General features: G+C 41.5%; 2 protein-coding genes across 4 annotated transcripts; one reads left to right on the top strand and one right to left on the bottom strand.

The window, feature by feature from the left end:
* Positions 1-4048: 4048 nt before the first annotated feature.
* Positions 4049-39905, bottom strand: nicn1 (nicolin 1). Of its 3 annotated transcripts, none has more exons than XM_047348462.1 (7): positions 39687-39905; positions 37966-38115; positions 14296-14475; positions 6258-6371; positions 5992-6060; positions 5471-5575; positions 4049-4911 (listed from the first exon to the last, which is right to left on the bottom strand). In XM_047348462.1, the coding sequence occupies exons 2-7, from the start codon at positions 38110-38112 to the stop codon at positions 4870-4872; spliced, it is 657 nt and encodes a 218-aa protein (XP_047204418.1). In that variant the 5' UTR covers positions 38113-38115; positions 39687-39905; the 3' UTR covers positions 4049-4869. The 3 variants fall into 3 exon arrangements, with proteins under 3 accessions (XP_047204418.1, XP_047204419.1, XP_047204417.1); XM_047348463.1 differs by having other exon boundaries at positions 37972-38115; positions 39636-39905; XM_047348461.1 differs by having other exon boundaries at positions 39636-39905.
* Positions 6528-13203, top strand: LOC124857267 (nuclear factor 7, brain-like). The gene has a single exon (XM_047348460.1). It carries the CDS (start codon positions 10157-10159, stop codon positions 11516-11518), a length of 1362 nt encoding a protein of 453 aa, XP_047204416.1. The 5' UTR covers positions 6528-10156; the 3' UTR covers positions 11519-13203.
* Positions 39906-72089: the final 32184 nt, after the last annotated feature.

Genomic DNA, 72089 nt, shown 5'->3' on the forward strand with positions numbered 1-72089 from the left:
TGTGTGTGGATGCATTTACTGGATGGCCAGAGGCGTGGCCTACAAAAAAGGAAGACAATAAATCTGTGGTGAAGTGTTTGATAAATCATTATATCCCTAGACACGGTTTCCCAGCTAAAATAAGGTCTGACAATGGAACACATTTTAAAAAATGAGGAACTCAAGGAAGTGGAAAAATGTCTGGACTAAAACACTCATTTGGCACTGTGTATCATCCACAGTCACAGGGTGTTGGGGTTTGAAAACTTTTGTATTGTTTATCACTCATGTCAAGATAAATGATGGACCAACTAAACGCAAACCGGATGGAATAGCATGCTGCTGCAAGATGCTGTGGTAGCCATGCTGGTTCAGTATGACTTCAATTTTGAATAAATCCCCAACAGTGTCACCAGCAAAGCACCCCCACACCATCACACCTCCTCCTCCATGCTTCACGGTGGGAACCAGGCATGTAGAGTCCATCCGTTCACCTCTTCTGCGCCACACAAAGTCACGGTGGTTGGAACCAAAGATCTTAAACTTGGACTCATCAGACCAAAGCACAGATTTCCACTGGTCTAATGTCCATTCCTTGTGTTCTTTAGCCCAAACAAGTCTCTTCTGCTTGTTGCCTGTCCTCAGCAGTGGTTTCCTAGCACCTGATTCACACAGTCTCCTCTTAACAGTTGTTCTAGAGATGTGTCTGCTGCTAGAACTCTGTGTGGCATTGACCTGTTCTCTAATCTGAGCTGCTGTTAACCTGCGATTTCTGAGGCTGGAGACTCGGATGAACTTATCGTCTGCAGCAGAGGTGACTCTTGGTCTTCCTTTCCTGCGGCGGTCCTCATGTGAGCCAGTTTCTTTGTAGCGCTTGATGGTTTTTGCGACTGCACTTGGGGACACTTTCAAAGTTTTCCCAATTGTTCGGACTGACTGACATTCATTTCTTAAAGTAATGAGGCCACTCGTTTTTCTTTACTTAGCTGCTTTTTTCTTGCCATAATACGAATTCTAACAGTCTATTCAGTAGGACTATCAGCTGTATACTGTATCCACCTCCTGCACAACACAACTGATGGTCCCAACCCATAAGGCTTGAAATCCCACTTATTTAACTTGACAGGGCACACCTGTGAAGTGAAAACCATTTCAGGTGACGACCTCTTGAAGCTCATCAACAGAATACCAAGAGTGTGTGGAGCAGTAATCAAAGCAAAAGGTGGCTACTTTGAAGAACCTAGAATATAAGACATATTTTCAGTTGTTTCACACTTTTTTGTTCAGTATATAATTCCACATGTGTTAATTCATAGTTTTGATGCCTTCAGTGTGAAGCTACAATATTCATAGTCATGAAAATAAAGACAACTCTTTGAATGAGGTGTGTCCAAACTTTTGGTCTGTACTGTATGTTATTTTAATAAAAGTAATTTCAGATTATTATTATTTTTTCTTTTATTATTGTTAACCATAACTACCAATATCTAAAGGTGCTAAATATGGTTCACCATATAAACATTGTTTTTAATGCAACTTGGCTTTTACCAGAACAGTTTATCATTGATGCTCCCACAATGAATGACTGGAGACTTCCCCTATCACATCACTCATGAGCGACTGTGGACTTACAAATTTTAACAAAGAAATATGGCTATTTTTTGTCACAATTATCTTTTATCACATCTTTAATTCTAATTTAATGTCAATTACTGCCCACGTTCTTCAACACACCTGATCTGCATATTAACAGGCATAAACACCTGATCTGGATACTGTTGTGGATTTTCTAATCAAAGTGGGAGAGAAGACAACTCATTAACAAGGGAAAGACCGGACTTTGTCTTTATACGTTTATTCAAATGTATACAGCATTTGAATACCCTGTCACTGACCGAGTCAGTGGAGCAGAGCCCCAAACGGATTTACAGACAGTATTTATACCAGTATGTGGGTGTTATCTCAACTTAAAAGAGTTTGGAACTACAGGTCCTTCTCAAAATATTAGCATATTGTGATAAAGTTCATTATTTTCCATAATGTCATGATGAAAATTTAACATTCATATATTTTAGATTCATTGCACACTAACTGAAATATTTCAGGTCTTTTATTGTTTTAATACGGATGATTTTGGCATACAGCTCATGAAAACCCAAAATTCCTATCTCACAAAATTAGCATATCATTAAAAGGGTCTCTAAATGAGCTATGAACCTAATCATCTGAATCAACGAGTTAACTCTAAACACCTGCAAAAGATTCCTGAGGCCTTTAAAACTCCCAGCCTGGTTCATCACTCAAAACCCCAATCATGGGTAAGACTGCCGACCTGACTGCTGTCCAGAAGGCCACTATTGACACCCTCAAGCAAGAGGGTAAGACACAGAAAGAAATTTCTGAACGAATAGGCTGTTCCCAGAGTGCTGTATCAAGGCACCTCAGTGGGAAGTCTGTGGGAAGGAAAAAGTGTGGCAGAAAACGCTGCACAACGAGAAGAGGTGACCGGACCCTGAGGAAGATTGTGGAGAAGGGCCGATTCCAGACCTTGGGGGACCTGCGGAAGCAGTGGACTGAGTCTGGAGTAGAAACATCCAGAGCCACCGTGCACAGGCGTGTGCAGGAAATGGGCTACAGGTGCCGCATTCCCCAGGTCAAGCTACTTTTGAACCAGAAACAGCGGCAGAAGCGCCTGACCTGGGCTACAGAGAAGCAGCACTGGACTGTTGCTCAGTGGTCCAAAGTACTTTTTTCGGATGAAAGCAAATTCTGCATGTCATTCTGAAATCAAGGTGCCAGAGTCTGGAGGAAGACTGGGGAGAAGGAAATGCCAAAATGCCAGAAGTCCAGTGTCAAGTACCCACAGTCAGTGATGGTCTGGGGTGCCGTGTCAGCTGCTGGTGTTGGTCCACTGTGTTTTATCAAGGGCAGGGTCAATGCATCTAGCTATCAGGAGATTTTGGAGCACTTCATGCTTCCATCTGCTGAAAAGCTTTATGGAGATGAAGATTTCATTTTTCAGCACGACCTGGCACCTGCTCACAGTGCCAAAACCACTGGTAAATGGTTTACTGACCATGGTATCACTGTGCTCAATTGGCCTGCCAACTCTCCTGACCTGAACCCCATAGAGAATCTGTGGGATATTGTGAAGAGAACGTCGAGAGACGCAAGACCCAACACTCTGGATGAGCTAAAGGCCGCTATCGAAGCATCCTGGGCCTCCATAAGACCTCAGCAGTGCCACAGGCTGATTGCCTCCATGCCACGCCGCATTGAAGCAGTCATTTCTGCAAAAGGATTCCCGACCAAGTATTGAGTGCATAACTGTACATGATTATTTGAAGGTTGACGTTTTTTGTATTAAAAACACTTTTCTTTTATTGGTCGGATGAAATATGCTAATTTTGTGAGATAGGAATTTTGGGTTTTCATGAGCTGTATGCCACAATCATCCGTATTAAGACAATAAAAGACCTGAAATATTTCAGTTAGTGTGCAATGAATCTAAAATATATGAATGTTAAATTTTCATCATGACATTATGGAAAATAATGAACTTTATCACAATATGCTAATATTTTGAGAAGGACCTGTATAGCCCCTAGACCCCACCCCAGAGGTAACAAAGTTATTTATGAGAGCACCCATCTACCATCCCTTAAGATATAACACATCAGGGAGTGTTAACCATAAAACTCCTGATAATGAATTTAGAGCTCGTCTCCTCTAAGTAACCAAACAGAGGTCATGGGTGAGAGGGGTAAAAACAGGTCAGAGCATTAAAAATCATTTTCCACAACAATACTAACACTTGTACACACCTTAACAGACAGAAGATTAGATAATGTGAACATGTGATAATTTCGGTAAGGCTTGATCAGTTTAACATTTGGCTCATATTATACACACATGCTACAAATGTACTGTCAAAGTAAATCATCTCATGTTTAGTTTTTTAATCCTCCATCCTCTCTACAGTGGTCAATACAATGTCATTTTCAACTGTGTGTGTCACAAAATAAATACTAAATATTTTACAGCAGACAGAAAGAACTCATGACATAACTTGTTGTGTCTCATTATTTTATTTCTCACTATACACTGTTCCTTTATTTTTAAACAGAACCTCTGGAACCGATTAATCCATAGATGCTCATGTTAATGTTGTTAGTTCATGCATCACACACACCAGCCGGCTTCTGTCACAAACATCTCTGCTGTCAGAAGTGAAAATACAGTATTTCTAATATTGATTGTTGTCCTTAGTCTGCAAAACTCTTATTGCCACAAACAGATAATGTTATGCTAAAACTACTAAATTGTTACAAACAATCCAAATCTTATGAAGATGATGAAATCAGTGAATCACTCTGGCTTTGTTTTACATGACCTAATTTACGACTCTAAATGTTAATACTATGAAAAATGGTGTTACTTTGTTCAGCTTTACCATAGTGTACATTACGTAGTTTTCTTTGTCTTTAGCAGTGTGTATTATTAGTATTTCCACCAAAAACACAATAAGTTCCAGTTCAAATTAAATTGCTTAATATGAGATGAAGTAAAGATGATGAAGAAGGGATAATTTACATTTAATGAAGGATATACAGTATAAGCAACTTCTATCAATTCTGACAATAACTGACTAAAATCAGAATCTGAGTAACACTGGAGACTGAGGAGTTAAATTGATACTGTTTAGTTAAACGTTTGGTGCACTTTTCATATTTTAAAACTTGAATACATGTTTGAATACCGTTATATGATCATATAATGTGAATGTAATCTGAGTGCAGCTCAATGAAAAGTGAAAAATCATCAGTGAATATCATGATGGTCTCTGTCTTCACAGTTTAACTCTGTTTTCTTCAGTCGCTGAAAGCCACTTTACGTCAGAGACAGTAAGTTGATATCGTAGCATCCGTCCACCTGCAGGAACACGAAAGAATACTTTTTGTAGAAGTTCTTGGGAATTTAACTACTGGGAGACATTTTATATACTGTTAACTTTCTGCCAGTCAGGCTCTATAAAACCAGAGAAGAAGTGAGCAACAATTTCTACAGTGTGGCTGATCCTTTAAATAACTGTGTGCAATAAAGTTACAGATCTGTCTCAGGCTGGTAATGGACAGGATCATGAGTGTAAGAATGTAAGTCAACATGTGCTGTTAGTTACCTCAATGACACAAAGGTGTTCCACAGGGATCTGTCTTCATATCAACACTGTTCATCTTCTATTTGTATGCTAAACATACAGTAAGCTGCTGCTATTTCATCTATCCAGATGTAAACTCTGAGGTTCCTCTTGTATCATAAAAAATATTCCTCTTGAAAACTTCATTATTTTTATTCATGAAGCTGTTCTTGGTTTGTTGAGCACAGACCTATGTCTACCAGGAAGAACGTGAAAAGTTTCTATCTGTGCTGTTAGGATGTTTTCCAGAAATCAATACCTCAAGGTTACACTAAACCGGGATGAAGAACTCACATCAAAACGCCCAATGGAGGCTGTAGTCTGGTTAGTCTGCATCACCTCAGTCAGAGCCCACATCTGCTGGATACTGGATGAAACTGTCTGAGGGTCTGGGAGGCCCTGCAGGACATCCAGCAGAATACCTGTCAGTTATACTGGAGATCAATCAGGTAAATCAGAAGTTTTACTTTATATTATTAATTATCTTCTTTACTGAAAAAAAAATAGTTTTCAGCAGTTTCTCATAAGTTTTCTTCAAAGAATGTGCAGATTTATTTAATCTGAAGAGTAAGAGAATGTTTATATAATAAATTCAAACATACTGTACATCATCACATATAATGGTTTGGTAACATTAAATATTAAAAGCACATACCTTCCTCTAAAGTATTTTCTTAATTAGTAAATTTGGAAATATTGAGTATAAGAAAACTGGAATGAGGAGAGCAGCAGGCTGTAAACCCCCATCAGATCTGTGAAAACCATTAAAAACCAATTTTCCTTTTTATTCACAAACACTGGGATGAATTGTGTACCTCTGCATTAAGGTGCTGATCAACTAGAATCAGATCAGACAACCAATCAGAGACCTCTTTCTTTGGCTCCTGCAGGAGAGAAAAGACACATGAATTGTATTAATTTTGCTTCTAACTATTTTGTTAACACCTGTTAACATTTTGTTTACCAGGTTAACTATGGCATCATGTACTGGTTATGATGACAAACAACTTTTAATCTCCTACAAGATCACATCCATCTTTTTCTACACAAACACAGAGAGGAAAAAAAAAAGAAGGCTGACCGGCTCCATGTGGGGGAATATTTTGATCTCTTCCAGGCTGAAGGTCAGCCAGGCGCAGGACGGCTGTCTTAGGATCAGTCTCACTGACACCACATGATCTGCATCCACCAGCATCTGCAAGAGCACACACATATCAAAGAACAGAAAATAAAATAAAGCAGAGGTGTCGGTCCCTCTTCCTTCTCTACAGAAAGCTGCCGGTGTAGCAGGGAAAGAACAAAGACAGACATTTTATTTATATTTTTTTTATTTATTTATTTATTTTCTATATAATTTATCTTCATATAGAATGTATGGTGTGTTTATTTCACCAAAATATGTGTTTTGTTTTAGGTGTTAAAGTTTGTTTGTATTGGGAATTTTATTTTTGGGCGTCACAGTGCCCTCTAGTGGTTTATATGGTATGGGCTGTATTATCTGCTATCTCTCGCCAGTCTGCATTGTACGTGGCTGGGAGAGGTAGGTTTCCAACGCAGCTCGGTTTTGAAAGAGGAATTTTAGTGCTGTAATGTCATTTATGTTGCGTACAGTGATTCCTACATGATCCGTATTGTAAATGGTTGTAAAAATAGTTGTTTCGGGAGATTTGTTAAGTTTCTTGGGTGAATTTTAAGAGCACAAGATAACCAACAAGTTAGTCACATTGTTTTACATGTGCATGTTAGCGCTCTCCTTTTCATCCTCACATGGAGTAGATTTTGTATTTTAATTTATATCTTTTTCATGTTAGGCTTGTTCCAACGGTGAAGATTGACTCTCCATTTGTGCTCTTTATTATTTTTGTGAAGATTGCAATAAAGTTAGTCAGAAGAGCCGGTCGTCAGTATCCTCCTTAGAGTGTCGTGCACCTGAACACAACGCAGTGTGGCTGGGACTGCAGACCGTTCCGGCTACACCGGCCACATAACGTTCCCAGTGATCGACTCTGCAGCCAAATCATAAAGAGAAACCATGACAAAATTAAATGAAAATTGTGCAGACATGATGCTGAATGTAGAGTTTCAATGTAGCAAAACATCTACACAGGAACCTGTAACCCCTCTGAATGATAACTGGATCTTCTGTAAACTTCCAACTTCTACTTGGGAACTGGATATTGAAGAACAACAATTTCCGTATGAGCATTTAAAACATTAAAGTCTGGGTGGAGAGTTATAGTGATGCAAAGTATTTTAGAGTTATAAACATCCAGGTTACAGTGAATATAGCATGATGCAAAGCTGAATTTGTGTGGAGAAACATAACACAGCAACTCACTAAAAGAGATGGTATCAGCTCCATCCATCCATCCATCACTTTATTCATTTATATTCTCATTTAAAACATTTTTACATAAAAACCGCTGAAATATCTGCTTTCAAGTTCTTGGAATAATTTAGTTTGCCGTTTTTGTCAGTTCTTCTCAACAAGCATAGAAGTTGCTGACAAATTCTTTTGGTACATCTTCCTTGTACCAGGTAGGACCACTATTGCCTTTAGAACTTTCTTAATTCTTCATAGCATAAACCCAACAATCTGTTGGAAACATTCCTCTCAAGCTTTGGTCCATGTAGAAATGGTAGCATCACACAGATGCTGCAGATTCGTCAGCTGCGCATCCAAATCAGAACCTTCTTTCACCACATCCTAAAGCTGTTCTGTTGGACTGAGATATTGTGACTGTGGAGACCATTGGAGTTAAATGAATCATGTCCAAGGAACTAGTTTGAGAAGATCTGATCTTTGAGACATGGAGCATTATCCAGCTGGAAGCATCCATCAGAGGATGGGTGCCTTGTGGTCATTAAGGGATGGGGATGGTCAGAAAAGAATACTCAGGTAGGCTGTATGGTTTAAATGATGCTCAGTTGGTACTGAGGGGCATACAAAGTGCCAAGAAAATATCATGATACCACCAGCAGCTTGAGTCATTGATCTTACACAGGATGGATCTTTCATGGAGTTCATGTCAGATTCTGACTGGGCCATCTGAATTTTGCAGCTGACATCCAGACTCACCAGACCAGATAATGTTTTTCCAACCTGGTATCTCTTTCTGTGGGTCACTCCCACCTGCTCATCACCTTAACTGAAAGTTGCAATGTGCTTCAACTGATAAATTGGTTTAATTTGGCCTTTTAGCGTAGTTCTCAGGCTCCATTTGTGCCACAAATCATCAACGAGACACCCAAAAAACCTGACCCCCTCTTCAAGCAGCAGCTTGTCCACAGCCCATAGTTGACAGTTCACTGTTTGATTGTGAACCACAGCCTCAGACATGGAGGTGCTAATTCTGAAGTGTTTTAGAAAGTCACTGTGTCTCCTGGAGGTCTAAACCTGGTGAGCACAGCAAGAACATGCTGCATGTGAAAAGAAGTGATGAAATCCAAAGTTTTTAGATTAAAAACCCTCCATCTCCGGACTGCACCTAAACATCTGTCCAAACTTCAGCCCAGGAGAGGTCCAATCCTCGCCAGAAATACCTCTTACTTCTTACCAGATTTGTGAACCAAGAACTGAACCTGAAGAACTATCTACTGGTCTGCACATGAGTCTGAAGCATCTCCAAGCCAACAAAGCACATGATGACTGGTTGGAAAGCTCCCAGGCACCTGAACCTTATGTCTGAGGCTGAACCTTCCAATCCTTTGGAGGAAAATATCTGAATCAACCTGGCTGCTTGGCACCAGTATACCCAAATGTATTTTAAGGGGTAAGAGCTTGAAAATGTAAAAAGACCAACATCACCTGCCAAATTCAAAGACCTGACTCTGATCTTCCCAAACAAGACATGGTTCTCTTCTGGATGTAAACAACCCTTTACACCGCTAAGTTTTGGCTGCTGTAACAGATGAAGCTGCAGTCCTTCTGAACTCTCAGCACCAGTCTGGTAAGGATAACCTTCACTGAAGTATGGAAAATCACAGATGCTTGTTATGGACAAGAAGCTGCATGGCCAATTGCTGAACAGGAAGCAACCTGATAGGTGACCAAGTGAGGACCCACAGAATGTGCTGCGCTTGGAGATGGAGGCATTGCAGCAAACATCTGTGTAGAATTTGTAGCGGTACAACACTCTTCCTTTCTGCTAAGTATTTATTTAGTGATTTAGATCAACTGGCTAAGATGACCAAAGCACTTAACAGTAAGATCACAAAAACACAGTGAGAATGAAGAACAGAGAACATTTCATGAAAACAGAAAACAGGTGGCAGAACGCATGACAGGTAAGACAAACTGATTACCAGTTTTTGTTCTTGGTTGAGGGACCCACACAATCTACCAAGACATGCTCAAAATGCTCACCAACTACAGGAATGGTACTAACAACTAAAGATAAAAGTCTTTGATTCACTTTTTATCATAGATTTATACGCAGAGATGCCATAATGGGAGGCAATTGCACATAAATCATCTTTTGTACAGTCATCAAACTGTTTTAAGGTATATTTATTTATGAACTCAAACTAAACTGTGTCATTTTCAAAATGATCCAGGACGAGAGCCCATTTACGTAACAAACTGGTCCAGACAGATTTTTTTTGTCTCTGCCTACATAAAGGTTGTGGTATTCTGAACTTTGCAGATAACATTTTCTGACAGACTTGGAAAGTCTGGAAGGAAACACCTCAGTTACAGGTTTAAACAATGTTTGTCAGAAGAAGTCTAACAGGTTCTAGCTCCGCCCTGTCTAACTCACCTGAGGCAAAACAGGAAGAGTTTGTAATTCTTCAACATTACATAGAGACACACAGACGATAAGATTCACCCTGCGACTAAACTGCCTGCTTCATCGTAGCGAGGCCAGATGCAGGAGATAAATAAAACATCTCAGAGTAACTTTGAGGGACGTTAGTGGAGGAGGGAGGGAGCCATGACTGACTGGACCTTCTGTGTTTTCAGCTTCACTCAGAGACTAAATGGCTTCCAGATTAGAGGAGGATCTCTGCTGTCCGGTCTGTCAGGACATCTTCAAAGATCCGGTTCTTCTGTCATGTAGCCACAGCTTCTGTAAGGAGTGTCTGAAGAACTGGTGGAGAGAGAAACCAGCTAAAGAGTGTCCAGTTTGTAAGAGGAGATCTTCAAAGCATCAACCACCCTGTAACCTGGCTCTGAAGAACCTGTGTGAGACCTTCTTACAGCAGAGAGACCAGAGAGCTTCAGAGGATCTCTGCAGTCTGCACTCTGAGAAACTCAAACTCTTCTGTCTGGACCATCAGCAGCCAGTGTGTCTCGTCTGCAGAGATTCAGAAAAACACACCAAGCACAGATTCAGACCCATCAATGAAGCTGCTCAGCAACACAAGAAGAACCTTCAGAAAACTCTGGAACCTTTGAAGAAGAACCTGAAGCTCAGGAAGAAAGTTCAAAAGGAGTTTAATCAGACAGCAGAACACGTGAAGGTCCAGGCCCGACACACAGAGAGGCTGATTAAGGAGCAGTTTAAGAAGCTTCATCAGTTTCTAACAGAGGAAGAGGAGGCCAGGCTGGCTGCACTGAGGGAGGAAGAGGAGCAGAAGAGTGGGATGATGAAGGAGAAGATGGAGGCTCTGAGCAGAGAGATAGCAGCTCTTTCAGCCACAGTCAGAGCCACAGAGGAGGAGCTGAGAGCTGAAGACGTCTCCTTCCTGCACAACTACAAGGCTGCAGTGGAAAGAGTCCAGCGCTGCCCCCTGCTGGATGGTCCACAGCTGCCCTCAGGAGCTCTGATAGACCAGGCCAAACATCTGGGCAACCTGGCCTTCAACATCTGGAGCAACATGAAGAACATGGTGTCCTACACTCCTCTCATCCTGGATCCAAACACTGCTCACCCTAAGCTCAACCTGTCTGAAGATCTGACCAGTGTCAGAGCAGGAGTCCGAGAGCAGCTGCCTGACAATCCAGAGAGGTTGGACATATGGTGGTCTCTCCTGGGTTCTGAGGGGTTTAACTCAGGGAACCACAGCTGGGATGTAGATGTTGGAGACAGTGATGTTTGGACACTCGGTTTGTTAGCAGAGTCTGTCCACAGGAGGAAAAACATACAGTCTGGGTTATGGGGATTGATGTTAACAGAAGATCAATTATCAGCATGGTTACCAGGTTCATCCACAGTTCTCTCAGTACAGAAGAAGCTTCGGAGGATCAGAGTAAATCTGGACTGGAACAGAGGAAAACTTTCGTTCTCTGATCTGGACACTAACACACACATACACACCTTCACACACACCTTCACTGAGAAGATGTTTCCTTACATCTACACTTTGGATCAAGTAAAAATCTTACAGTTAAAGATCTGAGTGAACAAAAAAGACTTTAGAACTGGGCTGATGTTCTCTGCTTTCTAGGTTCTAGTGAGGACTAGGCAGCAGCTCCTGGATCAGCTGCAGCTGTCTGATGGAGCTTTTAGGCAGACCTGTGGAGAACCTGTTGCAGTGATCAGTTCACTAAAGATAAACGCATGGATGAGTTTCTCCAGATCCTGCTGAGACATTAGTCCTTTAATCCTGGAGATGCTCTTCAGGTGATAGAAGGCCGACCTTGTTACTGTCTTTATGTTGTCCTGGAGGTTCTGGTCTGAGTCCATCACTACACCCAGATTTCAGCCCTGGTCCGTGGTTTCTAGCTTTAGAAACTGAAGCGGTGTTCTGACTCCTGATCGCTCCTCCTTTGGTCCAAAAATAATGCCTTCAGTCTAACCAACGTTTGAATGGGTTCATAGTCATCTGGTGACGTTGTAATGTAGGGCTGTGTTTTTTGCGTAATTATGGTAACTCTAATATTTTTTGTTTATTATGATCTGAGCTGGGGGGAGCTTGCAAATATTCAATAGGAGGGGTCCCAGGATGGAACCTTGGGGAACCCCACATGTGATTTTTGTTAGCTGTGATGTAAAGTTACCTATTGTTCCTGTCCTTCAAGTAAGACTCAAACCAGCCAAGTGCTGTACCAGAAAGCCCGGCCCAGTTCTCCAGGTGCACCAGTAATATACCATGGTCAACGGTGTCGATCATGGCCCAATAATACCAGAACTGTGGTTCTGCCAAAGTCTGCATTTATGCAGATGTCATTGATTACAAAAAGGAAACTGGAAAAATAAAGATCTATTTCGACTGATCATCTGTTTGTGTTCAGTTCAGTTAGACCCGTTTCTGATCGAGATGAAACACTTTCTGGTTTTAATGGTTACCATTAACACATTTCCTGACAGTGAGTACTACCACTTTGAAATATCATCAAACCATGATAGTTTAGTGTTTCATTAACAACTGTTCTTTTTTTAATTGTCCATTCAACTTATCATCTCAGATGCTTTACCGCAGCAGTGAAAGCAAATCAGGAATATTCTGACCACCAAAGAGCCCCTACTGTTATAACTATAGCCATTTTATTTTTTTTAACAAGCAGCTTTTTTGTTTCAAGCTTAACTACGGCAACTGAAACACAACTTCCTGCAAATCTCCATAATAAGAGCCTTCAGGATTAAGAATGCCCTGTGATTTTCAGATAACATATTATAAAGATCAACTATCTGAATGCTGGGTACACTGTGGGCTGGAGGTCATAATTTGATCTTGACATCATTTCATAGAAGGCAGTTCTATAGGCAGTAACTTTCCACAAAACAATTTGTAAAAACTTTGTATAAAAATGTGCATATTTATAGTTTATTTTAATATAATCCTAATGATATTCATTGGAGGTGGTTTACATGCAATAAGAACTATACAAAATGTTTATAATGTTACATTCCTGGTTTCAAATGTGAATATTGTGGAAACTTGTGATATGAGTCAACCTGATGTTTAATATTGTTTTGCCAGCAGATGGGATCAGATTTCAGTTTTGAACATTCATTAACAACTGTACTTAAATCTGTTTAACATCTATGGTATTTTTTTCTGGAAGAAAACATTAATTAAAAAATGATTGTTTTAGAGTTGTATTTTTCTGCACATTAATTAAACTAAAACTATGGAGGGAATTTAAATGGACAGATCTCTTATTGGTGCAATCCTTTAATAAAGGAGAAATCTGATTGGCTTAACACCAACTTCAACAAGACAGACGTGATTGATCATGCACCACATTTTATTTTTCTAACCATATGCTATATGACAAATTATATTAACATGACAGAAGGAATTATTGATCTACACTGTGTGCAAAAAAAGAAACATCTGCTCTGATGACAGCAGGGAACATTTATTCCTTCAACAGCTTCATAAACTACAATGTTTTCCCAATAGTGTTTGTCAGATATATTGAACTCATCCAAACTAAAATGGTTATGAAAAACAGAATAATCAGGCCTCATCAACAAAGGCAAAGAGCTGGTTCAGAAGAGGAGCATTAAACCTCATTAAACTTTGTTTAGGCCCCTGCAGCTCAGAGTCTGAATAAGGTTTTAACAGAAAGATCTGGCAGGGTCCAATGGTCCCCAGCAGGTATCTGGAAACTTCTCCTGCCTTAAGGTTCCTTATTACATGCAAATCAGTGCTTCACTACAGCTTTACTTTGTAGACAATATGCTCCAAGCCAGGCCACTTGGCTTCCAAGTGGTTATGATGTGGGCTGCATCAGATGATTTAATATCACCCACCTAACTGAAATCCTGTGAAATTCCTCTCTGAATTATCTCAATGGTTTGTTGGTGTTTTACTTCCACTTGACATACTGTTGCCAAACTTTACTACTTTGTCCATAGAGGAAGCTCCTATTTTCATAAACACAACACGGCATGGAGAACAAACTTGGCTCTGATGTGAGCGATGTCCAAAACCGCGATTGGCCACAGAGAAATGAAAGAATGTGATGAAAATCAACATAGTAAATTTCACAAATTCATGGCAATATAACATATTTTCTGTAGGTTTTGTGGTGCTGGTGGGATTTATTTAGAGTAAAGTCAACAATGAGGAGGTCAGAAGGGGGAAGATATGCAGGAAATGATCCAGGAGTCAAGCCCTGCATGGTGTTTTAAATAGCTCTATAAATAAAGCTGGATTGGATTGGATTTATCCAAAAGCTGTCCATTGACAGACCTTTTTATTTGAACACAGAAACCATGACTCACCTGCTTCCTGTGGATGGAGTAGTAGTCTTGGGACCCCCTCTCAGTGTGGGGGTTGTCCATCAGGAGCAGGTCTCTTAGAGCAGTACACCATTTAGTTGGGCCATCCTGTCCAGAAGTCCTCCTCAACAAACGTACAGTAATGTAGGCAGTGTAGTAGTTCTTAAAGGTGATTTCCTCAATCTGGAACACAGACAGCGATGGTAGATAGCAAACACAGAAGCAAGATGTTGTTGCCAGCAATGGAGCTGCCTCCAGGCTGAGGTCTGACCCTGCTGTTAAAGAAACACTGAATCAGCCAAACTTCAGCATTAAAATGAAAATGCTGCTGGAGATTATTCTTTTATGCTAAAATGTATTCCCAGTCGAATCTTTTGAAGCCTGATGCTTTGACTTAATGAGGAGTCACTCTGCATTAAAATGGTTTGTAATTACAACTAAATGCTGAAAAGTAGGTCAGAGCCCCAAATATCCCAAACCCCTCTGAGCACAAAAGAAATATGAGGTTCAAGTTCTTTGACATTCGAGTTTAATACACACAACAACCAATTTAAACCATATATTGAGTTTCTGACTCCACAAACAACAGAAATTGGTTCTGGATTTGTCCAATCAGGGGGCAGATTACAACTGAATGAAAGATAATGTGATGAGTGTGGTTCCATTGTTGGACAACTCAGTCATCTGTATGGTCTACATGCTGGACAGCTGCATGATCCAACCACATGTAAAGCCCCATTGAGTGTTAGTACTGTTTTTACATGACATTCACTGTGTCTGCTGGCCTTCATTCATTGTTCTGACCAGAGGTACTCCTGGATCTAAGTCCTGAAACCTTTACTTCCTCTGATGGCTTTATTCACATTCCAAACTTTGCTCTGAATATGGACCATGGACTGATGGTGTAAATGATGTTATATGCGTTAATTGAAAAATAGGAAAACGCATATAGTCATCATGTGTGGGTACTTTGAAAAGACTAATTGTTGGAATAATTGTATATAGTTTTATCTTATGTTTTTCCTTTCATCTTATATTTTTCCTTTTCTTTAACTTTACTATTTGATCTTTATAACCTTTCATGTATGTGTGAGTAAGGATGTGGTGAGTTGTTTGCAGGTAAGGATCAAAGGTGGAGCTGAGAAGGAAGCAGTCACAGTTGAGGATGTCATAAAGATGGTGGCTGATTGTGCTGGACAAAGGACACACTGATCTTAAGATGGTGAGAGAATAAAATACACCCTTCAATCAAACTTTTTGACAGGTGACCTTTGACCTTAAGGGGGGGCTATGGGTGATGGGGGCGGGGAGGTCATGGGGTCAACAGGGGTGTGTCCGAGGGGCGTAACCGTGGATGCTGATTGGTTGTCGTCATTAGGGGCGATACCTTAAATGAACCAATAATAATACAGAGGTGTGTTTAAGGGTGTGTGACACAGGGCAATCAAGTAATTAGAACTCCCAACCCCCGCTCCAAAAGAGTCAATACATAGGTTCATGAACAGGTGAGACCCCAGGGCCTGATGTATATCAAAGTTTGCTGGTTTCTCATTGCTAATACGTGCTTCTAAAAGGAAATTCTAGTTTTTGATTTTGGTAAAGTTTATAGACACAGCGTCCCCATGTAATGGCGCACTGAGTTTTGTCCACAAAGAAACATTGCAATGAATAGCTAATATAATAATGGACCTCTTTCTGCATTTCAGTGTGCTGGCAATAAAAACAGGTTTAGTTTCACAGTAGTCACAGAGACCTCACTGTTGCCTACATCCTCATCATCATCAGGTCTGCTACAGCTAAAAAAGGTTTAAACTTGTTGCACTGAAAAATACTAGTAGAACTGTAGTTTAAACTTGTTACATTGAAAATACCAGTACTGACAAGAATAAAAAATGTCGGTAAATATTTCAGGAAACGACGGAATTGTTATATCTGCTTCTAACGACTCTCAGAAATACGATGCCATCTTTACAAGTACGTATTCATCTTTAAGAAATCATTAAATGCATGTGAGTGTTCTCTAATATTGTTTATATATATATATATATAAACAATATTAAAGAACATTCACACGCATTTAATGATTTCTTAAATATATATATATATATATATATATATATATATATATATATATATATATATATATATATATATATATATATATATATATATTGTTTCTTTCTCTTAGAACCCACCACTGATGACCTTGAGGATTTCATCTTGACTCAATCAGAATATGGTAAGTAATGTTAAATGCATCGATATTTTATAGTTAACGAATAAATCAGCTAACATTGAACAAATTTATAGATTTGATGAGAGAGGTAAACCCAAATGATCCACTTTGGAGGAATCAGCTGCAGGAATCGACAGTCAAAGTTGCGAAGGCGTATTATCTTCAGAAATGAGAACCCGACAACATCTGAACTTTCTTCTAACAAAGAATTAAAATCTGAATCTTTAAATACGCCTCCGCAAATTATTATCATTTCCCCTGAAAACACACCGGATAAGTTACCAGCTGCTCCCGGGCCAGAAAGTAAGCCCTAAAAACTATTTGTTTTCTTTCAGAGTGAATGTGTAATTATTAGAGACTTGTTTTAAACCTCAGATAAAACTGTTTACAGATTTGACGGTGAGTGTACCTCTGGAAGACACAGCTGATTTGATCAAGCAAACTAAAGCCGAACCTGGAATACAGCTTGTGGAGGAGGTGGTTAAAAATAAATAAAAACAACAATATATATATATATATATATGTATTTTAAGCATAGTTCAATAAAATATCATATAAATCTGTTTACAAATACACCCAAAGATGCGACACTGAAGATACCTACCAGAAGGTTGCTCTTCAAAGACAGCGTTCAACAGAAACGCATCTGTCCTGTACAACAAGAAGCGAAATCTGGATGTTTTATCGAACAGACTCGGATGGTCCACATGCTGGACAGCTGCATGATCCAACCACACGTAAAGCCCCATTGAGTGTTAGTACTGTTTTTACACTGTGTCTGCTGGCCTTCATTCATTGTTCTGACCAGAGATACTCCTGGATCCAAGTCCTGAAACCTTCACTTCCTCTGATGGCTTTATTCCACATTCCATGAATATGGACCAAATTACCTCCAAACTGGGCCATTCCTCAAGGACTGTAACTGATGGTGTAAATTATGTTATATGCTTTAATTGAAAAATAAGAAAACGCATTTAGTCATCATGTGTGGGGTCATATCCTCCTCCATCCTGCTACGCTGTAGAACGCATGAGTCTTCAAGAACAACAGGTGTTTAACAGCTGGTACAGAAAAGTGAGCAAAGGGGTCTTTGACTTTAAGAAAGAAGCTATTAGTTATTGTAAAAATGACGTTGAAATTCTTTCAGAGACAAGTTCTTTAAGGAGACAAATATGGATCTGTTTAAATGCATCACGATAGCATCTGCATGCATGAAGGTTTTTGTAACCAATTTCCTTCCTCCTAAAACCTTAGCCATCCCCTCCCCTCTGGATTACAGACGTAGCAGTAAAACGTTCTCCAGCGTGTCCATTCAATGTCTCGGCTGGATTGCAGACAGCAGAACCATATTTATTGAGCATGCTTTAAATAGGGGTGAAAAGAAAATTGGTCCATATTCTGTGGATGGGTATGCAGAGATTAACGGTGTCAAAGTTGCGATTGAATTTTACGGCTGTTTTTTCCACGGCTGTAAAAAGTGTTACATGTCTCATGACAAGTGTCCATTGAGAGGGGTCGCATTTGAACAGTTTTACGCAGCTACTGTTGAGAGAAGCAAGGTGCTCCAAACTGTGTACGGCCTTCGTCTCAAGGTCATCTGGGAGCATGAGTGGACTGAAATGAAAAAAACCCACCCGGGGGTGATCAGCTTTCTTGAGAAAGTTAATGCACCCGAACCGTTATCACCCCGGGATGCTCTGTATGGTGGACGCACCTGCGCTATGAGACTGAGGTACACAGCGGGGCCAGGTGAAACTGTACATTATGTGGATTACACATCTCTGTATCCTTATGTAAACGCCAACTGCGTTTTTCCCCTCGGTCACCCCAACATCATTTACAAAGATTTTGATGACCCCAGCAGCTACTTCGGAATAATCAAAGCTGTGGTCTACCCACCACGTGACCTGTTGTTCCTCGTTTTACCTTACAGAACATCAGAGCTCTAACAGGTGTGTGGGTGAGTGTAGAGTTTAGTAAAGCGTTGCAGTGTGGTTATCGCTTTGCTAAAATCACAGAGGTGTGGCATTTTGAAAAGAGCAGTGACACAATCTTTAAAGGTTACATACATTGCTTTTTAAAGGGTAAGCAGGAGGCTTCAGGCTACCCGTCTGAAGCAGAGGATCAGGAGAGGCAGTCAAAGTATATAAGAGACTACAAACTCCATCAGGGTATCCAATTAGACACTGAGAAAATCGAGATGAACCCTGCCAAAAGGCAGGTTGCAAAACTGTGTTTAAACAGTTTTTGGGGGACATTTGCGCAAATAAGTGATCTGTCTCAGACCACAGTCATCACTAACCCTGATTAAATTTTCAGCTTCATGTTTTCGAGTAAATATAGAGTGAACTATTTTCATTTTTTCAACCCTGAAATGTGTATAGTGCAATGGAATTTCAGTAAACGTGTTATCTCTCCTCCAAGCAAGGCAAACAATGTGTTTATTGCAGCATTCACCACCGCTTATGCACGTTTAAAACTTCTCAGCAGCATGGAGAAGTTACAGGACAGATTGATTTATATTGACACGGATGAAAATTTCATTATAGTAGATCATTATCAGGCGATGCTGTAACAACCTTTAAAGAATCTGTTCCACTTTTAATTTCCTCATTATCACTGAAAAGCACAGTGGAGGGCAATAATTCTGTTTCTGCCCCTTCACAAATTGATTCTTTTATTCATAGTGTTTCTTCATCATTGCGTGATGCATTAGACAATGCAGCCCCCTTGAAAAAGAAGGTAATCATTAATAGGAGGCTAGCTCCTTGGTTTAATTCAGAGCTGTGTACTTTAAAGCACAACGTTAGAAAATTGGAGAGAAAATGGCGCTCTACACACCTAGAGGATTCCCACTTAATCTGGAAAAATAGCCTACTGTTGTATAAAAAGACACTTCACCAAGCTAGAACAGCTTATTTCTCATCATTAATAGAAGAGAACAAGAATAATCCTAGGTTTCTCTTTAGTACTGTTGCTAAACTTACACAGAGTCATAGCTCTGTTGAGCCATCCATTCCCTTAGCTCTTAGCAGCCATGACTTTATGGGATTCTTCTTAAATAAAATTGATTCTATTAAAAAGAAAATCTTTGACATACTCCGGAAGATGATTACTTCATCCTCAACAAGTGAGAAAACATTGGAAATAACTGTAGAACCTGATCTGTGTTTGGACTGTTTTGATCTTGTGGAGCTTCCTGAGTTATCAGAAATATTAGCTTCATCTAAACCTTCAACTTGTATGTTAGACCCAATCCCAACCAAATTATTTAAGGAAGTGTTCCCTCTGATTACCAGCCCCATTTTAGATATGATTAATCTATCTTTAGTAAATGGATCAGAACCACAGGCTTTTAAGTTAGCTGTAATTAAACCTTTACTAAAGAAACCTTCGCTTCGTCCGTCGCCTCAGGAGGGGGAAGCAGTGCTTCGTCAACACTGTTTATAGTGGGGGCGGGAGACTGCTGACCTCGACTGAGGACATTATCGGGCGGTGGAAGGAGTACTTCGAGGATCTCCTCAATCCTTCCATCACGCATTCCGTGGTGGAAACAGAGGCTGGGGACTCGGGGTTGGACTCTTTCATCACCCAGGCTGAAGTCACCGAGGTGGTTAAAAAGCTCTGTGGTGGCAAGGCTTCGGGGGTGGATGAGATCCGCCCTGAGTACCTCAAGTCTCTGGATGTTGTAGGGCTGTCATGGTTGACACGCCTCTTCAACATTGCGTGGCGATCGGGGACAGTGCCTCTGGACTGGCAGACTGGGGTGTGTTCCAACTACAGGTGGATCACACTCCTCAGCCTCCCTGGTAAGGCCTACGCCAGGGTATTGGAGAGGAGAGTCCGACCGATAGTCGAATCTCGGCTTCAGGAGGAGCAGTGTGGTTTTTGTCCCGGCCGTGGGACACTGGACCAGCTCTATACCCTCTACAGGGTACTCGAGGGTTCATGGGAGTTTGCCCAACCGGTCCACATGTGTTTTGTGGACCTGGAGAAGGCATTCGACTGTGTCCCTCGTGATGCCTTGTGAGGGGTGCTCCAGGAGTACGGAATCGGGGGCCCTTTACTGGGGGCCATCCGGTCCCTGTACAAGCGGAGCAGGAGTTTGGTCTGCATTGCCGGCACTAAGTCGGACCTGTTCCCAGTGCATGTTGGACTCCGGCAGGGCTGCCCTTTGTCACCGGTCCTGTTCATAACTTTTATGGACAGGATTTCTAGATGCAGCCAAGGGCCGAAGGGGGTCGGGTTTGGGGACCAGTGAATTTCGTCTCTTCTTTTTGCAGATGACGTGGTCCTGCTGGCCCCCTCTAGCCAAGACCTACAGGATGCACTGTGGCGGTTCGCAGCCGAGTGTGAAGCGGCTGGGATGAGGATCAGCTCCTCCAAGTCCGAGGCCATGGTACTCGACCGGAAAAGGGTGGCTTGTCCTCTTCAGGTTTTAGGGGAGTTCCTGCCTCAAGTGGAGGAGTTTAAGTATCTTGGGGTCTTGTTCACGAGTGAGGGAAGAATGGAGCAGGAGATCGACAGACGGATCGGTGCGGCTGCCACAGTAATGGGGGCGCTGTGCCGGTCTGTTGTGGTGAAGAGAGAGCTGAGCCGAAAAGCAAAGCTCTCAATTTACTGGTCGGTCTACGTTCCTACCCTCACCTATGGCCATGAACTTTGGGTCATGACCGAAAGAACGAGATCCTGGATACAAGCGGCTGAAATGAGCTTCCTCCATAGGGTGGCCGGGCACTCCCTTAGAGATAGGGTGAGGAGCTCGGCCATCCGGGAGGGGCTCGGTGTAGAGCCGCTGCTCCTCCACATCAAGAGGAGCCAGTTGAGGTGGCTCGGGCATCTATACCGGATGCCTCCTGGACGCCTTCCTCGGGAGGTGTTCCAGGCACGTCCCACCGGGAGGAGGCCCAGGGGACAGCCCAGGACACACTGGAGGGACTGTGTCTCTCAGCTGGCCTGGGAACGCCTTGGGCTCCTCCCGGAGGAGTTGGAGGAGGTGTCTGGAGAGAGGGACGTCTGGGCGTCTCTGTTGAGTCTGCTGCCCCCGCGACCCGGTCCCGGATAAGCGGAAGACGACGAACGAACGAACGAACCTTCGCTTGATCGAGATGACTTGAAAAATTACAGACCTATATCCAATCTTCCATTCTTATCTACAATACTTGAGAAAATAGTTGCTAATCAAATGTGTGAACATTTATACAGCAATGACCTGTTTGAAGAGTTTCAGTCAGGTTTCAGAGCTCATCATAGCACTGAAACAGCTCTGCTGAAAGTCACTAATGATATTCTTATGGCCTCAGATAATGGACTTGTGTCTGTTCTGGTTCTGTTAGATCTCAGTGCTGCATTTGATCCAGTCGACCATAATATTCTCTTAAAAAGGCTGGAATATGCTGTAGGGATCAGGGGAACAGCGCTAGGCTGGTTTAAATCTTATCTGTCTGACAGATTCCAGTTTGTTCATGTAAATGATAAATCATCTTTAAACTCCAGGGTTAATTGTGGAGTACCACAGGGTTCAGTACTTGGGCCAATTCTCTTTACTATATATATGCTTCCAATAGGTCAAATTATTAGGCAGCATGGGATAAATTTTCACTGTTACGCTGATGATACTCAGCTTTACTTATCCATGAATCCTGATGAACCCAACCAGTTAGATAGACTACAAGCATGCCTTGAAGACATAAAATCTTGGATGACATTACATTTTTTGCTTCTAAATTCAGACAAGACAGAAGTTGTCGTCTTTGGACCGGAGTCTTTAAAAAAGAAACTGCTTAGTCAATAACTTAACCTGGATGGCATTAAATTGACCTCAGATAATAAAGTAAAAAACCTTGATGTTATTTTTGACTAGGACATGTCATTTAAATCCCATATTAAACAGGTTTCTAGGATTTCCTTCTTTCACCTCCAGAACATTGCCAAAATTAGAAATATCCTGTCCAGGAGTGACGCTGAAAAACTAGTCCATGCATTTGTTACTTCAAGGCTGGACTATTGTAATTCTTTACTATCAGGATGTCCACAAAATGCAGTTAAAAGCCATCAGTTGATTCAAAATGCTGCAGCAAGAGTTCTGATGAAAATTAAAAAGAGAGATCATATTTCTCCTACTTTAGCTTCCCTTCATTGGCTCCCTGTTAAATCCAGAATAGAATTTAAAATTCTCCTCCTCACATATAAAGCCCTTAAGGATCTAGCTCCATCATACATCAGAGATCTGATTGGTCCATATGTTCCTAACAGAGCACTTTGTTCTCAGACTGCAGGTTTACTGCTGGTTCCTAGAGTCTCTAGAAGTAGAATGGGAGGCAGATCTTTTAGTTATCAGGCTCCTCTCCTGTGGAACCAGCTCCCAGTTTTAGTCCGTGAGGCAGACACCCTGTCTACTTTTAAGGCTAGGCTTAAAACTTTCCTTTTTGATAAAGCTTATAGTTAGAGTGGCTTAGTTTATCCTGAGCTATCTTCCTTATTTTTTACCTCCGTCTTCTTCCCTCCCTGTTGGTTGGAGTAAGGGGGAGTCAGGTTTAGCCTAAACCGGTTCAGTTATGGTTGAGGTGCAAACACACCCTCCATTTCTGCTACCTGTATGACCTCCTTCTCTTTTCCAATGGTTATAATCAGTCTGACAGAGAGAGGTATCCCAATCCTTGTGGTTTTTAGTATAACAATGACCATCAGTGGGACCCTTTGTGAGGTTCCTTGAGACGACATTGTTGTAAATAAGCGCAGTTTAACTAAATAGTCTGAACTGAAACTATCTATGTAGTTATGCTGCTATAGGCTTAGGCTGCTGGAGGACATAATGACCACTTTCACCCTCTTCGCTACATTCTCACACTACTCTCCAATTTTGCATTGTTTGCTGTTATTTCAGCTTTTAACCTTGTTCTCTCTTTTCTCTTCCTAGAAGCTACACCTGGCCTGACTCTGTGTCTACCTGTGACACCTTTCTGGAGAGGGGAATCATCCGAGCTTCTGCTGGCAACAACCTAATGCTCACCTTCTACAGATGATCCACATAGCCCTGACTTTTAGTGTTTAACCCTTTCTCTCTCCTAGACATGGCTACTGACTGAGCTTCTACTGTGACTAACTCTATGTGCTCTCTTTCAGACTCTAACCTTGAAAACTGTCTCAGAGTTTATCTTTCTTTCTTTCTAGATGAAACGACTAAAGGAGCTACATCCATTAACATTTACTTTTCCTTCCCATAGAAAGTACTCCTGGATCAGTGCTTCTGGGTTTTTTTTTGTGTCTCTGCTCTGTTCTCTCAAACCCCCAGTCGGTTGTGGCAGATGGCCGCTCACACTGAGCGTGGTTCTGGTTCTGCTGGAGGTTTCTTCCTGTTAAAAGGGAGTTTTTCCTCTCCACTGTCGCTACATGCATGCTCAGTATGAGGGATTGCTGCAAAGTCAACACCAGTGACTGTCCACTGTCTCTACATGCTCATCCAGGAGGAGTGAATGCTGCAAGTCACTGACTGGATGCAATCTGCTGGGTTTCCTTAGATAGAAAAACTTTTTATCCAATTTGAATAAAAAGCTAACTCTGACTGCATTGTTCAATTGTTAGGAATAATTGGAATGTATGAACCTGACTGTTGTGAAGAGCCTTGAGACGACATGTGTTGTGAATTGGCGCTATAGAAATAACACTGAATTGAATTTAATTATATAACGGAGAATCCAAATACACACCAATGCTTTGTATCTGTATAAAAAACGCCCTGCACAGACTGGAGGAGGGAGACTTCTGGAATTTTTGATGAAGATGTTGTTTGTGCGCCTTTGAAGAATAAAAGTACCCTCTCGTGAGGTTGTTTGAAGAGAGAATATTTCTGAGTACTGTTTTAATTATTTCGGCTTAGAGATCTGACCGCATCGCTCCCAAATATTGGTGGCCCGTACGGGGATTTGATTTGGAGTTTGCAATGTTGATTGCAGTGTTTTTTTGTTTTTTTTTGTTTGAGATCTCTATGGTGAGCAGTGGTGATCTATGTTCTGCAGAAGTAGTAATGTGATCTTGTTAAAAAGACCAAAGTGAGTTAAGCAAACAATTAACTCGTGAGCTTACACAAAGTAAGAGAATTGATCAATTGGGACATCAATAATACTATAAATTAGGTTCAAACTCCCCGGGGAAGAACATCAGGTGTGAGTATGAGAGTGTGAAGAACGTATGAAGTTGGTGTGGTTTATGAATGGCTTTGATCAGTGCTGATTGAGTGAAAGGCAGTGTGTCGACTGATATTTTGTGTGTGATGCATGAAAAGCGTATGAAGATGTGCATGTGTTGGCCATACTGAATGTGTGTGTTGCTTTCGGGGTTCCATTGTTCTGCTCAGAATGATAACTATGAGCGTCTAAATTAAGTCTGTGTTCCTTTTTTCAGCTCTGTTTGGTGATTTCTAGATTCTTCAGTTGCACTTTTAAAATCCAGGCGTTACAACTTGGACTGGTTTGATCACAAGTTTTGCCAAAGTGTTATTGAGTACAAAATAAAAGAAGGAAGGGATTTTCCAGCTTGAAAACACACACACACAGTCCCAATTCCCCCCCTCCCTCCCTCTCTCTCTCTCCCTCTCTCTCTCTTTTCTCCTTTTTCTCCTCCCCGTCTATTTCTCCTCCCTCGCTCCTCCTTTCTCTCTACTGCTCCTCTCTCCCTTTCTACCTCTCTCTCACTCTCTCTTTTCTCCTTTTTCTCCTCCCTCGCTCCTCCTTTCTCTCTACTGCTCCTCTCTCCCTTTCTACCTCTCTCTCACTCTCTCTTTTTTCCTTTTTTTTTTTTTTTTTCAAAGTGAAACCACCCCTCCCATCCCTCCTAACTCACTCCATCAGCCCCTCCCGTGGGGTAGCACACAAACATCTCATGATCTGCGGTTGTGCCGTTTTCTTTTTTTTTTTCAACCTGCCTTCGATTTAATGAATTTGCCTTAGGCTAAAGTGGTGATTTGTAAAGTCAACTTGAAAAAGTGTCATTTTACAACTTTTGTAGTTGCTTTTGTCAGTGGACTGGTCTCTGAAGTTGGTTTGTTTAAGCTTAAGAAAGAAAAGAAAAATTTAACTAAGGCCTTTACTATTACTTCATAGGAGACAGATGAGATTTTTATATGCTTAAGTAAATCGACAGATTTAAAAAGAGCATACCATACAATTAAAATAAAAAAGACGAAACAACCAGTTGCTTATCAAGTTCAACATCATTGAAATAAGTATCTAGACTGCATAAGGCTTGATTAGGATACAAAGAGTAAAATCAAGACTCATTTGATTTGGAAAAAAAATAATAATAAAATAAATAAATATATTTAGAGAACACTAAAACTGTTTGGAAAAATACAAAAAATCTTGTAGAAAGGACAAAATGAGCAATCTACCAACAGTGATTATCGGGTGTAAGAACCCTGATTATGTTTCAAAGATTTCTAAGAAATGGGAGAAAAGGACACGTAGATTGCCTTCACCATGGCTTGAAAATGGAAGCTTTGACCTGTCACTATGTGAACAAATGAAGACTCGAATTCTGGATTATAAGGCAAAAGACAAAAGTAAGAAAAGAATGGAAAAAAGAGAAGATGAGTTGAACATTTTAAAGTTATTCAAAGAGGAAGGTCAGAAATACAGACAGAATTTGAAACAGCAGTTGACAGACTTGAAAAAATATCATGATGGAACTAAGAACAATAATCTGAAGCCAGCAGGAATATACCCTTCCCTGGCTGGAACTCTTAATATCAGGGGAAATTTTGATTACAGAGGTGAAGAAACAGAACAAGAAGAAGCTCAAATATTACAAGGTGACTTATTGCAGGACATCAATGATGAAGTAATGAGAACTAGAGAATGCCCACTTGGTGTGTCTCCGGTAAGTAACGGACCTAACATGCAGAGTGCACCTGCGGGAAGCGGACAAACTCCATCTGCAACGCAGAGAGCACTCCCAATAAATACAGATTCACCAGTTGCAATTCAGGGCATACATCCTCAGCATTGCAGTACAACAAGGAGACAGCCTTCCAGAAGTGTACAGTTGCCCCAGCAGGGGACATCAACAGATTCAACAGCACAGCAACCAGGTAGGACAAGAATAATTGATTGTTATGCGGAACACACTGGAAGACCAGGAGGAGATTCGTACTGGATCAACTTGGATCATACTGGGCTTGATTTAAGACGTGAAATAGATAGAACTATCATTCAAGAAATAGAACAACAATTGGACAATCACTATTCTAATCTAAATTAACCAGAAGTATCAGCTGAAGAACAAGCAGAGGCTGCAAATGTGGTAGTGCAGCTTACTGAGGAGTCACAAAGAAATAAAGAACAAAATGACAGGCGGTACGATTTGCGCTATCGGCCTAATATTCATCCACCTGATAGATACACAGAAGGAAGACAGATGCCAATTCTGGTCAAAGGAAATGCAACCCAATATGTTCCTTGGGCCTCTGTGGACCTGGCGGGATTGGTCTCGCGGTTGCCGGATGTACACGAAGGTGCAAACAAGTGGATCAGAAAATTTGAAGAAGAAACAGTAGGGAAACTGCTGGCATTGGGAGACATTAAAGCAGTTTGGGCACAGTGTCTTGGGACTCCAACCATGGAGAACATTTTGAAACGAAACTATGCTTGGATGATTCATCATCGAGCGGATGGAATTGAATTCAATCCTTTTCGAAATGTGCTCTGGAGAGAACTGCGAGCAGAATACCCAGCAAGGGTAGAACCCAGAGCGCTGAAAGGGGAACCACTGGGTGACAACGAGAACCCAGCAAAGTACATCTCTACACAATTGGAAAAATGGAAACAGGATGCAGAACAGGACATTGACAAAAGTCCTCTACTCACAACCATATTTCGGAATACCATCGTAGAGAGTATGCCAGCACCTGTGCGGAGCAGACTCGAAGATGTTGTTGGTCTGACATCAATGCCACACAAAGAGTTCAGAGATCATGTGGTACACAACATCGCAAAATACAGGAAAGAGGAGCAAAAGTTGGATGAACAAGACAAAAATATGCAAAGAAAGCTGGCCCAACTGCAACTCGGAGAGCTCCAGGGAAAGGGTAAAGCTAAAACACAAGCTGTAATGGTGAAAGGGGAAGAACGACCCAACGCCCCATCAACAACGCCTGCAGCACCTTTTCCTGATGTGGTGCATCCATCACAGGTGGGTCCTCCAAACTTTCAAACCGCCCCGCCACCGCATCCGGTATTGAATGTCTACCCTACGACATGAAATTCACGACCATTTAGAGCACGAGGAAGACAGCAAAGAGGATCCCCATGGGCAAACAGGGGACGAAATGCTGCACCCGGAATACCGGGGAGATGTTGGACATGTAATGAACCTGAACATCGTGCTGAACAATGTTTCCAAGGGCAGCATCCAAACATGGGGCGAGCGCGTGGCAGGGCCGGGCCGGGTCCTCCCAGAGGTCCAACTAACACGCCAAATTTTGGCTACTAGGGTTGCCCAGAGAGCATGGGTGCTGAAAATGAGCCAATGCTAAACATTCAAATAGAAAATAAAGAAACACAAATGTTAGTTGATACAGGAGCAGCTTACACATGTGTGAGCCCAAATTATGCAACTCATCTCCCCATGTCTGATAAATTTGTATCGACAGTAGGGTTCTCGGGAACACGACAACTAATTCAAATGACGACTCCTGTACGACTGGTGGCAGATGATGTAGAAATAAAAATACCAATTTTAGTCTCTGATCAAACCCTAATTAATTTGTTGGGCAGAGATGCTCTGTGTAAATTGAAACTAAAGATTTGGTGTACCCCTCAAGGAGTATATGTTCAAAAAGAAGGTTTGGATCTCCAAATGTTCATGCAGGTGCATGAGGCAAAGGTTTATTGGCTGGGAGACATTGACAGTCCAGTTGGAAATGTGATTTCTGAGTGGGGCCAGTACATTCAACTCCAACTTCCAGAAGCTAAAAAACCTTGTTTGGACTACCATTGTACAATGTACTACGATTTTTTCAAAAGTAAAGAGTTTGAGGAAAAATGGGAAAGTGAAACACAAGGATTGAACCAAATACATTGTTATTGGTAAACAAGGGGCAGCGATAAATGTGGAAACGAACGATTTCATTTCCAAATGGTATAACGTTCCAGAATCGGTGCCACACATAACCTTGTTTGTAAATAAACATTTTCATGCAAAAGACTTGGGACCAATGATGAAAGTTGCTACTACAACAAAATGGGAAGAAACAGACAATCCATTAATTTTCCAATCACAGGATGCATCAATGATTAAGATTGTGAGCAAAACATTGATGAAATCCAAACCACAATTAGTGACAGTGCCTGTAAATGACACAAACACATTTGAAGAAAAGGAGTTGTCAAAAGGAAGTTTTATTTTTGAGGACATGTTAAAACATGTTCCAGATGAAATATGGTCAAAACATGATACAGATCTGGGTTTGGTAAAATCAGCCAGCCCATTTAAGGTTGAGTTGAAACAAAATGTAGACCTTCCATTCCGTCCACAGTACCCGTTAAAGGCAGAAGCAGAACAAGGCATTAGCAGAACTATTGAAGGACTGCTAGAAGCAGGAGTGTTGGTGGAAACAAGCAGTGGGTGAAACACACCAATATTTCCAGTCCGAAAGGCAGATGGATCAAAATATCGTCTGGTTCATGACTTCAGAGTCATCAATCAGGTAGTTCAGGATTGGCCGGCAGATGTGCCAAATCCACACACGCTGCTAACAGCTGTTCCACCAGAAGCACAGTTTTTCACTGTCATTGATCTCTGTTCTGATCTCAAGGGCTAGCAGCAGTCTACTACGCCTATGAGAAAGCATCAACCATAACAATGGGTTACCCAGTCACAATTAGGACTCATCACAAAATTGTAGAGTTAATCAATCATGGGAAGTTTGTTGTAACCCAGGCAAGATGTTTGCAGTACATGTTGCTTTTGACATATCCAGATATAACTGTTAAAAGATGTAACACCTTAAATCCAGCCAACATGATTCCTCTTGATTGTGAAGGAGAACCACATGAGTGTGTTGCTGAAACAATGAAATACACAAGACTAAGACCAGACTTGGAGTCAACTCCATTGACGAACGCGGAAATCACTTACTTTGTTGACGGATCATGTTTCAGAGATTATCTCGGGAACCATGCAGGATTCGCAATCGTTGAGCAGAGAGGTGATGACTTTGAAACTGTAAAAGCTGAAATGTGTGAGCAACCATGCTCAGCACAACTAGCAGAATTGAAAGCATTAACAGAGGCATGTAAACTGGCAAAAGGTAAGGTGGCTAACATTTTCACAGACTCGGCTTATGCCCATGGAGTTTGTTATTCATTTGCCTCTCTTTGGAAGCAAAGAGGGTTCAAAAGAGCAGATGGAAGTCCAGTTCTACATAAAGAGCAGCTTCAACAGCTAATCGATGCAATGATGCTCCCCTCAAAATTGGCAGTGATAAAGTGCCAGGCACACCGCAAAGGTAATGATGTAGTCATAAGAGGTAACAACGCAGCAGACGAAGCAGCAAAGATGGCATCCCGATGCCAGATGGCTATCTTGGCACCTGTAGTATCATTGGAACCTTTGGTTACGCCAGAAGACTTAATACTGATTCAACATGAGGCAAACAGCAGTGAGCGTGACCTCTGGGCAAGAAGAGGCGCAACAATGAGTGAAAATGGTTTGTGGAGATCCCAGGATGGTCTACTGGTGGCACCAGTGGCATTGTTAACAATGTTGATTTCAGAAGCGCATGGTCCGGATCACTGTGACAGAAGTAAGGTGTTGGAGAAACTGAGAAATCAAGGTTTTTGGTCCCCACATTTGCGAGCCATGGTAGATGAAATTCTCAGTCAATGTGACACGTGCTCAAAATAATGTTCGCAAAGGCATAAAATCACCCATTGGACACATTCCAGTCCCTGAGGGACCATTCAAACATCTTGTGATAGATTTTGTAGACATGATCAAACCGGTTCAGGGAAAACGATACATGCTGGTAGTGATTGATCGTTTCAGTCGATGGGTGGAAGCCGTCCCAACAAAACCACTGGGAGCAGATGCCGTTATCAAATTCTTAACAAGAGAAGTGATTCCCAGATTTGGAATCCCCTCTGAAATAAGTTCGGATAACGGCGCAGCATTTGTGCAGAAAACAGTCAGAGGTGTTTTGCAGCAGTTACGGATCAAACAAAGGTTTGGTGCAGTCTACCATCCCCAAAGCAAGGGAATGGTTGAGAGAATAAATGGAACCTTGAAAGCTAAACTGAACAAAATATGTGCTTCAACTAAGCTAAACTGGGTAGACGCTTTGCCGCTTGCACTAATGAGCTATCGCATGCAAATGCATAGAAGCACACATCTAACACCGCATGAAATGCTGACTGGCACACCGATGCCCGTGCCTCATTGGAGGCTACCATTCAAGGGACCAGCCCTTGAGCAGATGCAAACAGAGTTGAAAGCTTATATGGAACAACTAACTGCTATCCAAAAGAACCACGGCCGTTCAGTTAGAGGGAAGTGACACTTGGCATCATCTGACTTATTGCACAAAGATTCATAAAAAAGAGAAAGCAGAACTCAATTCTACAGAGGATGAACACAAAAGTTGCAATGTTGAAACTGATACAAATAAGTGTTCAACTATGGATGTTGACAGAGGTGGTGGTGTACCAAGCAGCAGCAAAAGTGGAAATGACTTCTTACAATCTGCAGCCGGCACTACAACACGCACCATTGCAACGAGAAACACAATCAAGCGCAGAGAGGAGCAGCAGCGTGAACAACCGAGACCATCATCCCAAGGAGATAAACAGTGACTCAATGGCATCGGCTAAAGGCAAAAGATCCACATCCAACAGAGATGAGTACAAAACAACCTGTTATTACCCAGACCAGTACACACCAGTGTCCTTGCCAGCTGAAGAAGAATTAGTAAGCCATGTGAATGTTAAAAATAAGTCAACAACAAAAATTAGGAAACTTCGTAGGGTTAGATATGTGCATGCAGGATGGAAATGGAGAGCCAGCATTACATACACCGAATTCAAGACAGGGTTAGCAACTGAATATGAAGTGAACGTAAACTGGGATGGAAGAAGATTATGTGGCAGAAATGTCAAAGGAAGGAATACAGAGTATGGTGCAGATCAATGTACAATTACAATGAACATAAGGGATGACGGTTTTGACGTGGAAGTGAGATTAGAAACCCATTGGAGTGAAGATAGTAATTATGGATACAACATGGTCATGAGAAATCCAGACACAACCGCAGCAGTAAGAGGCGAAGGGGATTTGGAGCATATAGAGAATACGCCATTAAATGCTAAAGTAGAAATGATAGGAGGAAGGATCAGGTTACACATCACACCCCAAGAAACGAGAGATAATTTGTTTGGTAGGAGCATAATTATTACTAGATTAGGACTCAAAAATGACAAACGGCGAATGTGCAGTTGGTACATGGATTACAATTACCAGATTACAGTAAAAAATCAGGAAACTGTTAAATGTGGTTTACAAGTTGTAAAAACAACCTGTGGATGGACTGTGGAAATGGACGTGATAGCTCTTAGAATAGCGAAAACCTATGAATTGAGGCTCTAAGAAGCTACGAGTGGTGGAATAGTAGAGTCAAGTATGTTTTGGAAAGTTCCAGATAAAGGAAGCGTATTAATTGAAAACAAGTGTTATTCGCTGTTTACAGTTACTAGTAAAACTCCCACGATTGAGACAGATAGAGACGAGCAAGATGACATAATCCTACCCCAGGAACATACCACGGAAAAATTAATTGCACCCACTACAATAGTAAATACAATAGCAAACCCTATAATCAATACAAATACTATGCCCTCCTTGGCACCCACTAAGACAACATTAAGTGCATTGATTGTTAAATGAAGAGTCGCCTTAACTAACACTAGTGGAGTTGAGGAAACCACTACGTATGATAAAATAGTAGAACAAGCTAAAATCACTACACTTGTAAATAACACAGAATTAATCATGTTAGCAGAACCTGAAAACGTAACTGTATTACCAAGAACGACTGGTACTACAAAAGTAACACATGCATCGGGTCTAAATGATTATGTCCTGATCACAATTAAAAGCACACTTGTGCAGGATGATTCAACATCTTTGTTAGAGCCTAACCAAACTAAGTACGGATGCTCTAAAAAGGAAGGCTGTCATGAGTATCAAGGCGGATTGGATAAATTCTATAAGGAGCGTCGGGACAACAAAGTGACCCCAAGGGCAATAAATAAATTACAAGACATTAAGTGGCATGGCTTCAGGCCAAGGGGGGATGCACTTTGGCAAAGGGCCATCCAGAACACATGGTACAGTTGGTCATGGTATACAGCTAGAGAATTGACGGAAAAATATTGTTTAATTTGTACTGTTACCCCTGGAGCAACTCCGACTGTCATTCCAGAGAAGTATACATCTAAAGAATGTGCGCTGGTACAACAACAGAGGTGCAGAGATGGGGAGTTTACTCCCAGCGTAGGAGTTGTGTCTTTCTTCAATTTACCAATGTGTGGTATAAGTTGCAGACTCCTGTATGGCTCACGCAATTCGCACCAATATTTAGACAAGAGGAAAGGTTACAAGTTTGAAGCACTGTGTGCTGAATTTAACCTTAGTACTACACAAGGAAGTCCTCCACAAAATTACGAGGTAGACTATGATGCAGAATACGAATGTTTTGCCAATGGAGGTTTTGAAAATGGCAAAGGGGTTGAAGTAGGCAACACAACAGTAAAATGTAATGTGACTTGGGTGTTATCTTGGTTTAAACACGCAAGTAGAACGCCAATATTCGTTGAAACTCCGATATGGTATCAGAACCCAGACTTTGTAGAAGAGGATTGTGAGAACATTATCATGTCCATTCCAAAATTATTCTCTCTAGGAGACCAAACACACCCAGTGGCAGATAGCTATTGGATGTGTGGGAACGATGTGCTAGTGAATACCTTACCCCTTCGGTGGGTAGGTCTTTGTGCACTCGTTAGAATGAAACTACCTATAACTTTGGTGTATGAAGGAGTAAAAAGTATGATTGGAATAGATGAAAATAGAACGAGAGTTCGCAGAAGTTTAGGTGATTACGGACTGAATGAAGGTGTATATTTGAATATCATAGGCCAACCACGAGGAATTCCTAATGAATTCAAAGCGCAACATGAAGTCACAGCAGGATTTGAATCAATTTTACCTTGGATCACCGTTAACAAAAATGTTGAGTGGATAAACTATGTTTATTATAATCAACAAAGACTAGTTAATTTTACGGTTGAAGGGTTTATGGCTTTAGGTGACCAATTACAAGTAGAATGGCATTGCAAAACAGGCAAGCTTTAGATTGGATTTTAGCAGATAAGGGGGGTGTTTGTCACATGTTTGGCAATCAATGTTGCACATACATCCCCATGAACACAGATGAACACAGCCCCGAGAGGTACCTTCAGTGCCATAATGGTCAGACTCCGCAAATTAAAAGAAGAAATGAAGGAGTATGCGGGCAAGGATGGCTGGTCGTGGAAGAGTCTGGAGGAAATATTTGGCAACTGAGGAGCGTTAGCAGTAAAGACTGGATTAACCTTGCTAACTGTATTAGTTGTGATATTCCTACTCGTGTGTTGCGTGTTACCTATCATCAGAAAGTGGGTTTTGGGAACTGTGTACCAATGGATGACTGATGTTGGGAAACATCAGAAGGCCTAATATGTATAACAACCAGAACCTGATGGACTTATGATTTTTAATTTTTTTTTTTTTTTTGTTATTTCCTATTTTTCTTATTGGTACAGTATTTACATAATGTACATCCAATACCTACAATATAGACATGTAAAAATGTTACAGACCATATACTGTTTTGTGCGAACTTTGCAAGGATGGAAGATGTTACCATCATGTTTTGTATTGGCAGTTGCTCTGTCCACTGATGTATTTTGTTTTGAATTATCCATAAGTGCTCGGGAACTTGGAGCCATGATGGCCGGAAATCCGGTGGGACTGCCCGTGTCCGAAGAGACTCGATAAGATGGACAAGTTCGAACATCACAATAAGGTGATGTCATTTATTCATAACAAAGCCATATAAATATTTATGTTAAAAGCATATTATTGGTGACGATCACTATTATGTGTTTTCATGTCAAAGTAGGGGTCGAACTGCCATTTCTGTTTAACAGTTTTCTCCTGGTTATGTTATATTAGGTAGGAAAGCATGTTGTATTTCTTTTTGAGGTTCCTTTGGTAAGGTAAGGGGTATTCTTGAAGAATAGGCCTTGTTTTGTTTGTTATTTTGGCCTGCGTTCACCCTGAAGCTATGATAATAATTTTAACCTTATGTTAACATGTTATAACTGTTTTGACAAGAGTCATTAGTATTGTGAGGGATATATGTGGAAGATGATATTAATGTGAGATAAAGGACTATAAGGATGTGGTTTGGGAAAATACTGGTCAGTGTTTTCTGTATGTCCAGGAAAAAACATCGGGAAGCTGCCATCCAAAGAGACTCTGGTGGTTAGGGGACCCCTCGTACGTTGGGCGTGGACTCAGAGACATATGGACAGCACTTGGGGACCCTGAATCAGGACTAATGTGATGGCAGAACAATAAAGTTGCAAAAGACTGACCTAAGAGATGTGGAATTGCTCGGAGTACGGAGCCCACATGAGGATGCAGCAAAAGGACTTAATGGATGTGTTGTCATGTTATTCTATGTCATCCTATGTTATAATTTCAATGTTCTATGTAGTGAGATTTGCTGAAGGAATGTTCTGAATCATGTTAATCCATTTATACTTGCAAGTTGTGATATTCTGCTCTAGAGGGTTGACAAGACCAATGTTCTTCGTTACAAAGGTTTTGGTAATAGGAATGACAGAGTAGGACCTGACTGGCATGAAAGGTCCCTAAAATAGATGATAATGATGCCCATTAGATTCAATACAGAGATTTCTCGTTCAGATTGGCCGAGAATGGGATTTCTCTGAGGCCTCTTTCATTGTGTCTGAATATGTTTCTGTCGTGTCGCTGGCTTACACTGACAGGTTTTCCAAAGGGGAGGTGACATCGACCACACAGACACCAAACTGAGTCGTTTCAGCTTTGGACTCTCGCCCTCATATAGGAACTAGAAACTCACCCACGTATAGGAACTCGGAACTCGCCCTCATATAGGAACTAGGAACTAGCCCTCATATAGGAACAAGAAACGTCCCTCATATAGGAACTAAGAATTCACCCTCACGTAGGAAATAGGAACTCCCCTCATATTGGAACTTGAAACTCACCCTCATATAGGAACTAGGAACTTGCCCTCATATAGGAACTAGAAACTCCCCTTATACAGGAACTAGGAGCTTACCTTCATATAGGAACTAGAAACGTCCCTCATATAGGAACTAGGAGTTCACCCTCATATAGGAACTTGAAACTCACCCACAAATAGGAACTCGGAACTCGCCCTCATATAGGAACTAAGAACTCGCCCTCATATAGGAACTAGGAACTCACCCACATATAGGAACTAAGAACTTGCCCTCATATAGGAACTAGGAACTCGACCTCATATAGGAACTTGGTACTCCCCCTCATATAGGAACTAGGAACTTGCCCTCATGTAGGAACTAGAAACTCCCCTCATATTGGAACTTGAAACTCACCCACATATAGTAACTTTGAACTCGCTCTCATATAGGAACTAGAAACTCCCCTCATACAGGAACTAGGATCTCACCCTCATATAGGAACTAGAAACTTCCCTCATATAGGAACTAGGAGTTCACCCTCATATAGGAACTTGAAACTCACCCACAAATAGGAATTCGGAACTCACCCTAATATAGGAACTAGGAACCTGCCTTCATATAGGAACTAGAAACATCCCTCATATAGGAACTAGGAACTCAACCTCATATAGGAACTAAGAACTCGTCCTCATATAGGAACTAGGAACTCAACCTCATATAGGAACTAAGAACTCGTCCTCATATAGGAACTAGGAACTCAACCTCATATAGGAACTAAGAACTCAACCTCATATAGGAACTAAGAACTCGTCCTCATATAGGAACTAGGAACTCGACCTCATATAGGAACTAGAAACGTTCCCTCATATAGGAACTAGAAACTCCCCTCCTACAGGAACTAGGAGCTCACCCTCATATATTAACTAGAAACTCCCCTCATATAGGAACTAAGAACTCGCCCTCATATAGGAACTAGGAACTCACCCACATATAGGAACTAAGAACTCGTCCTCATATAGGAACTAGGAACTCGACCTCATATAGGAACTAGAAACGTTCCCTCATATAGGAACTAGAAACTCCCCTCCTACAGGAACTAGGAGCTCACCCTCATATATTAACTAGAAACTCCCCTCATATAGGAACTAGGAGCTCACCCTCATATAGGAACTAAGAACTCGCCCTCATATAGGAACTAGGAACTCACCCACATATAGGAACTAAGAACTCGCCCTCATATAGGAACTAGGAACTCACCCTCATATAGGAACTAAGAACTCGCCCTCATATAGGAACTAGGAACTCACCCACATATAGGAACTAAGAACTCGTCCTCATATAGGAACTAGGAGCTCACCCTCATATAGGAACTAGGAGCTCACCCTCATATAGGAACTTGAAACTCACACAGATATAGGAACTAGGAGCTCACTCTCATATTGGAACTAGGAACTCACCCACATATAGGAATTTGAAACCCACATATAGGACATTGGAACTCGCCCCCATATAGGAACTAGAAACTCCCCTCATACAGGAACTAGGAGCTCACCCTCATATAGGAACTAGGAACCCCTCATATAGGAACTAAGAACTCGCCTTCATATAGGAACTAGGAACTCACCCACAAATAGGAACAAAGAACTCGCCCTCATATAGGAACTTGGTACTCCCCCTCATACAGGAACTAGGAGCTCACCCTCATATAGGAACTAGGAACTCACCCACATATAGGAATTTGAAACTCACCCACATATAGGACATTGGAACTCGCCCTCATATAGGAACTAGAAACTCACCCACATATAGGAACTAGAAACTTGCCCTCTTATAGGAACTAGGAGCTCACTTTCATATAGGAACTAGGAGTTCACCCTCATAGGAACTTGAAACTCACCCACATATAGGAACTCAGAACTCACCCTAATATAGGAACTAGGAACTTGCCCTTCATATAGGAACTAAGAACTCGCCCTCATATAGGAACTAGGAACTCACCCACATATAGGAACTAAGAACTGGACCTCATATAGGAACTCAACCTCATATAGGAACTTGAGTATGTGCGGTCTGTGCAGAACATTGTCTTTCATTGTGTCTGAATATGTTTCTGTGGTGTGGCAGGCTTACACTGACAGGTTTTCCAAAGGGGAGGATGACATCGACCACACAGACACCAAACTGAGTCGTTTCAGCTTTGGACTCTCCGATCTGCAAATAGACTGGAGGTTTCACCGTGCAGGATACAGGCTGTCTGCCATTAGGGATCTCGTTCATCTTCTGAAAACAAAAAACATTCTCATTTTTAATAATCTGTTTTCATGCTTTACACTGATCAGCCATACAGTCCTACACACTGAGAGGTGATGTGAAAAACAGTTTTATAAGGGGCAGCATGAAAATTTGAGCAGCTTTGAGTCTTAGAACAGAAAATCTCCATAGTCCATTGGTTACTGGTCTCCAGGGTTCAGGACCTAAAAAAGAGGTCCAAGGAAGGAAAACTGATGAACCAGACACCTTGTCATAATGGCTGGCACTGAAATGAAGGCGTCAGGACAAACCGAGTAAACAAGTTTGGTTTTTGTTGTTTTAGGGTTAGGATGGCAATCCTGTCCAACACAAACAACTTCTACACTGACTCAGAACTGGACCATGGAGAAGTGAATGAGGGTGCCTGCATCCTGCCCTAATAGATCTTGTTTATCTTTCCATCAGCCACAACATCAAGATGCATTCTGGAAAAACAGTGAGCTGACACTCTAATGGACAACATTCTGCTGAGACAAATCCAACCATCATGTGGATGACATCTAGATTTTCCAGATTTCAGATTGTTCAAAAATCTGTGAGATGTTCCGGAGAAATCCGTCTGATCCATGATGTGCTACCTAATAATTAACAGTGCTTGCATGCCCTGCTGGTGATGGCTCGGCGTCAGACACCAAAGCACACCTTCAGGGGTCCAGAGGAGACCTTTAAGCAACAGGTCATGGCTTCTGTGAAAGCAAAACAGTGACCTACTTAAATTAGTTGGTCATTTGATTAGTCGAGATCTGTGCATGTACATTAAATTTAATATGAAACTGTCACACATTCTTTCTGTCCTTTCAGTTGCTCCTGTTAGTGGTCTCTACAGCAGACGATCTGCCACCATATTCCTAGTATACTCTGTCACTCTAGCCATCTGTATTACTCTTCTTCAGTAAAGCCATGAACATTCTGTGGTTTCCTTCTTTTCTTTTACCTAGCATGTCCATATTCATAACTCTGTCTGGAAATTGGAACATCTTCAGCTTCACGTCGTGTCTTTTTTAGTACCACCAAACTCAGCAGGTCTCACCACCATGGTGGAAACCTTCCAATTTCCATCGCTCTTTTCTCCAGAGCACGTTTGGACCTCTCCAGGTTCTCCTCCACCTGATCACCACTCTCACTACATATCACAATGTTGTCTATAAACATCATAGTTTATAGACAGACTAACTATATTAAACTGATTATAGTTTCATTTGGCAGCCAGTCCATTGCCAAACAAGTGACTCCAATAAAAGTCCGTGAACAAAGCCGAACGTTAATAGATTAAATTTCCTCATCATAAATTGTTCCGTTTTTTCCACAGAGATAAAGGTTCGTGACTTTAAGCTATTTTCATCTTAATAAACGAATTTTCTGAATGACGTTTGGCTGCTGCAACAGCTGCTCGCTGTTTGTCAGCACCGCGGACAGCGACTCTGTTCAATAAACAAGATTTAAAGCAGCTCCGCGAACCAAACCGACTCATTTCAATGACTTGTTTTTACCTTCGGGGTGATCGGGTAGACTCTGTATGCAGCTTATAACCAGATACCTACACGGTAAGCTAGGCGGCTAACTGGGGCTAAAAGAGGACGTCAGGCCGACATAAATCTGTGGAATCACGGAGCTGGTTCACTGAACCTTCCTACGGTAGAAAAGTCAAAGCTCATAGTTAATGGCAAAAACTGTGCGGTGAGCGTAAAAGACTCAGGATTGAGCAACTTTTGTTTACATGCTAAACATATTTAGTGTTACTTCCTGACTGGGACTGTAACCAAGGCGTCTTAAAGGGCCAGCAGCCCTGACATATTAAAGTGAGCTGCAGAGAAAAGTCTCGAAGCACCAGGTTCTGTCACAGATGTTAGTTGCAAGAGCAACTTTGGTATTGACCTTTTTAATGTACATTTTATTATGCAAGAGATATGTTTTATTAGAAAATGTTATCCCTTTGGAATGAGTTTTTTTTTTTTTTTTTTTATGTATAGAAACGTTGTCCTCAGGACCAGTTAGATTTGACTGTTGAAAGAGTTACAAATATTAGCCTTTTCCACCAGCTTTGTAACAGTAAATATATTTTTATGGTGCTTTCACAAAGGCCAGATGTCCTTCTTTTTTCCCACATAAATACATTGAAATTTATTTATTTATTTATTTGTTCTGTCCAAATTAATCCTTAATCCAGATATTGACATTAGTGCTTGGTTTTTCCATTTGATCATCATACCCTCTCTAACAACTTTTCATCCATACTTAAAATCCAATAAAGACAGCAGCAGATGGCAGCATTGCTACATAGTTCAGACCTGTGTTTCACAGAAAGATTGTTCCTGTGTCCACATTCAAAGACCTCTGTCTCCTCTCAGATCATGGCTGGATTAAAGTCTTTAGACAAGATTTTTAGTATCCCCTAAAAGTGAGACACTGAGCCGGCCTCAACAGGTGAGATATCTTGGAAGCTGAGATCCAGGTGGCAGTGGTGGTGACAGTGAGAGAAAGCACACACATGCTTTATCAATCAGAGGCATAAAGCTGCAGTGATTTCTCTGCAGCCTTGTAAAAATCTCCATGCAAGTAAAGCAAGTTTGAATGTCAGATATTAGTGAACAAATAGCATTCCTGCAGCAGACTGCTGCTAAGACAATATAAAGTAAACAAAGACACATGAGGAGATTTACACAGAAATCTGATATAGGATGTTGATTTTCAGAAACGCAATGTTTATCTTCCAGGCTTGGTTATGTGCTGAGCTTATGTGGTTTCTATGGGAGCACCACACTTACAGCTAATAAAGATCTACTGTAAGACAATCTCCTTATTTTACTGATTTCTCCTCTGCATGTTTTGCCACAATAAGCAGAGGTGGCACAAGTGGCCAGGTTCCTTCCAGTGAGTATTTAGTTAAATGTTAGGGCTCATCCTGTAGGATGTCAGGGCTTTAGATGATCCAATTCAAAAATACTTTATTAATCCTAAAGGGTAATTAAATGTTGTTATAGCTCATATTATGAAGGTTTCCTCAAAGAGTCGTTGTAGATGCTGATGTCTGTGGGCAGGAAGGATCTCCTGTAGCGCTCCGTCTTACAGCAGATCTGAAGAAACCTCTGACTCAAGACACTCTGTTGTTGTAGAACAGTCTCATGGAGAGGATGATCAGGGTTCTCCATAATGTTCTTCATTTTATGAAGAATCCTTCTTTGCACAATGATCTCCAGAGGTTCCAGAGGAGTCTCCAGAACAGAACCAGCCTTCTTCATCAGCTTGTTGAGCTTTTTTAAGTCCCTGGTTCTGATGCTGCTTCCCAGCAGATGATGGCAGAAGAGATCAGACTTTCCACAACAGACTTATAGAAGATATGCAGCATCTTGCTGCAAACACCAAAGGACCTAAGCTTCCTTAAGAAGTACAGTCTGCTCTGTCCCTTCTTGTAGATGGCTTCACAGTTGCATCTCCACTCTAGTCTGTTGTCCAGGTGAACATCGAGGTATTTATACTCCTCCACCACCTCCACTTCTTCTCCCATGATAGAAATAGTGTTTTACCTACTACTGTCTACACCATGCCACAAAGCGGTCCACCACGTTCCTGTACTCAGCTTCTTGTCCATCTCTGATCCACCCCACGACTGCAGAATCATCCGAGTATTTCTGCGGATGACAGGAGTCTGTCTTGTACTGGAAGTCTGAGGTGTACAGAGTGAAAAGGAATGGTGAGAGTACAGTCCCCTGTGGTGCTCCTGTGCTGCTGACTACCTGGTTAGACTCACAATCCTTCAGTCTCACAAACTGTGGTCTGTTTGTCAAGTAGTCTTTGATCCAGGAGATTGTTGAGGCCTCCACCTCAGTCTTCTGGAGTTTCCGACAAAGCAAATCAGGTTGGATTGAATTGAATGTTCTGGAGAAATCAAAGAACACGATCCTCCCAGTGCTGCTGGCTTTGTCCAGATGACAGTGGGTTTGTTGAAGTAGATGTTTGATAGCATCTTCAACTCCAACTCCACAGCGATAAGCAAACTGAAGGAGGTCCTGATTGTTGTTTGCTTACTCAGGTGGGCCAACAGGAGTCTCTCTAGGACCTTCATGATGTGGGATGTCAGGGCAACAGGTCCATAGTCATTGAGGACTGATGGGTGAGTTTTCTTTGGTACCAGAACAAGACAGGAGGTCTTTCACAACTCTAGAACCTTCTTCAGGGCCAGGCTAAGGTTGAAGAGGTGCTGCAGAATCCCACAGAGCTGCTCTACACAGTCCTTCAAGACTCTAGGGCTGACATGATCTGGACCTGCAGTTCAATTCAGTCTCTCAGTTTTCTCTTCACCTGACTTCTAGAGACACACAGGTGGAAGGGGGAGGCAAAGGGAGCATCAGCATCTTCTGATTTCGTTGAAGGCAAACATGTAGAAGCAGAAGGGTCCATGGCTGAGGTGGAAGATAAAACACTTGAGGTGTGACAGAAAAGCTGTTGGTCAAAGGAGGGTGGGATGTCTGCTTGGCTGGGAGCAGGGAAGGATGATGCTGAGCTTGCTTCTGAACCGAACCTATTGATTAATGTGTTTAGTTCATTGGATCAGTCCAGACAAAGGACGAGATCCCGGATACAAGCGGCTAAAATGAGCTTCCTCCGTAGGGTGGCCGGGCACTCCCTTAGAGATAGGGTGAGGAGCTCGGCCATCCGGGAGGGGCTCGGAGTAGAGCCACTGCTTCTCCTCAACGAGAGGAGCCAGTTGAGGTGGCTCGGGCATCTATACCGGATGCCTCCTGGACGCCTTCCTCAGGAGGTGTTCCAGGCACGTCCCACCGGGAGGAGGTCTAGGGGATGGCCCAGGACACGCTGGAGGGACTATGTCTCTCGGCTGGCCTGGGAACGCCTTTGGCTCCCCCCCGAGGAGCTGGAGGAGGTGTCTAGGGAGAGGGATGTCTGGGTGTCTCTGCTGAGTCTGCTGCCCCCGCAACCCTTTCCCGGATAAGCGGAAGATGACGAGTACGAGTACGAGTACGAGGTTCTGTCCAGACCTCCATCGGTCCGATCTTCTTTCTGCTTGAAGCCTGTGATCTTCTTCATCCTTGACCACACATCTCTGCTATTGTTTTGCTGGACCTGCTCTCCAGCTTCTTCTTGTACACCTCCTTGCTGTCTCTTATCTTGACTTGAAGTTGCTCCTGTAAACTCCTCAATAGTTCCCTGTCTCCCTCTCCGAAGGCTCTTTTTTTCTTGTTACAGTGCCTTGCGAAAGTATTCGGCCCTCTTGAACTTTTCAACCTCTTGCCACATTTCAGGCTTCAAACATAAAGAAATAAAATTCTAATTTTTTGTGAAGAATCAACAAGTGGGACACAATTGTGAAGTGGAATGAAATTTATTGGATGTGTCAAACTTTTTTAACAAATAAAAAACTGAAAAGTGGGGCCTGCAATATTATTCAGCCCCTTTACTTTCAGTGCAGCAAACTGACTCCAGAAGTTCAGTGAGGATCTCTGAATGATCCAATGTTGTCTCAAATGACTGATGATGATAAATAGAATCCGCCTGTGTGTAATCAAGTCTCCGTATAAATGCACCTGCTCTGTGATAGTCTCAGGGTTCTGTTCAAAGCACAGAGAGCATCATGAAGACCAAGGAACACACCAGGCAGGTCCGAGATACTGTTGTGGAGAAGTTTAAAGCTGGATTTGGATACAAAAAGATTTCCCAAGCTTTAAACATCCCAAGGAGCACTGTGCAAGCAATCATATTGAAATGGAAGGAGTATCAGACCACTGCCGTACTACAACAAGTCAAACAACGTCCTGATGAGACTGTCGCTGATTTTCTTTACCGGATGGAAGAAGCGTTCAATAAACATTCAGGTATGGAGCGCCCCGCTGACTTTACTGTTATGGGCCCTTGGGAAAAGATGCTGTGTGGATATATTATGGAAGGACTTCTCCCTGAGATCGCAGCACAAACTAAGACTCTTTATGTTGGTTGGAGACATGGGGTGCGTTTTGAGGAGCTGAAAAGACATGCTTTACACAGCGATGATTTCATCAACAACAGGAAGAAGAAAAAAGTGGACAAAAGAGAGACTGATTTGCATAACGCTGCCTTAACCCTGTACTGCAGTACAAATCAACGTGGTTCTTTTCCTCGAGGACGAGGCCGGGGACACCGGGGCAGAGGTCGTGGAAGGGGACTGTGGTCCCGCTCCGATGCTTGCCATAACTGTGGAAAGTTGGGACACTGGAGGAATGAATGTCCAGAGAAACTGCAGCGGCCTGACACCGGTAACTGACGGGGGGAGGACGGGACCCTGGATCTGGCTGTCACTCGCATTGAGGAGGGGTCTCTGTTGGAATAATTGAATAAAGTTTGTCTTATTTTCTTCCTATTCTTTATTTTAACCATTTGATCTTATAATCATTCAAGATGTGTGTGAGTAAATGATCTGATGAGTTGTCTGCAGGCAATGATCATCAATGGAGCTGAGCTTGCGGGAAAGGAAGCAGTCCAGTTGAGGAGGTCATAAAGAGATGCTGATTGCACTGAACAAAAGGCAACTGACCCTGGAAGATGGAGAGGACTGTGGGAAATGTGTTGTTAATGGATAAAGCTGTTTATGACTTGTTTACGATGCAGCTGTTGTTTTCCCATCCTTTAGAGATTAAAGTTTTTGTAAACTAGGGATCCCCAAAAGACAATAAAAAGAGGGAGCGGTTAGATGGGTTTCAGAGCGGTTGTGAGACTTGTAACTGAACACATCTCTGACCGTTCTCCTCGTGCGAGTAAAATAACTAATACTTTGTCTCTCTCTCTTCTTTTTGTGTTATTATACGTATTGTTAGGTTGTTTAAACCTGACAGTCTCTTAAGGAGCGTGAGGTTCCACAAACACACACACAGTTGCATGATGATACTGATTCACATAGGTTGCTTACAGAGGCTATATTACACTTAGAAGGTGCCTCCATAGTTTTACCAGGCACGTATCTCCATACACAGAACCCTGCTTTTAAAAGAATGCCTATGTTTTCTATGATGGTGATGGATGAAGAAATTTCTTTTGTTGTAAATTCAGGAGCGACACACTCTGTTTTATCAGCTAAATGTATCAAAGAGCAGCCAAAACTGAGTGGTCGTTATGTTCATTCTGTCTCTGCTTCAGGTGAAAGTTAGGGAAAGTTTTTCTGTTCCTCTAAAGTGTTCCACTCCACAGGGAGTGCAGTTAAAACACTCTTTTTTGGTGTCTCCTTTGTGTCCTTTAAATTTGATGGGTAGAGATTTGATGTGCAGATTAAATATTGCTATTATTTCAAACCCTGATGGACTGACAGTTCACACTCAGAAGGACTTTGACTATGACTACACTGCAGTATATTGGGCCCCAGATCAACCCTTATATGCACACAAGTGGAAGCTTCCAGTTGGTCCTGTACCTCAACATTTTGTCACATTGGCAGTAAATGCTGTGACACCTGACAGTGAGATAATGAGTGCAGATGATCTGCATTGTACTTCACATGTATCTGAAGGACCTGATTTTGATTATGAGGACAGTTGGTACAAAATTACAAATGAGAGAGTGCACCTCTCTGACATGTACTGGAATGATCACACAGCAGCTTTATCTGTGACTTTAACCTCTGAATAGCTGCATTTCTTTCAAGTTTCTGGTTCGGTGCCACATGTATTATTGGCCAAGTCTGAAAATATGGAATGGATGGATGTGGGGTTTTTTTGTTAGACGTTGTCTCCTTGACACAGGTTGGAGGGAGACAGATGTCCCATATGTGTTTGCGTCTCTTTCTCAAAATGCTTTTAAAAGACATTGTCCCACTGTTGTTTCCTGTAATCGTACAGTGCAACTGATTTCACATTCACATTTGTTTTTAGCTACTGCTTCTTCTGCGGATGCAGATCTTGAAGAGCTGCCTGATTCATTGTGGGCTGCTCACAAATATGATGTTGGTCTTATTACAGATTGTGAGCCAGTTGTTGTTACTCCTAAATCAAACTACAGGCCATGTCACAAACAATACTTATTGAAAAAGGAAGCTTTGGAGGGAATTCGTCCTGTTTTTGATTCCCTCCTTAAAGCTGGGGTAATTGTACCCTGTCCAAATTCACCTGTGAGAACACCGTTGTTCCCTGTGAAAGACATTAGGCCCCCTGGAGAGCCTGACAAATGGAGATTTGTCATGGACCTTCAGGCTGTCAACCAGTCTGTTGTGGCCCGTGCACCATCAGTTCCGAACCCTTCTACGATTCTGTCACAAATTCCCCCAGAAGCTAAATATTTTTCAGTAATAGACCTGGCAAATGCGTTTTTTTCTGTCCCTGTACACAAGGACAGTCAGTATTGGTTTGCTTTTGAGTTTGGTGGGAAGCCATATTGTTTTACTCGTCTTTGTCAGGGCTACACAGAGAGTCCAACTATTTTTAACACAGCTCTGAAGGACTCTTTGGCTGATTTGACTCTGTCTCCTGGAACTGTCCTTAAACAGTATGTTGATGATTTATTATTATTAGCAGGATCAGCGGATCAGTGTAGGAAAGACACCTTAAAACTGCTTCAACATCTTCATAAAAAGGGTCACAAAGTTTCAAAATCTAAAATGCAGTTTGTACAGGAAGAAGTGACATTTCTTGGTCATGTTCTCTCACATAAAAGCAGAAAACTGTCCCCTCAGCGAATTGAAGCAGTTCTAAAAATCCCAAAACCTGTCACCAAGAAACAAATGATGTCATTTTTGGGTATGACAGGTTATTGCAGAGCTCACATTCTGAATTACTCTGAGCTGGAAGCGCCTTTGGCCAGTTTAATATATGGGAGGAGTTTGGCAGCTGCAGACAAAATTAAATGGACAGATGAGGCAGAACTGGCTTTCAATGATTTAAAAACAGCCCTGTCTTCTGCGCCTGCATTGGCTTTACCAAACTCTGACAAGTTGGTGGATGAAAAATCTGGTTTCATGTCATCTGTGTTGTTGCAATCCCATGGTGATAAATTGCGACCTGTGGCTTATTATTCCAGTAAGCTTGATCCAGTTGCAGCTGGGCTGCCTGGTTGTTTGCGAGCTATTGCTGCAGCTGAGAAAGCAGTGTTAGCATCACGTGACATTGTTGGATATAATCCATTGACAGTTTTTGTTCCACATTCTGTTTCTATCATCCTCCTGGAACAAAAGACGTCTCATCTATCAGCAGCAAGGTGGCTGAGGTATTCTTCAATATTATTGGACATGCCCAACATTACAATTAAACGTTGTAACACTTTAAACCCAGCCACATTACTGCCTACTGAGGAGGATGGTGAAATTCATGACTGCGCAGCTGTCTTAAATGTTGTTTGTACCCCTCGTCCTAACTTGCAGGACACCCCTTTGACTAACCCTGATCTTATCTTGTATGTAGATGGGTCTTCCTCCCGTTCTGCAGTGAGTCTGAACCAAGTAGGGTTTGCAGTGTGCTCTGACTCAGCTGTTTTGCGCTCAGGTCCTTTGCCAGTGCATTACTCAGCTCAAACAGCTGAATTAATTGCTTTGACTGAAGCTTGCAAGTTGGCAGAAGGAAAGATTGTGACTATTTACACAGACTCAAGATATTGTTTCGGAGTGGTGCATGATTTCGGGGCCTTGTGGAAACATCGCTCCTTTTTGAAATCAGATGGAAAACCTATTTTGAATGCTAGACAAGTGTCTGATCTTTTGGATGCTATTTTGTTACCCGCACGTTTGGCTGTGGTTAAGTGTGCTGCGCACACAGGACAGTCTGATTCTGTTTCTAGGGGTAATGCAGCCGCGGACTGGGCAGCAAAAACCGCGGCTTTTGAGGTCTTTCTCCTCAGATGAAACTTTTCTTTCTCTGACTGATCCGCAAGCTGTCACTGTTCCTGAAATGCAATCTTTTGCTACTTCACAGGAAAAAGAAAAATGGCGAAGAGCTGGTTGTATCTTTAACAGCAGTTCTGGCTGGCATGTTTCTGATGGTAGACCATGCCTGCCTAAACATTTTTTTCCCTGGTTTGCTAAATGGACGCACAGATTGGATCATGTGTCCAAAGGGGGAATGCTGGATATGGTTAAAAAATACTGGTATACAAATGGGTTTTCAGTGGTAGCTGAAAATTATTGTAAAAGATGTTTGATCTGTGCTTCTCACAACCCCTCGAGGGTTTCTGCACAATCAAAGGCGGCACATCCACCTCCACGGTTCCCATTTCAGCATTTGATGATGGATTTCATTGACTTGACACCTGCTGAAGGGAAGAAATATTGTTTGGTGGTCGTGGACATGTTTTCTAAATATGTTGAAGCGTTTCCAACGAAACACACAGACAGCAGTGCTGTAGCGAAGTCTTTGTTGACAGAGATTCTTCCCCATTGAGGGATCCCAGAGGTGATTTCCAGTGATAACGGGACACATTTTGTTAACAAAGCTTTGCAAGAAATTAGTAAGCTTCTAGGTTTCCAGTTGAAGACACATTGTGCTTACCACCCACAATCAGGTGGAGCAGTAGAACAAGAAAATGGAACAATAAAGAGTAAGTTGGCTAAATGCTGTGAAGAAACAGGCTTGTCCTGGCCAAAAGCTCTCCCTCTGGTTCTTATGTATATGCGGATGAGAAATAGATCCAGAGCTAATTTGAGTCCTTTTGAAATCCTTTTTGGGAGACCTGCAAATACAGGGGAAGACCGAGTACTAATCTAAGCACACTAACAACTGCTCATTTTGAACATTCCATGTTGGAATATTGTAAGGTTCTGTCACGTTCTCTCTCTCTCTCATCAGATGGTGAAAGCTGCCTTACCCCCAGTAGCTGACAGACCCCTGCACCAGTTCCAGCCAGGACAGTGGGTGCTGATTAGAGATACCAGGAGACGTCACTGGAGAGAGAAGCGGTGGAGAGGTCAGTTTCAAATTCTGCTGGTGACTCACACTGCCGTAAAGGTCCAGGAACGTGACACCTGGGTCCATTTTACGCACTGCAAGGTGTTCACTGGAACACCACCCGAGCAGCATCCTGGTTCTGAACCTCCTACCTAGAGGAGCTTCCAACGACCGCCCACGTGTACCAGACTGGTAACAGGGCAGCTTGAAGCGCAGAAGCCACTCAGGAGAGGCAGCAGGATTTTTGTTTTTTTTAAGTTGTTTATAATTTGTTTTCTTTGAGAAAAAACTGTTTGCTTTCTGTACCAGAAGAAAGGACATTCCACTTCAAGGTCACGATGCAGTTAAATGGAAGATGTTCTGTTCTGATGCTAATGATTGGTATTGCAAGTATTTTTATAACTCTCGTGTTCATTTGGGAAAAGGTACAGCAAAGACAATGTGCGGCTAATCTGAGGAATTATGCTAATAATACTCATCAGCTGATTCGAAGAGAGATCCATCACTTTTCTGACTACTATGATCATGCTGATAATGTCTGGTGGCAACTGATGCATCAAACTGTGAGGAAGATAAGAAATGATAGTTGCTATGTTTGTTGTTTGATTACACATGCTATTAATGATCAACCATTTTTGGTACCAGTTCCTATTGATACTGCTTATACCCTAGCTACTTTCTTTCCAGATAATCAGTTGGTGGAGGTCATTTTTCCTTGGGTGAGAAATTATACTGTAAGGGAAAGCAGAAATGTTAGTAGATTTTCTAGTGAGACTAATTTAACGTGTGCGTCTACAGGAACTCTTTATAGAATTCGGGGTAATAGAAATCCGATTAAAGATCCAGATATTTGTATTACACAGGAGGAAAGTACACCTTATTTCCTTGGAAAGACGGAGGGTTGCAAAACTATTATACCAGTTTCATGTGCCTTGACCCACAGTAATACATTTGGACCTTGTCCTGTCAGAACTGATCCTTATACTATTTCAGAATCTTTGGCTCCAGATCCTTTTGTGTTAACTCTTAATCTTACAGCCTTACTGAATGGAAGTCAATTGTATGGCATGGCAGGTAAATTAACCAGGGTTCTTGTTACTTTTCCTAGTAGAGATGGGTACTCATGTCCTAAGAACATGGTTTGGATGTGTGGAAACAGATCATATCTGTATCTGCCTGCTAATTGGTCTGTAGTATGTTATCTAGCTCATTTACTACCTACGGTCACAACTTATAATTCAATCAGCCCATTATTAGAGAGGAAGACAATGCTCAAACGGCAAAAGAGAGCTAGGATTCCACATTGGAAAGGGATTTTGGGTACAATTATTCCTAGTTATGGTGCTGCTAACGCTGCCGATAGGATTAATGAGTTGTCAGTTGAGTTAGAAAATCTTACTGCTTTATCTGAGGAAGGTTTCACTGTTCTGACTATGGAGCAGCAGGCTATTAGAACGATGAGTTTGCAAAATAGAATGGCTTCGGATTATCTGTTAGCTGAGAGGGGTGGTGTTTGTCAATTAATTGGGGAACAATGTTGCACTTTTATTCCTGATGTGTCTAAGAACATGACAAGTATCCATGATAAGTTTGAGAACTTGCTGACGACCCAACGGAAGGAAAATATGAGTTCCTCTTGGAATCCTTGGTCTTGGTTCTTTACTGGTGGATGGACATCTTGGTTAGTAAAGATTGGAGTGATTATTTTATGTTTCTTTTTGATTTTGATGTTTCTTTCATGTTGTATTATTCCAATGGTTAGGGGAATGGTAATGAGACTGATACATTTTTCCATGTTAAACGTTGATAAGGATGTAGACTTAATTTCTGTTTGTCATGATTGTGATGATTCTGCATTTGAGGTGACAGATGGTATGGATACCGATGGATTTTATGTTGCTTAAGATGCTTTAATGATGCGCTAACTCTAAATTGTTTGGGGAGTTACTACTGATGTTCAGCATTTTAGTGGTATACATGGAGTTTTGGTGGTTTATTTTTTGCGGTGTTGTTATTCTTGTTCTTTCAGTTTTGTTTTCCTGGTGATTTGCAAACCTTAGCTCTTAGTGAGGGCCATAACTATACGGCGTTTGATTTATATATATATTTTTTTTATTTATTTTATTTTGATAATTTTTCTGGGTGTTGGTTTGCTAGAATGTTTTTATATGATTGTCTTGTAATCACAAAGGGGGGGGGTGTGATGGAAATTCTTGCAGTAAGTGTTCCAAAGTGTATGACCTTTTTGTCTCACTCCTCAGAACATCTGTGTTCGAGGAATAAGCTGTAAAAGCCATTATCAGAAGTTTAATGGTTAAGACCCATCTTTTAGGGTGATGTCAGGAAGGGCAGTTAGGTCTGTTCCTAGATAACCTTGTCACCTTTGAACTCAAGAAGGGTCTGGGCCATAAAACACAGACTCTTTGAAGTTGAGATAACACTGTCATGTTGGTATAAATACTGTCTGTAAATGGTGTCCGGGGCTCTGTTTCACTGACTAACCTCAGTGTCAGGGTCTTCAAACGCTTAATGCCTTTGAATAAAACTTATAAAGACAAAGTCCGGATTTTCTCTTCTTGTGAGTCAACTTCTACCCACTTTGATAAGAAAATTCCACAACACAGCCAAGAGGCCCATGATCACTCTGGATGAACTGCAGAGATCTACAGCTGAGGTGGGAGAGTCTGTCCATAGGACAACAATCAGTAATACACTGCATAGATGTGGCCTTTATGGAAGAGTGGCAAGAAGAAAGCCATTTCTCAAAGATATCCATAAAGAGTCTCATTTAAAGTTTGCCACAAGCCACCTGGGAGACACACCAAACATGTGGAAGAAGGTGTTCTGGTCAGATGAAACCAAGATCAAACTGTTTGGCCACAATGCAAAACGATATGTTTGGCGTAAAAAGCAACACAGCTCATCACCCTGAACACACCATCCCCACTGTCAAACATGGTGGTGGCAGTATCATGGTTTGGGCCTGCTTTTCGTCAGCAGGGACAGGGAAGATGGTCAAAATTGATGGGAAGATGGATGGGGCCAAATACAGGACCATTCTGGAAGAAAACCTGTTGGAGTCTGCAAGAGACCTGAGACTGGGACGGAGATTTATCTTCCAACAAGACAATGATCCAAAACATAAAGCCAAATCTACAATGGAATGGTTCACAAATAAACATATCCAAGTGTTGGAATGGCCAAGTCAAAGTCCAGACCTGAATCCAATCAAGAATCAGTGGAAAGACCTGAAGACTGCTGTTCACGAACGCTCTCGATCCAACCTCACTGAGCTCCAGCTGTTTTGCAAGGAAGAATGGGCAAGAATTTCAGTCTCTCGATGTGCAAAACTGATAGAGACATACCCCAAGAGACTTGCAGCTGTAATTGCAGCAAAGGGTGGCGCTACAAAGTATTAATGCAAGGGGGCCAAGTAATATTGCACGACCCACTTTTCTGTTTTTTATTTGTTAAAAAAGTTTGACACATCACATAAATTTCATTCCACTTCACGATTGTGTCCCACTTGTTGTTGATTCTTCACAAAAAATTTGAATTTTATATCTTTATGTTTGAAGCCTAAAATGTGGCAAGTGGTTGAAAAGTTCAAGGGGGCCGAATATTTTCGCAAGGCACTGTGAGCAGGTCCTTCAGGTCACTGGTGATCCAGGGTTTGTTATTGGGGAAGCATCTCACGGTTCTGGTGGGGATGATGTTATCCACACAGAGGTTTATATAGTCGGTTACATACTCAGTCATGGCATTGATGTCCTCTCCATGTGGCTGGCGCAGTGCGTCCCAGTCTGTAGCCTCAAAGCAACCTAGCAGGGCTTCTTCAGCTTCCTGTCACCATTTTCTCACAGTCCTCTTTATTACAGGTTCTCTCTGAACAAGGGGCTTATATTTCAAGCAGAGAAAAACAAGATTGTGATCTGATTTGCCTAGAGGAGGTCTTGCGTTAGAGATGAATGAGTCCTTGACATTTGCATAAAACAAATCCAATGTTTTGTTTTCTCTGGAGCAGCTGACAAACTGTTGAAATGTTGGAAGTGTAGCAGAAAGTGAAGCATGGTTAAAATCACCAGATATTTCCACAAACACATTGGGGTTTTGTGCCTGTAGCTTAGCAACAACTGAGCTGATGGCATCACATGCAGTGTCGGCAATAGCGGAAGTTGGAATGTAAACTGTTGCCAAAATAACACTGGTGAACTCTCTGGGTAAATAATATGGACGAAAACTTACAGTTAACAGTTCAATATCTGGACTGCAGAGACGGCACTTCACAGTAACATGTCCTGGTTGACACCATCTGTTGTTCACACGTACTGCCAGTCCACCTCCTTTGTGTTTGCCGCTCCTCTTTAAATCTCTGTCTGCTCGTATGGTCAGAAAGCCTGGCAGAGAGACACTGGAGTCTGGGATATGATCCTGCAGCCATGTCTCAGTAAAATACATAATGCTGCATTCCCAATACTCTGGCTGGGTCCTTTGTAGGGCTTGGAGTTCATCCAACTTGTTTCCCAACGATCTCACATTGCCCAACATGACCAATGGAAGAGATGGTCTGAACTTCCTCCTTCTCTCTCTTCTCTTTACTCCTGCTCTGCATCCACGGTGCATCCTTTTCTACTTATCAGGGATTTGGGGTTGTAGTTGAAGTATTATTTGAGCTTTTGAGATATTAATCAGCTGCTCCCAGTTGTAAGAAACCACCCTGTTGCCATGGTGATGCATCATAACAAATGTCCAAAAGTAGAAAAATATTAGGAAAAATTCTCCCAGCTGTACAGCATCCGACACCAGAGAGGACAGTCATCCAGAAAATCAATTATATCTACTACAAGAGAAATTTGAGTTCCCAAAAAGAACTGCTGCCTCCTTGAGCAGTGCAATTCTAGAATGCAAATCCACAGTTAAGAAGAAGAATCCTTGTTTTCAGAAATCCTCAGTCTGTCATTATGATCTAGATAAAATGATTTATAGTATTAACTGCTTTAAAGTGAAGACTTGGTTGGTTGGTAGATTTTACAAATACGCAATAGAAAACAGGACTCTGGCTTTGTCATTACTTTGGACACCCGTGCTGCCGATTGTATGGCAGCTTCACTTCCGTCAGTCTGCCCCAGGGCAGCTGTGGCTACAATGTAGTCAACCACTATCAGTGTGTGAATGTGTGGATGAATGGGTGGATGACTGATTGTAGTGGAAAGCACTTTGGGCTCCGTGGGGAATTGATGAAGCGTTATACAGGTACTGGTATCATTTGATGCAGTGCAGAGTTAAACATTAATTTACAAACTGATCATTTTTTCCTCTGAGTGTCGTTACTTTGACCTCTAGTATACCTTTAATTTCAGTTACACAGATTAACCAGTTTTTATCTCCAAATGACAAAGCAATAAAAAACTGCAGATGAAGCCATTTCTTATCTGAGCATCCTCTCCCCCCTATGAGATGCTTTCAGTAGCAAACATTCACCAGCTCTGTTGATTGTGTGTGAAGCAGCAAGGTGGTCAGGCTTCCAAAAGCATCCAGATCGGTGAGCACAGAAAGTTGGCACCATTGGACCCACAACAGAAATGATCCCAATTTATCCCAGATGGTGAGTGGAGGCAAATGTGCTGAGAGAAAGACAAGGAGGAAGAGGAGCCAGAGAGGAAGCAGAGAAGGCCAGTTTATGTCCAATCTCCAATGGACAGCGTTTCACGCTTGATTTAAATTTCTGTTTCCAAAAGCTCTGCTACTGACAGGTTTCCCATGTTCAATCCTATTGCTTCCCTTTCTCATATCAAACATTTGCCTTCCAAGCAGCTAGTCTTTTTGTAAAGCTTTAAAGTGGTCTTGTACAATGTTTTCAAAACTATCTCAACATTTGTTTTCCAACTGATTGAATGCTAAATCCTTTCAGAAGCTTGGACACAATCTCCCTGGAACACATTCCTTCTATATATATATATACAGTACAGACCAAAAGTTTGGACACACCTTCTCATTCAAAGAGTTGTCTTTATTTTCATGACTATGAATATTGTAGCTTCACACTGAAGGCATCAAAACTATGAATGAACACATGTGGAATTATATACTGAACAAAAAACTGAAACAACTGAAAATATGTCTTATATTCTAGGTTCTTCAAAGTAGCCACCTTTTGCTTTAATTAATGCTCCGCACACTCTTGGTATTCTGTTGATGAGCTTCAAGAGGTAGTCACCTGAAATGGTTTATATATATATATATACATGTATATATATATATATATATATATATACATGTATATATATATATATATATACATATATATATATATATATATATATATATATATATATGTAATTATAAGAAAAGAATTTCCAAGATTTCCAAGATTCTAAAAAACTTATTCAGTAAAAAGCTGAGACAGAATCTGAGTGAAGGTTCATCTTTCATCTTTGTATAAGTTATCAGCTCAGAGCTCCTTGCTGGTGCTTAAATCCTATTTTCTGTCTGACAGGCTATTTTATCTGAGGAATGTTTCACAGATCCAGCTAAACACATGGACAACTGCTGATAACAAAGAGACACAAAATTCAAAATGGTTTATTTTTAAACCAAAGATGAACTGGTTCCAATATTAAAAGAGCCTTTTAATATCTGAATCATTCATAAAGTCATATACCGATTGGGAATCTGTTCAGATTCAGGAATCTGCCTAAATATCAGAAATCGGTTGAGAATATAGTACTGAGCCCAGTCCCATTTTCTCTACAAGATGAGGAACCAGACTGTCAAAGATGAGTGGTACAACCCTTCAGTCTAACAGCAAGCTGATGAGGTCTGTTAATAAACGTGACTCTTGCGAAGCAACTGAGAGGGAATGTTCTTTACTACGGTCTGAGATATTGCGCAGACTTGAGTGTAGACAGCTGAATTAGCTTCAGACAGCAAATGACAAGTTATAAGGAATGGACTGAAGCTTAACAGATGAGTCCAAAGAAAAACTATGAAAGACCTTCAGAGAATCTGCAGAACTACTGATCAAGGCTGCTTTAAAAAATTACAGCCAAGTCGGACTGCTTGTAAAGATAAACATAAATCCTGGCTGGATCAGGGCTTCTGCATAGGACTGTGTCTCTCCTTGATCATCCATATGTGTGTCTGCAACATGTCAGTGGAAACAGTAACAGTTTTTCTAAACACATTTCCAGAGGAACAGCTCAGGACATACGTTCCTTCTGCCTCGTCTGCATGTTCAGCAAGAAAAATGTTTCTTAATAAAAAGCTGCACTGAGGTAACATTTATAGGTCAGAAACATGCAGCTGAGCTTTAATGCAGCTGCAAATTATCAGCAGAGGGAAACCTGAAAGGGAGCAGAAGGAGGAGGAGAGATGCAGAGAATATTTGTCATGCTGAAATTAGAAGACGCTTCTTTTTAAAGTGCCAAAACAATTTTAACTAAGTGCAAAATGAAGCCTGAAGCCACCCGTGGATCCAATTACCGTACGGGGAGCTTAGAGTTTGATAGTGCTACTATGTTAAGGCTGCTTTTGGAGAGACACATAAACTCAATTCCAAAGTTTAGTGTTTAAAATGTCTGTAATTGAAAGAAAAAAAACCCAGAAGTAATAAGATGCAAAAGATGAGAAATGTTAGAAGCTGGTATATAAACGTTTCAGAAACTACATACTTCATTCTTTTCAGGATATAGGTTTCTTAGCAGGTATTGCACTTAAAAACAGTCCCTGCTTCGATCTGTAACAAGTAAAAAAGGCCATAAGAACACCAATGTCTTGTTTTGTGGATAAGGAGGCCCTAAATTCAATTCAATTCAAAAATACTTTATTAATCCCAAAGGGAAATTAAATATTGTTGAAGCTCATTATGAAGATTTCTTCAAAGAGCCGTTGTAGATGCTGATGGCTGTGGGCAGGAAGGATCTCCTGTAGCGCTCCGTCTTACAGCAGATCTGAAGAAGCCTCTGACTGAAGACACTCTGTTGTTGTAGGACAGTCTGATGAAGAAGCAGACAATGTATCAGCATGTGCATGGTAGTAAGTAATAAATAAGAAACTTACAGAAATGGAATGAAGAAAGCCAGAATACAGAATCAGACTGAAAGCAACAGAAGGATCTAGTAATCAAAAACCCAGATAACAAAAATACTGTGGAAGTACAATTAGTGACAGACGCTGACAGACGAGAAAGGCTAAAGAGCTGATGAGAGATGACAGATAAACATAGAATGAACACTGATAACACAAAAGGGTCTACCGACCAAAAGAAACACCAGAAAGAAATCAGAAACCAAAACAAGAAGTGAATTACATATAGAACACCCTAAGGCCCTGTTTACATCACAACCATCTACTGAAATGGGATTTTTTTATATTTATATTTTAGTTAACACGCCTACACAACGTTTTGATTACAATCTAGGTTCGCACGGCAACAGTAGACGTGAAGATGGTGTAATTCCTGCCACACCACTAGTAGGCGGTATGTTCTTTGAAACTCAACAACATGCCCAAATATTTCCTGCTTTGAAAACGGGGGACAAAAAAAGCACTTTGTTGGAGAATTAGATTTAGATTCAAGGAAGTCAGCAGCAGTAAGACCTCTGCAACTTGATATTGTTGATCTCTTCTTCTCCTGTGAATTTTAAACTGGCCGGCAGCTGTTGTTCAGTGATTTCAGTCATATTGTGCATGACAAAGACTACCCTGTAAGCACAACGGACGTTTTCAAATCATTGCACTCTGGAAATTGTGTCTCAAATCGTTCCATCTTCAGACAAAACATGCACCGTTGTTTTGGAAATGAGCAGTACAAACACAACTAAACATATCCTTTTTTCAAAGAAAACGTTGTGTAAAATGTGACCATCATAGACGACCCTAAATAATTACAATCCAAACACAAGTGAGACCCAAAAATACAAACACCCATAAATCATGACAACTAGAAGCTTGAAGGATGAGTTGCAGATGTGACCTCCAGGTAAGAGGTTTTAAAGCCTCCTTAAAACTGATAGTTTTACCATCAACCCAAATGGATGTATGTTTAGAGTCCTCTTGTTCAGAGGAAGTGGGAATGTGTAAATCCGAAAGCAAAAAAATATTTACAGCTTTTCCAGGCAGTTGTTGAGGTAAAATAATGCTTTCACTGATATTCTTGCGGCCTCAACCTCTCCCAGTCCGGATGTCGTGAGAAAGAACAGATGAAGAGCAGGAAATTAAGATTAACGCAAGTTTAATTTGGAAGATAATAAGTCCAATGATTTCTAATGCAAAATGAATATACAAAATAACACAAGAAAGAAAATTACATGAAGAATAGGACATTTTCATAAGGGCCCTTATGGAGAGAGATGGATTTTCAGCAATGCATGGCTGTCTTTACCCAGATGTCTCTGTCATTACAAGTTTTCAGTACATCTTTATACTGTGGACTTCAAAGCTTACTGATTGTGCCTTCCATTTTCCATCAGGTGTTGTAAATCAGCCAAGCTTCCTTGTGGCATCCATACCACGGCCAAAAGTTGACATTTATTGCTTTATTGTCCCTACAGCCAGCTTTCACGGCTTGCCGCTGCCGAGAACCTTCTAACCCCTGTTTCACCCTGACCCCTGCGCTTACTGACTCTCTCCTCAAGGCTCACTCATGTTAAATCTCAGTTTAATGTTCTCACATGCAAACTAAACTAATAACATGAAATTACAGGATTTTAATTCTCAACACAGTTTAAAGGTTTTATATCCAGCTAGCAGTGATGATGCATTAATGATCCAAACCACCTGGAAGTTCAGCAACATTCACTCCGGACTAGAGACTGACATTTTTTCGGGAATCCCACTGGTCACGGGATTCCCATGGGAATCCCACAGGATGGGAGACAGCATTAGTAAAGATCACGTGATTGGGATGGTACAGGATAAAAAACTTAACAGGAGCAGACAGGAGCAAGAACTAACCAATAGGAGGGCAAATAAACTAGGATCAATTGTCTTTGGAAATGTAAAACTGAGACTTTGTTATAAACTTTAAGAAAAAAAACTTCGACACCGCCTTGGCATTTTATTTCCAAGAAGCCTAAACTATAATGCGAGTGAAACGAACTACACGACCCACAAGCCAACAGTGCTTCTGATTGACGTTTTTCACCTGCGTTCAAAACACAGCAATGGAAGGAGCAAACGCAGGTGGAGAACTGGACCTGATAAAATTGGATTTGCAACGTAAAGTCAGAAGTAAGGACTTATCTATTAAACTCATAGAGCTGACAGGAAAGTCGCAAATATTACCGAACTTCAGGAGAGTTGAATGCAGTGGTGTTAACACGCAGTCTGCTGCTTGTAAAACGTGTTTAGTCGTAATCAAGGACACCAGTGATTAAGGGACACTTGTAAGACAGATTCTGGATTGAATCAGCCCCGCATATCTTCATTCGTCAAACCAAAAGTACCATCACGTGTCAAGTCTCATCTGACCAACAAAACTGCTCACATGTGTACTAAAGATTTAAGAGCCTTCGCCACAGTAGATGAGAAAGGCTTTATCAAGGGAAGATATTAAATATGTTGTGAAATAGAAAAAAAATTAATGTATCATTAAATGCACCATTTATTTATTACATCATTAAATATTAAGTGTGCCACTAATTACGTCATGTTGTCTTTAAAATTATACTTAATTATTCCGTGGCACAGTTAAATGCATAATAGTTCATTTCATGATATAATGGTACATTTATTGTTTCTAATGATGTATTAAATAAATAAATGGTACCTTTAATTTAGTGGCACATTTAATGTTACATTTCTTTCATGTTACATTTACTTCCCTTATGGGATATTCACAACATTTATTTATTTAATGATGATTTTATTGTATTAATTTTGTCCAGTTTGACCCTCCATTCTTGATGCCTGTATAGGAAGTCATGTCAGAATTTGAATCAGGTGTTCTGGAGCAGAAACACATCTAAAACTTGCAGGGAAGGGGTCCCTGAGGACCAGGGCTGTGAACCATTGAGGTACAGTTTCTAAATTGTGAAGGTAATACCTTTTTGTCCTTTTGTTCACCAAGTACAGTTCTCTTACTAGGTGCATTTTTCTTTCGATTCAACAACTTGAAACATAAAAGTGATGTCATTGTTCAAAGGAAGCGATCACTTAATAAATGAGTAAAATACAACTATGTACATTTTGTTTATTCAAGGCATGGTCTGTTTCCTTGTTCGATATTTTATTATTTCTTCATTATTATTCTTTTTACTTTAACTGGCCTTTACTACAGCTAAAAACAGGGACCTAACTGGTCCTTCAAAGAAATTGCCAAAAGACTAAATGAAGAAAACAAAAATGGGAGCAGGAGGAGTGGGACGGGACAGGATTTTTTTGTTATGCTGGCCTGGGATTGGGATGGGACAAGACATTTTTCTGTGGGAGCGGGATGGGACAGGAGAGAAAATCCACTCCTGTGTCACCCTCTACTCCGGACCGGCTGAGTCCCGCGAGGAGCAACCTGACCACCAGGCGCTCTCCGACGAGTCCCGACACCAGGCCTGGCTCCAGGGTGGGACCCCAGCTCCGCCGTACCGGGCGACGTCACGTGCTAGTCCTCATGAAGGATTCTTGAATTGCTCTTTGTCTGACCCGTCACCTAGAGCCTGCTTGCCATGGGAGACCCTACCAGGGGCATTTAAGCCCCAGACAACATATCCTCTAGGATCATTCGAGCACTCAAACCCCTCCACCACGTTAAGGTGGTGGTTCAAGGAGGGTTAAAAAGGATCCATTTTAAAGAAAATACACAATGGGCACCAAGGACTCAAGTGCAGTGATAAAATCATCTGTCTGGTGGCTGAGTCTCTCTGCAGAAATTAAAGCTGTGACACAATGCCCCACGTGCCTAGAACATAAGCGAACTCAACTAAAGGAGCCACTGATCTCTGCACCAATGCCTGACCGACCATGGCAGGAAATGTCTAATGATCACTGCGAACACAATTACAATTGGCGACCTGGAACCAGACAACTATCTCCGTTACAACCAGGTAACACAGTCTCCACCAAGCTGGACCACCAAATGTCTGGGCTGAATGTTGAAATATCTTCTCATCATCTTCTTCAGTTTTAACTTGTCACAATTTTTGCCATAAATGTTTCATTTACTTCTATTTCTCTTTTCATGGAAAAGATTTCTGGCCCAGTAATTCTGTGTTTCTCTGTGTCTGTCATGTTGTCTCAGCCAGATGAGGAACATTAACACTCTAGAAACATGATCAGTCTGACTCTGCCAGAACCAGCAGGACCAGGATCAAATGTGTCTCTGATCTGGTTCTGGTTCTGCTGTTGTTTCTTCCTGTTAAAACAGTCATTCCTGTCTACTGTTGCCATGTGCTTGCTCAGAATGACAAATTCAATTCTAAACAACTCTCACAAATAGGAATTCTAGAAAAAGTTTACACCCCGAGCAGATTTATCTGAAAATGGAAAACAAACTCAGCTTCAGAGTTATTCTAGGAGAAATGAATGTGATGCTGCAGTCAAACAAGCATGATAAATAAGTGATGGACATGATGACTCTCTGGAAGAGCAGCTGAGACCAAGCTTCAGGGTCAAGGTCAATAAACTAAAAAATGTTGTGTCTAAACCTCGGTGGCTGAACATTATTGGAGTTATCTCCTTTGGTATTGATCTGTGGCCTCAGAGCATAGTTCTCCATGCTGTGGACTTATTACAAGCTCACAGTAAAGCTTTTATCTCTAACTTTTCTTCTCACCAAAACAGTAAGATATTTGTCAGGCTTTCTTTCTTCTGAGCCTTTCTTATCTTCAGATTAGATCCAGTGTTTCATTTGTCACTTTCCACCCTTGCCTCAGTCTTGAAGCTGATTGGTTCTCATGGTTCACTGCTGGACTCACCTGTTGACTCATGGTTCCTCTGTTACCCTACCCATTCACCACCTGTTATTGTGCCTGTACTCCATGACAAGTTTCTCCTGTGATTTCTCTCATAGGTTCTCTTTTTTTTAGTTTTTAAAACTTCATATTATTTATCACCACAAACATTCACTTTTATGAATGTTGTTCTTGTTTAGTCTGAATACAGATTGCTGACTACTCAATAGCATCATTTTTGATAAACTTTTCAATAAACTGAAGCCTTCATGTGTGTACAGTAGTTTGTGCATGCTCAGTGCATGCTCAAACTACTGGTTCTAGTCAGGGGCCCCAGTAGAACTGGTCCTAACCTATTTGGCTCCCTTAATAGATGAAACGATGACATTTGTCCTGTTTTTGTGTTTTATTCTTTTGTTCTGTGCCTCCATGAAAACACACTGGGCTCACCCAGTGCCCCCTGGTAAATTTGGTCGAGAATCGCCACTGTCAGAGGGCCATACATAGTTAAATCTTTCTATATCTGTCATCAACAACACTGAACACTGAACAGGAAAAAGCAGAAGTGGATGGATGGATCATGGATGGATGAATTATGGATGGATGTTGTAACAACAATTATTAAACGAGAACAATTACAAAATAATTCATAAACAAGAGTTGATTTTACAGAAATATCACAAAAAATAAGGAATTTAAAAGAAAGCAATTAACATCTTAATTTGGATTTTAGAACATTTGAAGGTAAATTTTATTATTTTATTTTGGCTTTGCTTATTTGTCATGTACATGTAAATAAAATAAAAAAAAGATTTCTACATAAAATACAAACAAAGTGCAAAAATTTGGAGTCTTTGTTAGACAAATATGGTCATAAAATGATAGATATCTACTAAATTCAGACAAGATTTGCAGTTAATGTTTCTCACGTCTTAACTGAACATATTTTTTCCATTATAGATGGGAATTTATGATCATTTACAAAAAGAAAAATAGAAAAAAGGTTTGAAGTTCTTTAAAAATGAACACATTGTCTGCTCTCAGCTTCACATTCAGCTTTTCTTTGCTACGACCTGTGAAAGGTGGAGCTTGAAGGGCTTCTGTCTTCTAATCCCCGGCTTACTGGTCCAGCTTTTTGAAGTGATGTTTTGTTCATATTTGATCGTTTTATTTGAATACTTTAGTGGATTGAAAACACCACATCAGCACCATCTCCTCGCAGTGATTTTATTCCCCATTAACATTTCTTTATGCTCTGATGATCTGCAGTCCACTTCTCTGCCGCGATGCAGATTTAAGATTCAGCGATTTAAGGCTTTTATTGATTGTCATAAAATGCACCCTAAAAATGAAAGGTAGTCAATGACAGCAAACCACGGGTCTCTCACATGATGTAGTAAATTAATTCAAGTTGGTAAAATACTTTCAAAAAAGGTAATTTCACGTCTCTTGAGTAATGCTGACAACTTTCAAACACCATGCATATTTAATAAAAGCTTGTAATATTAGATGTGTCTAGCAAGTTCCTGAGTATTTTCATTAAAGCTGCAAAGTTAATGAATGTCAAATGTTTAATTAGGTTCAATCATGCAGAACGTTATTCTGAACCCTCAATCGGGCCAGTTCTCTACAGCCTTGACTTTGTCTGGATCAGCGCGAACCTGCCCACTCTCAAGAACAAATCCCAAAAAACTGATGGAAGACTGGTGGAACCGGCACTTCTCTGCCTTGACAAAAAGCTGGTTCTCCAGGAGGCGCTGTGTCACCAGGCGGACATGTCGGCGGTGCTCAGCGGTGGTTCTGGAATAAATCAAAATATCATTACCAGATATTCAAAATGACCCATTGGGGTCTTGAATGCAGTCTTCCACTCATCCCCCTGGTGGATCCGGACTAAGTGGTAAGCATTTCTAAGATCAAGTTTGATAAAAATGGTCGCTCCGTGAACGGGCTCGAAAGCCGACGACAGCAAAGGTAACGGGTATTTATTTTTTATGGTTATGGCGTTTAATTCCCTATAATCGATGCAAGGACGAAGGGAGCCATCTTTTTTGCAGACAAAATTGAAACCGGCTCCGAGAGGAGATGAAGACGGCCGAATTATGCCTGCTGCGAGGGATTCAGCTATGTAGTTCTCCCCCTCTCCGGCCGAGAGATCTTGTACAGCCGGCTGGAGGGCAATGGAGCACCCGGTAGGAGGTCAATGGCGCAGTCATAGGGCCGGTGAGCAGGAAGAGACAAGGCCCATGATTTACTAAACACCGAACCGAGGTCGTGGTATTCATGCGGAACCCTGGTGAGTTCCGGCAGTTCATCCTCCTCTCCCTCCACAACAGTTCTAGCGGTGACAGCTGACTGTAAACAGGTAGAAATGCATCGGTTAGACCAGGATTCAATTCTTAGATCTGCCCAATTTAGATGGGGGTTATGTGTTTGAAGCCATGGGAATCCCAGAACCAACAAGGCCTGGGAGATGGGATAAACGAACAGCGAGGTGCGCTCCCTATGGTTTCCAGATAGGACCAGCTCAAGCGGCTCAGTCTTATGAGTAATAATGTGGAGCGTCTGGCCATCTAAGGCCAGAACCTGGCGCAGCATAGTTAAAGCCTCTGTTCTGATGTGCATCTGTCTGACTAAACCCTGGTCGATCAGGTCTAACTCACACCCCGAATCTAATAGAGCAGTCAGGGGAACAGTGCGACGGTTAATAACTAAGGTGACTGGCACCATGAATCGTTCTTGGTCAGCCGGGCACCCTATCACAACCGGCGGACTCGCCCTTTTGGCCGGACCGGACATGCAGATATCAGATACTCTGGGGAGCCACAATAGAAACACTGGCCGGCCTCCCTGCGGCGCTGCCGCTCATCATCAGGAAGCCGTGCCCTACCCAACTGCATGGGCTCGGGCCCGGGCTGGCTCTATGTCTGCACCGGCTGAGCCAAAGACGGAGGGGGAGAGGCAAGATGCACTCTAGCAGTGGCCGCTTATTACGGGCTCGCGTCCTGATAGGTATTATTTAGTCAACTCAGAGGTAAGGATACGACACAGTCAGTTATACTTGCGGCAAGGGTAGGTCACACTCTGCAGTGCAAAACTACAAAGTGTTGGCACCCCTCTCTCTTTATTTATACATGCTTGGTCACACACAGTTCGACAAACATTCAGGGTGGGGGTGTACAGGTCCTTCTCAAAATATTAGCATATTGTGATAAAGTTCATTATTTTCCATAATGTAATGATGAAAATGTAACATTCATATATTTTAGATTCATTGCACACTAACTGAAATATTTCAGGTCTTTTATTGTCTTAATATGGATGATTTTGGCATACAGCTCATGAAAACCCAAAATTCCTATCTCACAAAATTAGCATATTTCATCCGACCAATAAAAGAAAAGTGTTTTTAATACAAAAAACATCAACTTTCAAATAATCATGTACAGTTATGCACTCAATACTTGGTCGGGAATCCTTTTGCAGAAATGACTGCTTCAATGCGGCGTGGCATGGAGGCAATCAGCCTGTGGCACTGCTGAGGTCTTATGGAGGCCCAGGATGCTTCGATAGCGGCCTTTAGCTCATCCAGAGTGTTGGGTCTTGAGTCTCTCAACGTTCTCTTCACAATATCCCACAGATTCTCTATGGGGTTCAGGTCAGGAGAGTTGGCAGGCCAATTGAGCACAGTGATACCATGGTTAGTAAACCATTTACCAGTGGTTTTGGCACTGTGAGCAGGTGCCAGGTCGTGCTGAAAAATGAAATCTTCATCTCCATAAAGCTTTTCAGCAGATGGAAGCATGAAGTGCTCCAAAATCTCCTGATAGCTAGCTGCATTGACCCTGCCCTTGATAAAACACAGTGGACCAACACCAGCAGCTGACACGGCACCCCAGACCATCACTGACTGTGGGTACTTGACACTGGACTTCTGGCATTTTGGCATTTCCTTCTCCCCAGTCTTCCTCCAGACTCTGGCACCTTGATTTCCGAATGACATGCAGAATTTGCTTTCATCCGAAAAAAGTACTTTGGACCACTGAGCAACAGTCCAGTGCTGCTTCTCTGTAGCCCAGGTCAGGCGCTTCTGCTGCTGTTTCTGGTTCAAAAGTGGCTTGACCTGGGGAATGCGGCACCTGTAGCCCATTTTCTGCACACGCCTGTGCACGGTGGCTCTGGATGTTTCTACTCCAGACTCCGTCCACTGCTTCCGCAAGTCCCCCAAGGTCTGGAATCGGCCCTTCTCCACAATCTTCCTCAGGGTCCAGTCACCTCTTCTCGTTGTGCAGCGTTTTCTGCCACACTTTTTCCTTCCCACAGACTTCCCACTGAGGAGTCTTGATACAGCACTCTGGGAACAGCCTATTCATTCAGAAATTTCTTTCTGTGTCTTACCCTCTTGCTTGAGGGTGTCAATAGTGGCCTTCTGGACAGCAGTCAGGTCGGCAGTCTTACCGATGATTGGGGTTTTGAGTGCTGAACCAGGCTGGGAGTTTTAAAGGCCTCAGGAATCTGTTGCAGGTGTTTAGAGTTAACTCGTTGATTCAGATGATTAGGTTCATAGCTCGTTTAGAGACCCTTTTAATGATATGCTAATTTTGTGAGATAGGAATTTTGGGTTTTCATGAGCTGTATGCCAAAATCATCCATATTAAGACAATAAAAGACCTGAAATATTTCAGTTAATGTGCAATGAATCTAAAATATATGAATGTTAAATTTTCATCATTACATTATGGAAAATAATGAACTTTATCACACTATGCTAATATTTTGAGAAGGACCTGTATGTGTGTGTGTGTGTGTGTGTGTGTGTGGGGGGGGGGGGGGGTCAGAAAGGTTAGGGTTCATTTGTCTTGATTATAAACAAACAGAGGAAGTGGGAAGTGGGCACCTGGTGTATAGCCCCAGATGCTGCTAGTAAAATAATAAAATAATAAAAGCATAACTCATTCTTGTGACCATCTCCCTTCCTGTAACATGTAAGGAGGGAAAAGCACTTAGATGAGTGATAAACAATACAAAAAGTCATAAAAACCCTAACAGTTCCCCCCTGTTTATCACGAATAAGTCATGAGTAAATACATGTAAAATGAAACACTGTGTAAGAACAAACCCACAGGACGCAAAACAGATTATTTAGTGGGAAACACTTACACGGTTCCTCCGCCCTAGGCAACCACCAATCATGGCAGAGTGAAACAATATAATAAAGCAAAGAAACAAAATGTAATAATAAAAAATAAAAGAATTAAAACAAGCCTTGTTCATATCATCATTGCACTTTTTCTCATTTCACTTAAACAGCAACGTCTTTCGATTTTCTGCTATAAGGTCATTTTATGAAGTACAAGTATGAATACACTCAGGCATTGAAGATATATTCATTTACAACATGTCATCATAATCATCTGCTTTTTGGGTCCAGTGTCCATCTTGTCCATCTCTTCTCGTGTGATGTTACATCCTGTGGATCCTGTCTTAAACAGAGAAAGAGCCCTGCTACCAGGTTTAAGCTCAGGCTTATCAGTCCTGTCCACATGTCACAGAAAGCCATGCTAAATTGGGCACAGGTCAGTTGTTTTCTTCGCCGGTTTGAGATGTTGGACCATGTGGGTCTAACCCCTTTGTACCCGGTCATTCCCCTGTTACCCCGTCGGTTGGTTTGGCTCCTGTAACGGTGATATTAGCTTACAGTGGCTCTTGTGGATCCAGGATAGTCTCTCTGCGATTTTCAGAGCTGTCGGTGTGGTCAGGAGAACACGGTATGGCCCTCTCCAGCAGGGGGTGCTCCAGTCCTTTCTGTGAAGTGTCTTAATCAGGACCAGATCCCCAGGCCTCAGGTTGTTCTGTGAAATCGGAGCAGAATTTACTGGCAGACTGCTGGACAACTGTACTTCTTTTGTTTGTAACATCTTATTCATCCATTCAGCTAATGATGTTTCCTGCTGTGCTTTTCCTATGTCATCCATTTCTGATGGCAATGGAAAAGGTCTGCCATGTACTATTTCAAATGGAGTGAGACCTGTTTGATTTGGAGTTATTCTCATCCATAATTTAACCAGAAATAGACATTCAGGCCATGGCCTCCCTGTTTCTTCCATTGTTTTCCTTAATCTATTTTTTATTGTTCCATTTGTTCGTTCAACCAGCCCAGCAGATTGTGGGTGGTAAGAACAATGGTTTTTTAACTGAAACCCTAATGCTTTAGAGCACAGTTCTATTACATTATTTACGAAATGAGTCCCATTATCTGATCTTATGATTTGTGGGATACCATATGTGGGGAAGAAATGTGTCACTAAACTCTTCGCCACTGTGAGCGCATCACAGTGTTTTGCAGGGTACATCTCAACCCACTTCGAAAATGCATCTATGACCACTAAACAATATTTCTTTCCCCCTGACCATGATAACTCTATGAAATCCATGTGTATCGTGTGAAAGGGATGAATTGCTGCTGGGAACTGGCCTCTTTTGGGTCTCATGTTCCCCTGTGGATTATGTTTGCAGCAAATAATACATGATCTACAAAAGTTTTTTGCATTGTCAGAACAATTTATGGTATGGAAATGTAGATTTACTAAGTGTATCATTCCCCTCTCGACACATGGGAAACCCCGTGTGTCGCATGGGCCGCCGTCTTGTATAAATTCTTTGGTAATATTGGCTTATTTCCCAAATGATAAATGTCATCTTTCTTTATGGCCCCTCTATTCAGCCAAGATTTAACTTCTGCAGCTGGTGCAGATTGTTGTGAATCTTTCAGCACATCTGTATCTATTAATAAGAGATCTGACATTTTCAAAGTGAGGGGAAGCCTCGAAGCTATTTTAGCAGAAATATCAGCAAAGGTGTTCCCCTTCGTTTCCATGGCTTCATCAGATTGATGCGCTTTACATTTACAAAGTGCTAGTAGCAGGTAGCTGGAAAGCTAACAGCAGTCGTTTTAACAAATTAAAATGTGTCAATTCTGTTCCAGCTGATCTTTTGAACCCTCTATTTTCCCATATTTTAGCAAAATGGTGAACAGAACTGAATACATATTGGCTGTCTGTATAAATGGTTAGGATTTTTCCTTCATATAGTTCACACGCTCTGATAACAGCATACAGCTCTGCAGTCTGTGCTGAGGATGTATGGGGCAGGGTCTGTGATTCTATAATTTTAGTTTCAGTGGTTACTGCATAACCAACTCTGTTTTTTCCATATTCATCTTTTGATGCTGATCCATCTACAAAGATTATTTGTGAGTTTTCCAGAGGTGCCTGAGAGATATCTTGTCTATGTTTTGTGTCTTCAACCTTTGTTTTGCAAGAATGTGGTTTCCCATCTTCGGCTGTTGGAATTAATGTGCTAGGGTTCAGTGGACCACATCTTTGCAAAGTTATATTTGGTTGTGAGAGTAACAATGAGGTCAACGTAATATGCCTTGCATGAGTCAAGAAAGGAAGTGAAGTTTGTAGCAATACAAGTGACACTGAATGAGGAACCTTCAGTGTGAGCGGGTGGCACAACACAATTTCAGCTGTCTGCTTCACAGCTTCTGCTGCTGCTGTGCAGCTCTGCAGACAATTTGGAAATCCAGATGCCGCAGAGTCCAGTTTTTTAGAATAAAATTCTAAAGATCTGTTTTTGGAGCCAAATGGTTGGGTTAATACAACTTTCATATAACTCTTACATGCATCTACACAAAGTGTGAAAGGCTGGCTATAATCCGGCAGAGCTAAGGTGACTGTTGTTTAAAGCAGATTTTTTAGCTCTGTGAATGCTACTTCTCCTTCCTTAGTCCATATGATTTTGTCTTTTAAAGTCATGTCTTTGCCATAGATCATAGATTGCAAGGGTTGTACAATGGCTGCATAGTCATGTAGCCATTCTCTGCAAAAATTACACAGTCCCAGAAAGGACATCATTTGTTGTTTAGTTCGTGGTTATGGGGCTTCCTGTATGGCTGTTTTTCTACTACTTAGGAGGGAACAACCATGTTGTGATAACATATGTCCCAAATAAATCACTTTCTCCTTGCAAAACTGCAGTTTATCCCTAGAGGCTTTGTCTGGTAGAGATGTTTTAAAACTGTTATAGTAGCTTCCTCACAGCGTTGTTGAGTGTCTGAAGCTATGAGAATGTCATCTACATACAACAGGACTTGACTATGTTCAGGCACCTCACAGGTGCTCATAGAGTGTCTTAAGGCTTGTGTATATACATGTGGGCTTTCACTGAAGCCTTGTGGTAGTCTGGTGTAAGTGTATTTTTTCCCTTTAAACTGAAAACCAAATAAATGCTGTGACTCTTCATGCAGTGGTACTGTAAAGAAAGCATTGCTAAGATCTACCACTGAAAAATATTTTTTATCTGGAGTTAATGAATGCAGTAATGTATGTGGATTCGGGACGTCTGGAATCGCATGTCACACTATTTTATTTATCGGTCTAAGATCCTGAACCATCCTCCATTTTCCTGTGCTGACTTTCTGCACTGGAAAGATAGGTGTGTTGCATGTAGCATCAGGTGCTTCCCTTAATATTCCTGACTTCAACATATCTTGTATTACTGGCTTAATACCCTCTTCAGCTTCTGGCTTCAAGGGATACTGGCGAACTACTGGCCGTTCTTCAGATATTAGTTTAACCTTGTATGGTGGAAACCCCTTTATAAGTCCTACATCAGTCGATGATTGGGACCACAGTTCAGGTGGGACAGCAGCTAAGGCAGGATGCATGTTGCTCTCTTTGCTTTCAGCTAGGCCCTGTATCTGTCACTTTGCCTCATCCAAATGTGTCTTTGGATGAACTTTGACTATCCACCCTAGAGTGAGTTTCCAGATTCCTGTGTTAGGATCTACTTTCCAGTCAGAGCTTGTTAATGCCTCATATCTCCCTCTTTCAGCACGCTTTATAAAGTTTTCTAATTCTTTCCACTGACCCCCCACAGGTTTAGTTAATGACAGATGAGGTGTACTGCCTTTAAACTGTTGAAGCTGTCTTCCTGACAGTATAATTGAGGTGGAGGATTTCCCTGTTTTGGGGTCAACGTACAGGTGCTGTATGGTAACAGTCTGATTATTTTCTCTGTGAAAAACAGTATCATATTGATAATCTGGCCCTGCAGTATTTTTATATCTCATGGTTACATGGAGCTCAGTATCTGGCATGTACTGTGCCTCCTGGGAAGTTTGTTTTTCTCTGGTTCTCCTCAGCAGTTCTCGAGCTGTTGGTGTGGGGCCTAGATCGAGGGACCAGTAATAATGCAGTTGTGATAGTTCATTCAGGAGTAGGGCATCTTCTTCTACTACAGCTTTCATACCTGTTTCTGTTGATACTATATTTATATGCAACTTTTGCATAAGATCTCTTCCCAACAGGTTTACTGGACATTTTTGACTTATCAGAACGGGAGCTTGACAAGTAAGTTTTGTCTCAGGTTCTGTTATTATTACTGGTGCACTTAGGTAATGTATCTCTGATGTGCCAGCTGCTGATCTAACATGCACTGCAGTGTTAGAATATTTTACTCCGGGTGGAGGTTTAGTTAGCACAGTTCTACATGCCCCTGTATCAGACAAACAGCTATATACTTTGCCATTTATTATTATGTTTTTATATGGCAAATCTTGCGTCCTACTTAGTGCTATAAGTTTCAGTGCTGCTTGTATATCAACCTCTTCCATTTCATTACTGTTTTTCTGTGCTAGTGGGGGAGGAGGTGGAGGCTGTGGTTGTAATTGTCAATTCTGGGTAGAGTTGGGGTTATACACCCACTTTTCATTACATTCTCTTGCAAAATGTCCTGGCTCATTGCAGATCCAGCAGTTTTCATCTCTTGTGCCAGGGTTTTGTAAAATTGTCCTACATTCTCTAGCATAATGCCCTATTTTTCCACACCTCAGACACACATTGCTCTGTGTGTAATTGTGTCGTGGCCCTCCTCCTCTTCCTCCGTGACCTCTAAATCCCCTCCGTCCTCTTTGCCCGCTTGCCCCTGAGCGATGCAATGCTATTAAACTGTCTTGCATTCCAAACGTATCTGTCTTCCTCTCTCGTTGTGTTTTATGAGCGTGCTGCGCGTATTCTAAAGCTTGGGTAACAGTTCCGGTATTTTGATGAACCCAGTGTTTATCTATATACCGTCTGAGTTCAATTTTAAGGCCTTGCAAAAAGGCTCTCTTCAACTGTTGCTGATAGGCTCCTGCCTCTGCTTCATC

This window comes from Girardinichthys multiradiatus, chromosome 20 (genome assembly GCF_021462225.1).
Source record: "Girardinichthys multiradiatus isolate DD_20200921_A chromosome 20, DD_fGirMul_XY1, whole genome shotgun sequence".
NCBI lineage: Eukaryota > Metazoa > Chordata > Actinopteri > Cyprinodontiformes > Goodeidae > Girardinichthys > Girardinichthys multiradiatus.

Bases quoted from the DNA above. Each gene is read 5' to 3' on its own strand.
- LOC124857267 (XM_047348460.1), top strand. From the start codon at position 10,157: ATGGCTTCCAGATTAGAGGAGGATCTCTGCTGTCCGGTCTGTCAGGAC.
- nicn1 (XM_047348462.1), bottom strand. From the start codon at position 38,112: ATGAACGAGATCCCTAATGGCAGACAGCCTGTATCCTGCACGGTGAAA. The intron at 6,372-14,295 runs GTGAGTCATGGT...GTGCTCTTGCAG, and splicing joins ACTCCATCCACAGGAAGCAG to ATGCTGGTGGATGCAGATCA. The intron at 5,576-5,991 runs GTACACAATTCA...GATGTCCTGCAG, and splicing joins ATCAGCACCTTAATGCAGAG to GGCCTCCCAGACCCTCAGAC.